The sequence below is a fragment of the Lactuca serriola genome, chromosome 4 (assembly GCF_051521515.1).
Source record: "Lactuca serriola cultivar US96UC23 chromosome 4, Lser_US96UC23_V15, whole genome shotgun sequence".
Taxonomy (NCBI): domain Eukaryota; kingdom Viridiplantae; phylum Streptophyta; class Magnoliopsida; order Asterales; family Asteraceae; genus Lactuca; species Lactuca serriola.
In genome coordinates, this window is record NC_136411.1 from 140,995,507 (window position 1) to 141,067,595 (window position 72,089).

General features: G+C 38.1%; 1 protein-coding gene across 1 annotated transcript; it reads right to left on the reverse strand.

The window, feature by feature from the left end:
- Positions 1-12,580: 12,580 nt before the first annotated feature.
- Positions 12,581-19,756, reverse strand: LOC145098875 (uncharacterized). Its single transcript, XM_079036471.1, has 6 exons — positions 19,367-19,756; positions 18,488-19,184; positions 18,269-18,433; positions 17,806-17,869; positions 17,381-17,627; positions 12,581-13,870 (listed from the first exon to the last, which is right to left on the reverse strand). Exons 1-6 carry the CDS (start codon positions 19,754-19,756, stop codon positions 12,581-12,583), a joined length of 2,853 nt encoding a protein of 950 aa, XP_078892597.1.
- Between the last annotated feature and the right edge of the window lie 52,333 nt (positions 19,757-72,089).

Consider the following 72,089-nt stretch of genomic DNA (forward strand, 5'->3'; position numbering starts at 1 on the left):
GACTTTGAAGCGTTGACATCTCAGAAGGACAATGCATCTAAGGTTCGAATTCTAACACATTTTAAGTAGTGACAAGAATTTGGAGCTGTGAAATGAGCATCATTGAGATAGTATCCAGTCGATCTGTTCAAAAAGGAAGGGACGTAAAGAAACATAGTATGTATATTTATAACATAGCATGACTGATGTTTATTTCAATCGGTTAGTTGATTACTCGAAACATTATACAATGAATAAAGTCTTAATTAATATGGTGTTTAAATAATAAGAGTTTTATTTATATTCAATAGTTTTGAGACCATAGTTAATTAGGTTATTGTTGTGTTTCACGTTTCATGTTTTACTTCCTGAATAATTTTATCATTCGAAACTCCATAGTCGCTCATACTTTTGGAAGTATGTAGTGAAATAAGACTATCATGAATTGAATTGTAGATTGTCTATGGAGATTAGACATTGCAATGGTTGCTACAATATTCATGAGTACTTGGGACATGAGGATTCTGAGTATTGAATAAACCCACTCTTAGAGAATTACTTCATGGATTGTATCATCAGTAATTCTGAGACGATAATATCTTATATTTTTGAAACGGAGATATATGAGTTGTGGTTTACAAGTTGGTTGTGCACTAATAATACGTAAACATATCAGTAACTTGATGTTATAAAACCTACTGTTTTGCATGATTTTATGAGTAAATAGTGAAAGAATATAAGTCAAATTTTATTCTTTCCTTTTGCCCTATCGAGAAAAGCGACATATTTGCGCCCCTCGGTGGTTTGATGTTGACTTACAAGTGCTAGGCCTAGCCAAGGCTAAATTGATGTGTTCGACTAGAAGTCTTATGTCATCATAATAAATCAAAAACTGGGAAACGAAAATTGGAAAATGAGATTGAATATAATCTATGTCTCATGTCCGTACGATATCTTGTAGAACGGAGGAATATTTAACCACTTATCTTAGGACTCGTAACTGACTGGGTCAGCGTTGGGCAGCAACTTTTAGAAGCTACAATTTGATGATCGATTCAGAAGTTATACTGGGAATTATAGTTATAGAGTAATCCAAGTGGAAGACTGTTGGATTAGGTGTCGAATCCCATAACTATAATTTGTATAAACTTGAATGGATATTAGCACAATCCTTTTGGTTTACCCTCAAACCTGGCAATTGGAAAAGGTTGAATTTTAGAGAGAGAGATTAATTTATTATGTGATTAATAAATTGAAATAAATGATTTATTAATGTATTATGAGAATAATATATTAATTAGAAATCATATTATTTAATAAATAATTAATCAAAAATTAATTGGAACTGATTTTTGGATTAGTTGGATTAATTAAAAGTGTAGGAACTGTTTGGTTATTTATTGAAAGTGGAAGAAGGAAGGCCCAAGGAGCTCGTTGGAGGAGGTGGACATAAATCACCTGGTCAAGCCCAAGAGTTTTCATCCAAGCTCTTGGATAAAGGGAATGTGCTTCTTGGTCACCAAGCAAAGGATCTGGGGCATATCCCCTTTAACCTATCTTTGGCACCAAGTCTCCTCAACTATATATGGTGTCCATAGTCCCTTAATTTCGTCCATGCCTTTCTTCTAAGAGCCTTAGATGAAGTCTTAGCTCTCTTCTCCTATCTTTATAGTTTTCCTATTGCTAGTCTGGGTGTCATTCCATTAGAGGCATGACACTTGTGGTGCTTGCTTCCAAGAGATCAACAAAGGAGGATTCTAGTTGTTTTCTATGACAAGTAAAAGATATGTAACCCTAAACCATTTCTTTAGTAATTTCAAAAATTACCTTGGGTTCTTATGGTTTCTTTTTGATGTTCTTAGTTATGGGTTCAATAGAGAAAACATAGATCCTTATTAGGGTTGCATGCACACTTAAGAGTTTAAGTTTATTGGTTTTGCATAAAACCCATCGATTTAACCTATACAACATGTGACTTAACATATTCTCTAAATAGTTAACTCACATCATCAAGAGTCCCATAAATTACAAAGTAAGCAACATTCATGTAGTAACCCTCCAAGCCACAACCAAACAGAGGACATCTCAAGCTTACTTCCTTCCAAGAAATATTCCAAATCTAGTATAACATCCAATTATACTTAGGCTACAAGGCATCACATATCAGGCCAATCCATCTAATCATCTGAAATTCATACTAAAATGCAATTCTAAAAGGTCAAACAATCAGACATACAATGTAATCTCTCTTAGTCATGAAATTATGAGCAGATCCTTAGCCCTAATCTATCATGCAATTCTCATAACATATAACATAACAAACATGTATGGGTATTATGGGAATCACTTAATTGAGCTCGACTGATTGTAAGTACCACAACGATTTTATTTTATTAGAAAATCCTTTAATAAAACTTTTATTTTATAAAAATCAACCAAAACCTTATTTTGAGTTCAGACATACCCAAGAGTATGCCCAATCCCTCAAACCAAGGCTTTGATACCATCTTTAACGTCCCAAAACCTAAGACCAAAAATTTATTTTAATAGTAATAAAATCATCATCCAAAATGTTTTCATAAAACCATAAAGGAAAATCAGAGTAACTCAATCAATCATCTCAATACATCAGAGTCATATAAACTGGAAGTCATGGTGTCTGTGTGTGTCTGATGTGATCACCCTGAGCTCTTCCCTTTAGGTCCGGAAGTACCTCAAATATAAATGAAAACTTTAAGCACGAAGCTTAGTGAGTTCCCTAAATACCTCATTGTAACTCCCCGATTCTCAGGTATTGATTTATGTATGAATCTTTTCATTTTTTGGGTCTACTCGACGAGTAGTAGCGGGTTGGTCCGCGTGTTTTAATGATCTACTCGTCGAGTCCAAGAGCGGACTCGACGTGTAGGAGCTAGCAGATGAAACCCTAGATTTCGGGGTATTTCACCCTATTTAAAGGATCATTGGCCTCCCCGACCTCCCCTTTACTACTTCTTGTCCCTCTCAAACCCTAAATCGAGTGTGTGTGTTCTTTTGGTGTGTATAAGCTTGGAGGAGGAAACACTTGGGGAGATCAAGCAAGTAGATGCAAGAACGTGTGGGATTCAATATCTACATCAATAGACATTATCTTGAAGGTATTAGACTGCTTTCCTTGGTTCATGTTCATCAAAATCTCTTTTGTATGGGTCTTATGAAAGGCCTTTTCTGTTTAAGCTAAGATCTGAAGTTGTAACTTCAGATCTGGACTCCCTTTGACCTCTACATCGATAAAGTTATCAGCCTTTCCTAGTATGAGCCTTACCTCAAGTGTGAAACTTCATTTCAAGTTTAGTTTTGTCATTTAAGGGCTTTAAAGCCTTGCATGCACGTAAAGTTTGCTACTTTACGTGATAAGCATGCCTAAGGAGGTTAGATCTCCAAACTGGAACCTTTGCATGGCTTAAACAGCATCTATATGGATGAAGGATTGAAGGGACTCGGTGAGTCGCAAGGTCGACTTAGCGATTCATATGAAGATGGTCATTAACTCAACGAGTTGGATGAACAACTCGGCGAGTCCGATAAAGATTGCCTAGGACTCGGAGAGTCAGTCGATGACTCGGTGAGTCGGCTAGGGTTTTTTCAATCTTTGGACACGTATAAGCGCGGCGAGTTGTAAGGGGAAAACTCACCGAGTTGGCCAAGGAGTTGTAGCCATTGACACTAGGAACTCGACGAGTCACTCAAGTGACTCGGTATGTTGGAGAGTTATTCAAGGAACTCGGCGAGTAACTAAGGATACTCGACGAGTTGAGTGACCTTGACTGTTGACTTTGACTTTGACCATGGGTTAACCAGATGACTTTTGGAGGACAGTTTTGAAAGATTGGAAACTTACAAGTATGGTTTACAATGAATATAGGTGGTGAAGTACGTGGCAGTGATCCGGGAGTTCGAGCTTATCTTACGAGTCGACTGTTGCAAGGTGAGTTACCTCACTATACTAAGGGGTCTAAGGCACCAAAGCCGGTCCATTGGATACGTTATCCTATCAGTGTTAGTATGTGGAGTATGAAGTTAGTGTTGCATGCTAGTGGTTATGCCAGTTTGGTAGACCTGTAGGACTACCTGTATTGGTATATGATTATCTGTGTGCTTAGTGGTTATGATATATGTGGATATGTTATGTGGGATGGGTTGAGGTGATACTGCTTCGTGCGGTAACCAACAAACCCGAGAGCATTTTAGTTACGGGCTAAGGGAGACCCGTATTGTGGGCTCGATGGCAAGCAAGATGTGAGTCGTGGGCCCGTACGACAATCCAGACTCACACTGTGGGCCCAGGGGTAATCCAGTCTGTAAAGTTGTAGACCCATCGCATGCTGTTTAGTTTGTTACATTATGATATTGTTGGCAGGGATATGTGAATTGTATGTGTATCGGTATTTTGAGGGAAACTCTCTAAGCTTCGGGCATACAATTTCAGTTTATTGTTTCAGGTACATCTGGGGATCGCGGCAAGGGAAATGCATGATCATACAGCTCCTCCTATTTTGTTTATGGTTTTGGGAAAACTCTGATATTAGACATTTTGAAAACAAACTTTGTAATGATGAATGGTTTTTGAATGCTTTGAAAAAAATTATTTTGGCATGAAATTTTTGGGTGTTACACTCATACTATACATATCAAATATACAATGGGCCATGCCACATAACCATCGGGCCCTACCTGACATCGAACCCACTCAGAACATATTTGTTAGAACATGATATGGGCCCCACCCATCACATTCATCAGGCCTCGCCTAGCATCGGGCCCTGCTCGACTGTCATACAGACACATAAACAAATGCAAAAATCACTAAGATAAATAATATACAATGCACCCATCCAGCCTCTCCTGGCATCGGACCCCGCCCAATATACATATCACATACTACACATGCTAGAGTCACGCAGACAACTACCATCCTAAAGAGAATAAATCATGGGCTGGCATTGGTGCCTTCGACACGTCAAGCATAGTGAGGAGACTCACCTTAAACTGATGAAACAACCAGATGAATGATTGGTCTACTGATCTAGGAAACCTCCGCACTAAATATCATCAAGAAATACCCTAATTAATAATTAGGTCATAAACCATGGCCAAATTTACCCTTTCCTCACTTCGTTCAATAACCATGGCCAAACCTAATGGCTCCGAAAGCCTAATATTGCCCAAATTCCTAAATGATACCCAAAGCCCATTACGGGTCCAAATCCAAGAAGGTCTAAAGCCTAACAATGACCAAAATTCGAAAGGACTAGTGGCCCAACAAGACCTAAAACCCTAGTAGTCCAAATATGGCCCAAAACGTAGAAGTCAACAAAAGTCAATGGCAGCTGAGTATGCCCAACATACTCAGACTTACACCCAACGTATACCTTCTTCAGCAAGTATGTATATAGTACGAGTTGGGTATGCCTAACGTACTCCAAAGCCAACCCAAATCACTATTAATTTCTTAATTGGTTAAGCTACTATGTCCAATTCTTAGATCTGTTCCTAAATGATGTCTTAACACGTCAAGTTGGCAACTCTACTCCTTTGCATGTCTTAATGGGACCTAATACTCAATAAAATCCAGAATAAGCACCCAAACTCATGCATGATCCAATATAACTCATCAAGATTGCATTTTTATAAACAAGGGACCTAAAAAAATGCTAAGATCTATCATCCTTATCTTCTGGAGTAGCTCATACTCTCATGCATGACTTATAGGACCATAAAAAGCACAAAAACAAGCCTTGACTAGATCTAATAAAATGAATCATCAAGTTAAGAGTTTATACCTCTAAGAGCTTTCCAAGTTGATGATCATCTTGATACACAAGCTCTACCACACCGATGCAACTTCCAAGAGTTCCTCTTCCTTCAAAATCTCTAAAAACATCTTCAAAATTCACTTTTAAGATCAAAACACTCAAAGGGTAATTATCGTTTCTTTCTTAGGGTTTGGAGAGGTGGAGGCTGGTCATTAGAATGTCCAAGAGTGAATTAAGGTGTTTAAATAGGGCACAAATCCTAAAAATTAGGATTTTCCCTAGTGAACGTACGTTTCACGACCAACTTCGACCTAGTACACCCAGCGTACTCATAGCGTAGGCCCAATGTACCCGACTAGGGACTAAAACCACTAATCTTTCGAAGGCCATAGCTTTTTCGTTCTAAGTCCGATTTTGTAGTACTTTATATCCACCGAAAGGAAACGATAAGCTCTATAATTCTATCAACTCTCCTTTTCCTGAAACTTGTCGAGCTTAAATCCAAAATTCTTAAAAGGCCCGAACTATCACTTTACGATTATACCATTGGGCTCCAAAACACAAACCGAACTCTCGGATCACCTAATCTACATTATCCACTTTCAAGGGGACTAAATCTCTCCTTCCCACGGATTATACTCTTATAATCCGGTCATGTCCATGACTTAGGAAATGATTTCAAACAGGGTGTTATATTATTAGTTTAGATATGTTTTTGTACGTGTGTAATTGTCATTTTAAAGTCAAAAGTTTTGTATAATTTTTGATTTTATGCAAAATAGTTAAATAATTATTTTCATTATAATGTTAAAGGGTTAAATTAAATCAATTCAGTTAAAAAATCGAGAGACTATTTTTAAATAGTTAAAAGTTATAAATTATAATATTAAACCTAAACTGTAATACAAAATTAATATAAAAAAACCTTGAAACTATTTTTTTTTTAATCTTTAAGAATTTTCAAATAAGTAGCTTAAAAATAACTTACAATAAGAATAGTTAATAGTAATATTATTTAAAAAGTTATAATGTTATCTTTCAAAACAAAAACAATGTTTGTTGTTTTAAATAATTACAATCAATGAAACTAACACTATTCATCAAATAAATTTTAAAATTTTAAATTTCTGAAACCAAATTAAAATAATTAAGAGTTTTCAAATACGTTATTTTAAATAACTGACAACAATAATAGTTAAAAGTAACATTATATACCAAAATTATAATGTTACCTTTAAAAAGAAAAACAGTGTTTGATGTTTTATACAATTTTAATCAAAGAAATTAAAATTTTAAGCAAATAAACTTTTAAAAATAACTAATCATAACAAAAAAAACTATAAATATCATTAAACCATATATTATATTTAATCTTATTCATAATTAACCCACATGTAGAGACCATTGAGACATTTAAGATAATAAAATTTTAAAAGATGTCTATATTATCATATAATTCAAAAAAAACAATCTTTATTCCAACTTATTATAAGATTTATTATATAAGAGTTAACAGCAACGTCGTTGATATATTTGAAAAACATATATTTGTAAGAATTTCAAAGATATTATTGTATTCTATGCAACACGCGTGTATTTGCTTGGTTTATATACATTTCCATTTAAAATAAAATGATACGTATAGTTTTCCCTACATATTTTAGATTTCATAGTGTTAACTACAAACCATTTTGGAAAGAAAACATTGCTTAGCGTTGTTGCTTTACAAACTTCACACGCATGACTTTCATGATCACTTTAAGAATTAAATATATAATTATATTTAATAATTTATCTATTGTTGACTTGGATAGTTTTAATTCTTAACATTTTCTAATTTCCCCAGGTTAGCTACTTTTGTAGGATTATCATTCATCTAATCTTATTTTTGGAAACTGCAAAGAGGCCCAAACTCGCAAGATGCTAGAAGGGCAAAAGAGTCAAAAGACAACAAACAAGGGAAAAGAACAAAAACCACAAAAGAGAAACAATTACAAGATTAGGAAAGGAAAGATACTCCAATCACTCCATTTAATTAAACTATTTGTTCGCGTGCATTTTAGCCAAGTAAACACAGTCGGCTTGTTGTTGTCATCCACCTTTGTAGGATTCATGATGCATTGCTTGAAAATCCTATCATTCCACGCCTTCGAGATCCCCCAAATCATACCACAACAGACAATAAATAAGATATCCCGTTTCTTTGTGCAATCTCCCCATTTAGCTGCGAAGTCTAATAGTTCAACCACATTTGTACAATTAACATCACCAATACAACACCATCTTAAGACCCAATCAACAACACATTGGTGATACGTTCTGATCCTAAGCGTTTTTTCCTGCATTCGATCTTGTGAAGATACAGGAATTGATCTCTTAGGGTTCCTCCTTCGACCCAATCATCTAGCTAAAATAGTGTATGTTCACCAGAGCCAACTTTTTTCTTTAGAATATGACTGAACTGAAGCCCCACTTTAAGCAGATGTGATTTCACCTAAGCAATGTTGTTCCATGTACCAGTTAGTGATTTCTTAGAGAGGTGGTCGGCTGGTTTTCCTTGCAAGGTGAGAATACCAATTAATCTTTGATTTTTCATGATCTCCACCCCAAAGAAATCAATCCAACAATCCCTCACTTGTTCCATTTAAAAATAATAATAATAAAATCCAACAATCCCTCACTTTGAGCACACCCAGCTACTTGCTACTATGTAACCACACATCCAATTCATTGGTATATATAATGCATTTAACTCATTTATTTCCTAACACACAATACTAATTAAGTTTTATGGTTTAATTAATTCATTAACAAGCCAATCCAGAAGCAAAGCCGATCCACTGATTTTCAATTCCTAGGATGAGATGATAATATCATGCCCCCTTATTTGTATTTTACGGTACCAGACAAAAATATAAATTTTTAATAATAAAAAAAATCATATTAACATGAATAAAAACCTACAAAAACTATGTAAACCAAAAAAAATCATAATAACACAAAAAAACCTATAAAAAAACATCTAAAATGATATTTTCATGCATTTCCGCAATCATGTATCTTTCTTGTCATACTTGAAGTTAGAAAGATTTGTATCCAAAAATATTTAATAATACCATGGTCATGGCTACACCAAGGAGAAATGGTGTAAAGCCATCAAATAATACTATGATTCCAACTACAATTCAAAGTCATTCTATTATAAAATATTTAATGTAAATATCTTACTCGACCTTTAACTTAACCAAAAACCCTTGGAAATATGCAATCAAAGAATAAGATCCACGTAAAGGCTTGATATTAAAGATAACTTAAGATATTTAACAATTAATCAAATGATCTCATTAACAGGCTTAACTCTTGTTTTTCATGGAAACGTTGTCGTCAGTTTGACCATTTTTACTCCAAAGAAAAACAAAACTTAGTTCACCATGGGACAAATTAGTCCCATTCTAACTATCTACAATATCAAACAACTACTGTCTCACCTTGTTGTTTTGTAACCATGATTGTAAATAAACCAATATCAACATACAACCTCTGAAATTCCAATTCTATCATTCGTTCTTTACTGCACTGCTTTGCCTTTCCGATTTAAACCAATAACTAGATTGAAAAAATTGCTTCGAAAAATCCATGAAAAGAAAAGAAGTACAGAAAGATAAAATCTTGAGAATTTCACGAAAATAATCACTAATACGAATTACAATCAGAAATCATGCAATACATTCGCATTAAATAAACATATTCTTTGACCGCTGCTGCCTCCTGGTATCTAGAGTACGTTTGGGATTTCAAGGCTTCAAGGTTCGATTTTCAAATCGGTGTAGTACACATTTTTTTTTTACCGCGCTTCAAGTCGATCTGATCATGTCTCTTGCAGACTCCTTTTGCTTTTTTTTTTTGAACCGTCAAATATAATCTACTCCTAAACTAACAACACCTATTCCACCTAAGTCAACAACCGGACTCCAACCCTAGACCTCAAAGAGGGAAAGCACCACCTGATACCGCTGGGCTAGACCTCAACGGGACTCCCTTTTACTTGAACGGAATAACATTTGAGCCAAAATAAATATAAGAACGCATAAGACATGATTAAAAGTTGATGCCCTTTCTCTATTGATGCCCTGTGGCCCAGCTCGCCCAAACTTTGGGCCGACCTTGTCAAGAAGGATTTGTTAATTAACAAGTATGCACTCCTTCGCCATGTCGTCTCCAATTTCTTAACCTCGAGTTTTAATTTTTTAATGATGGTCCCATGGCAATGCGTTAATTATTTAACATTGAACAAAAATGAGGTAACTTTGTGCTTGATATATTGCATATATATTTTTGTAAGATAACAATTTGTTTTTTATTAATAATCATGGTAAAACCTCATATAAAAAGGGATATATAGGTGTCTTACTGACCTAAACCCTAAGGGTCTTGGTTCTAAACCCTAGATGCTAACATACTACCATCCCCTACAATTTGATTTGGAGAAGACGATGAAACTGGAAAAAAATAACACAAAACATAGAGACGACAAAAGGCAGAAGACGGAGTCCGGAGATGATTAGGAACCGGACGCAACGGTGATGGCGACGACGGTTGGATCTACAGGCTGTGGCGGTAATGGTTGTGGAAACAAACTTAGAAGTTAAAACTAGATTAAACAGTTGTAGGGAAATATTGATGCTCTGTCATAGTCGGCGTCGGTAGACATTGGAGAAGTGAATGCAGTAGAGGCTACGATGGTTGTTTATATGAGAGAGGCTTTCAGGAGGCAAGAGAGGAGAAGAGATTTAAGAAGGATGGGGGGGGGGGAGGGGTGGACATGGAAGACACCTTTGACGACTACTAAAGAAGGGCATCGAAGATGGAGAGTGACGGCTGCTTGTTAAAACTTGCAGCTCTGGGACCATGTGAAATAATAGTTTGTTTTTATTAATAATGAGAGTTAAATCTAATATAAATAGGGCTATGTAAGTGGTCATTAACCTAACCTAAGAGTCTTGGGTCTAAACCTTAGATGCTAACATACTAACAATTTTTACTAAAATATGCCGCAAAATCTTATCATTCCGCTTCAAAGATTAATCAGAGTGAAACTCATAACCTGTAAAGTATTTACACCTACTATAAGAAATTATAAGATGTTCGTATACAAAACATAATTTTCGTAAACCTCAATAAAAACCAACACAATTATATTGTAATTCAAAAGTTGATGCTGGAAAGGCCTAAGCCTAGATCGTCACTCGGGTTCAGAACACATATAAATTATAATTACGAGGGATGAAATCAAAGTTTATAAACAATATCATATAAACAAGTTAAATTTGTTTCCAACTTATGAACATAATTAATCAATAATAGAAATTCTATTCATTTTCAAAGTTGATTTTTATAGCTAATATTATATTTTAAATATGTTTTATAAATTGAATTTTGATGATTGTATTGATAAAACTGAAGTACCATCAAATTTGTTAGTAGATAGATATACAAGGTAGGTACCACTGGCAAAACTATCGGTGGATGACGTAAACACAAAAGTATAGAAAGTCCATGCGGTGAAAGTAACATTTTACAAATCTTAAAATCATGAGGATCATGTACAAAAGATAAACTCAACGATTTCCCAACATCAACATTTCATTCACTATGAAACAGTTGGTTTACACCAAACAACTACATAGGAAATCTCGCTACACAAACTCTCCTACGCTCAAATGAAAACTTGATAACAAGTTATTACAGATCAAAAGCTCTTAACGAAACCCTTACAGAAACCCTAATCTAGAGAGAAAGAGAGAACACTTCTAAAAATATCACGAGGAATGAATATAATTGAACACAATTAACACATTAAGTACTCTTGGAGCAAGCAGCTCCATGGAGCACCCAAACCCGTATAGGGTCCGCGTGTAAACCCGAAGATCATCACATGCACACTACATTTCACAATACACCGTATAGAATAGTAAAAAATACAAATCTTACATTTTCTTAATTAATGTTAAGTTTGAATAAGAGAATATATATTTCAACACCCCCCCCCCCCCCCCACAAACTAAACATTAATTAAATTAAATTAAGCACTTATTTTTTTAAAATATTAATAACACCAAGTCGACTAGAAAAAAAAACTCATGCTGACTAACACCCAAAGCTTTAGTCAAAATATCTACAATTTGATTTGATGACTCAATCTTATTTATTTTGAAAATACCCTTTTCAATATTTTCACGAATAAAATGAAGATCAACTTCAAAATGTTTAGTTTTTTCATGAAACACAGGGTTCAAAGCCAGCTTAATAGCAGACTCATTGTCATAAAAAAAACATTCATAGGAGTTAATCATGTTATTCCAAAGTCAAATAACAATTTCAAGATTGACAACACTTCACAAGCCACTGATCCTAGATCCCTATATTCAGACTCAATTGAAGAACGAGAAACATTACTTTATTTCTTGCTTTTCCAGGATACAAGAGATCCTCCAAAATATACTAGGAAACCAGTAACTGACCTACGACTAAACAAGCATTTTGCCCAATCTGCGTCTACAAAAGCTTTAAGATATAGACAATCAGTTTTTGTTATATGAATGCTCTTTCCTGGACAATCTTTTGGATACCTTAAAGAGTCTAAAAGCAATATTGAGATGAGATTTATAAGGTTTATGCATGTACTGACTTAAAATTTGAACATCATAAGAGATGTCTGGTCTAGTCATAGTTAGATAGATTAAATTGCCAATTAACTTTAGAAACTCAGTTATATTAACAATATAATCAGAACTATCCAAATCAGACTATCTTTTAATGACTAAATTTGCTTCAAGAGGAGTTTTAACTGGTTTACTAGCAAGCATTCCAAAATCATTTAATAATTCCAAACTATATTTTCTATGATTTAGACATAATCCTTTTTCAGTTTTGATAACTTCAATTCCAAAAAAATATTTTAACTCTCCTAAATCTTTTATAAAAAATTGTGACTTCAAAAAAACTTTGACCTTTTCCAACTCTGAAATACAATTTCCAGTAATGACAATATCATCCACATAACCCAGTAAAATTACAACTATGTTTTCATAATTTCTAACAAATAAGGAGTAATCATTTATACTTTGTTTAAAACCAAAAGTTGAAAGAGAATGACACAGTTTTTCATTCCACTTTCTGGGAGCTTGTTTAAGACCATAAAGAGACTTTATAAGTCTACAAACTCTAATATCATTCTTAGAATGATATCCTTCAGGAAGTTGCATATAAAAATTTTCAGATAAATCACCATACAAAAAAGCATTACTTATGTCAAGCTGATATAAGGGCCATGAATGATGAACAACTAAAGATAAAACTATTCTTATAGAGACCATTTTAGCTATTGGAGAGAAAGTCTCCTCATAATCAATACCTTCCCTTTGACTATAACCTTTTGCTACAAGTCTAGCCTTATACCTTTCTATTTCATCATTAGACTTATATTTAATTTTATAAATCCAATGACAACCAATGGCTTTTCTTCCTTTAGGAAGGTCAGTGATTTCCCAAGTATTTTTTCTATATAGGGCCTCCATTTCTTCATTCATTGCATTTACCCAATTTGGGTCTAAAGCAGCCTCACTATAAGTTTTTGGTTCTAATGTTTTATTAAGATTTGAAACAAAACAATAATTTTCATTATTAAGATAAGAATAGTTAATTGATCTTTCAATCCCATATTTATGCTTCCCTTCGACAACATAATCACTAAACCTAGCTGGCATATGTATAACACGTCCAGACCTAGTAGCCCTAGAGGACTGATCATCAGAAGGATTTGTATTATTTGGACCACTTTCCTCAGTCAATGTAGAAGAACTAGGAATCATCTCATCAGATGAAGGCACATGTGTCTCACCAAACTGGTTGCTGACATCAAAGGGACTAGTCTCATCCAAGTATTGGTCTGCACTAGCACCATCCAACTGATGGACATTTCTAAAGTTATCATTACTAGAATTATCAAGTAAAGAACTAGAATACAAAGAATCATCATAGGAAAAAGGATCACTAGAGCACACAGGAACATTCAATTTATCATTCACAGACGAAGACTTCAGTTTGAAAGGAAATACTGATTCATAAAACTTTACATCCCTGGAAACAAAAATATCACATCCCAAAACCGGAACGGCGAAAACGTTCGGGGGTGGAGGACGTTATGTCAAGTATCACGAGATATGTATATGGTCAGCAAGTAATGAACAACCATTTCATTTAGAAAGAAAGTGTTTACAATGTATGTGTTCACAAACCATAGAAGTCATAAACAAATAACAAAACAAGACTTGAAGCTATAATGCTCCATCTTCTAAAGTCCCAGCACGAGCACCTGGCTAACAGTCTCCTGAGAATACAAGTTATTTGAAAGAGTTGATCAACAATTATGCTGGTGAGTTCATAAGATGTTAGTGATGTGAGTAAGCTGTAAAAATGTGGTTGAAATGTATAAGCACCAGTGATGTAAGCTGTAAGTTCTGTTTTGAAGTGATCACCTCTTCCTCTAGAAAATCCTATATTTCCTACTTTAATGGAAGTTAAGTAAAAAGACACTACAAGCCTTTCTATGCATACTAAGTGGGCACAACCTATATATACTTAGAGTAAATAAACAATCGATTGTGCGCATCTGCCCTGAACTCACAACCCAACGGGGAACAGCAAGTAAGGCGGATATCACACATTCCATTGGTTGTTAGATCGTTATCATATATAACCTTGGTGTATTCACTTGTTACTCATGGAGCTATTTGTAATGGTTCCTTCATATCTAATGGAGATTTCTTTTAAGAAAACCCATATTTCTTATAGTAAAATCTTGACTACGGTGATTACTTTTATAATAGCTTTGGTTATACTGCTATATATAATCTGATATCGGGTAGATAGTTAATTTGGGGAATCTACCCTATGCCCACAATCCAACGAGAACAGGACGTCGGGGGAAAACACACATTTAGCTATCTATCGGATATTAGTTTTATATATAAGCATGGTGTGTAAACTAAGGTGGTATAGAGTTAACTCACTTAAAGTCTCTAAAACTGTACTGGCTTAATAAAATGGTTTAAGCCCTTAATTGGGAAATCTCTAGTTTTGTATACCAAAAGTACTGACTTTGAAAAGTAAGTTTTGTACTAGAAAAACTGTGCTTTGACTCTGTGTCCTATAACCTGATCCATACTTGGTACCCTTATGATGACTTAATGTATACTAAGCATATATATATATATATATATATATATATATATATATATATATATATATATATATATATATATATATATATATATATATATTCGGGTAGATAATAGATTGGGATAACTCGGTTCAAGACCACAATCCAACGAGAACAGGAAATGAAGTGAAGGCGCACATCCTATTAGCTGTCGGAATCTATTGGCATATATGTATTCTATAGTGTATACATTAAGGAATCATAAAGCTAGCACTATGATCCTAACCTTTAATCGTAGCATTCTACCAAGGCATCTTCTAATCTGAGTTAAACCCAACTGTTCCTTTGTCAAATGTAAAGTATATTCTCCCTGGTTTATAACTATCTTGATTAGAAAATAGATCAACTTTCAAGTGGTACCGACACTTTATGAAAGTAATGGGAGAAGTAAGTACACAGATGTCGTTTATAATGACATGCGGATGCACTATTAACCTAAAAACATATTTGTTTTATTACAGTCATAATGTGAAAGCTAGAATCCCTTACTAGATGCTCTCAATGTAAAGACATTGAGGGAACCAAACGCGACCCCAACAAATCCATGCAAGCCGTGTAATTCACATTAAAGTTATATGATCATGTATACCCAATATAACTATCACTAATGTGTTAGTGATTCATTGGTATAATTAGATCATGTCTGTGTGTTATCATGCTATAGCAACCTAACTTGTTTGTTATGTTCTGTTCTGGTATTGTTTGATTCTCTTCACTGTTTGTTCTGTTCTGGTATTGATTCCTTGTATGCTTCATTGTACTAGAAGTAATGAATAGCATTGTCCTAAACTATAACTATTATAGTGTACTAATGCTCTACTTGTACTGTTACTTAAAGGACTCATCTCTCTACTAAGTTATGCTTTTTATCTACAAACGGAGTTTTGTATAACTATCAAGTAACATAACTTTAAACGAGTTATTGAAATGTTTTGATAACTTATAATTAACATAAGTAACATTTTGAAAGATGTTTAACAATAAAGATTTACACAATTAATATTGTGTTCAGCATGTATTCCCCCTTAAAACAGTTAAAATAGTTAAAAGATTCATTACAGGGTATGAACTCACCTGATGTGGGTGATTCAAACGGGTATGCGTGTAAAGATGAGAAGTTCCACGAATGAAGTCCCGAGACACAATAAGTCCTAAATGACATATAAGGAAACATATTGACATGAATATAGTGTTTACAACAACTATATGAAAGGAAACACCTTCCGGGACTAGGAAACACCTTGACCAAGTGTTGGAATCACATGTGATTCAACATAGGAAGGTGTAAAGGCAATCATATGAGTTTACTACCATGAGTTCAAGGCCCAAGGGAGTTTACGGCTGTAAAATCATGGCTACACATGTGGGAATGCAAGTTTGAAGGCTAGGGAATGATTTAGGGACATTAGCTCTAACCTAGGATGAGAAAGACCACCTTCTTTGGAGTTTTTGAGGAGTTCACGACCCTAATGAGTTTACTGCCATAAACTCATGGTCATTTATGTTTATGAGGGTCCTAAAGGTCATAAGGAAGCATTCTAAATTCAAGCCTAAGCCTGAGGAAGTGTTTGTGGCATCAAAACACTTCTATCTTGAGTTTACGGCCCATGGACCATTTGGTCATGAGCTTGCGGCCATAAACACCTATGGGTGTTATTTTGGTTGCTTTGAGTCCTAAAAACATCATGGTAAAGTGCTAGGCTAGTCTCTTGGCTTATGTAAGGCATTTAGGGCATTTTGGCACCCTAAAATGGAGTTCACGGCCCAAGAACATCCTTGGCCATGAACTCACTTATAGCCTTGATTCTTAATGTTTTTGAGGTTTAAACAAGTTATGGGTAGTCTCTAGGTTCATTTCCAAGGTCTGGAGGGACATTGGGCACACTTTGGCCCTAAATTTAGTGTTCACGGTCCAAGAAGATCATGGGGCGTGAACACCATTTCCTTGGTGTTTTGGCTGATTTTCCATGTTATCTATGCATATAACACACTTATATACACTCTAGATTGAAATACTTACAATCCAGGGTGATCGGGCGAAGATCCTTGAGAGAGAAATCGACTTTTCTCTAGCTGGAAATGCAACTAATGAATAAATATGGTCAAGAACCACATATATACTCCTGGGGTTTTTGACAGAAAATATTTTATTCAGGCATTGAATTCTAATATCAATGAGCTTTGGAAAAACAGAGTTGCACAATACTCTAGTGCAACCTCTCTCCTGATATCTCCTTAAGTGTAAATCCTGAAATGCTCAAACTTATCCCAAAAGTTTGAAAGTTAGCAGAACGGATTTGACTTCGCTTGATGTGGATGGTTTTACCGAATGGAAATTTTTTGGGTTGTCACAAAAAATAAGATCTGTATCAAGACTAAGGACTATGTATCCTTTTTTATCAGAAGAATAACCAAGAAATACACATTTATCAGCTCTTTCAGAAAATTTATCTGAATTATTTAGTTTCTTTGCAAAACATAGACATCCAAAAACTCTAAGTTTATCAAATATAGGAGGAAATTTATAAACCAACTCATAACGTGAAGCACCATTTAAAACTGATGTGGGTGTTCTGTTGATTAAAAACAGATGGTAAAACAGCTTCTCCCCAGTATTTCAAAGGTAAACCAGATTGAAAAATTAAAGACCTTGCAACATTTTAAATGTGTCTGTGTTTCCTTTCTACAACACCATTTTGTTGTGGAGTATAAACACATGATGTTTGGTATAAAATTCCTTTAGACTCAAACAATTGTTTCATCTTATGATTCAAAAACTCAGTTCCATTATCTGACCTAACAGTTTTAACTTTAACTTCAAATTGATTAATCAAAATATTAAAAAACACAGAAACACATCCAAAAACTTCTTCCTTAGATTTTAACAAATAAACCCATGTAGATCTAGTGTAATCATCCACAATGGTCAACAAATATCTAAATCCTTCTGATGTGATCACTCTATACGGGCCCCATACATCTAGATGAATTAATTCACCAAGACTAGATGTGACATGTTGACTAACAGGGAAAGACTCTCTAGTTTGTTTAGCCCTATGACACACATCACAAGGAGGAAGAACACCATTTTCTAAATTAAGTTTATGTTTTAGAGATACTAAGGCTTGGTCAGAGGGGTGTCCAAGCCTATTATGCCATGTAATTTTAGACTCACAACAAACAGATGAGGAATGATTAACATTAGGAAAATTACCTGAAGGCACACTATTCATATAATAGAGAGCTCCAGACTCTTTACCATTCCCCACCATCTCCTTTGATTGTAAACCTTGAATTTTACAACTATGCTCATTAAAAATGACCTCACAATTACTATCTTTACAAACTTTATGGACAGACAACAAGTTCACATTAAAATCTGGTACAACAAAAATATCAAACAATGTTAAAGAATTAGATATGTTCATACTACCAATCTTCTCAATCTTAGCATAAGTACCATTAGGGTGACTTACAAGAAGATTCAATTTAGACACATCCACAGTGTCATGAAGAAAGGATTCAGAAGAAAACATATGTTGATTGGCTCCAGAGTCAACAATCCATTCTTGACAATCAAAAGAAGAATTAAAAGCTTGAAACAAGCATGTACCTGCCATGTTAGCACTTGTAGGTGCTTCCTCATAGATTTGTTTATCATTTATTACTTGCAAAAACTTGATGTATTGTTCCTTAGTAAGCTGATGAAACTCAGAATCTCCAACAGGATCAGTTAAGACAGGAGCATTAGAACTCACAGAAGAGGTGGTCACAGAATTAGCAGCAAAACCCTTTTGACTGTTTGATTCAATTTTTTGTTTAAAATCATTTGGATACCCAATTATCTTATAGCATTTCTCAATTGAATGACCTTTAATACCATAATTTTTACATTGAACAACTTGATTTTTACTCTTATTAGAGTTTCTTGAGTTAAATCTATTATTAAACCTACTATTGAAAGCAGTAGACCGAGACTTAGAGGACTGAAGAGAAGACAAAGAACCATTTCTTTGAAGTGACTCTTCTCTAGACAATATGGAAAAAGCAGTTTTGACATTAGGTAAAGGTTCCATGAGAAGAGTATGACTCTTGACTTGACTATATGAATCATCTAGACCATTAAGAAACTACATAAGTTTCATAAGATTAGAATGATCCTTAAGTTTAATAGATGCTTCTCATGTACACTCAGTAAGACTAGTAAGACCATCAAATTCCTTCCAAAGAGAGTCAAGTTTATTAAGGTAGTCTGAAAGTGAAATTCCATTTTTTGTTTTAAAGTATTGATCTGTTGATGAATATTAAAAACAACAGATCCATCTAACTTATTATAGGTTTCAAAAACACTGTTCCAAATATCCTTAGCTACATCAGAATAAGCTTGACTCTGATAGATGGAATTAGATATAGATGACAGAAGCCAAGAACAAACTACATCATTAGCTCTATCCCATTTATAACTCTTAGACTCATCTACCTTAGTTTTCTGAAAAGTACCATCTGCAAATCCAAGTTTATTTATAGCCCTAAGTGCTTTAGACATAGAACGTTTCCATAGTCTAAAATTCTCATTACCAGTTAATTTTATTGTAATAATAGTAGTAACAGAATTATCAAAAGGATGAACAAAAAGAGGATCATCAAAATTAACTTGAACATCCTTTCCACTACTACCAAGAGAATCAGTAGGACCAGCCATATGAACAACACAAGAAACAAAAAAACAGACAATATGATGTTTCAATCAACGAAGACTGACTCAATAACAATCAGCCAATTAACCAGGTAAACAAGAAAAACAAAATCAGACAAAAATCAGACTCATGTATTGACTTAGAGTCCAGATGGTAACCACGTTTGTCGGGGCCCAAGACAAGCAATACAGAGTCAAAGGAAAACAAACTGAAATAAGCAAGAAAAATAATTGTTGTATACAAAACAGGATCTCCCAATCACAAGATATAAAAGAGAGAAAATATGGAATAAGAAAACCCTCACAGTGCTTCGTAAGACGAGACAAAGACGAATCGACTCTGTTTGTCCGTTCTCAACGTAGGGTTTATCGGTGATGAAATCCGACACCTAGTCAGTTATTTCAGACTAAACAGATTAATCGATTGAAGAAGGCCCATTTGTAAAGTGATCGATGTTCAACTATCAAGCGACCAGAACAAGTATCAGGCACGCACACCTGCTATGAACCACAAAAAACTCTCACAGTACCAGAATCGTAAAGATCGTAAAGAAAAAATGATAAAACCCTAAATCGATCGATCAACCAGAAACAATAAAAGAAAAGAAAAGGAGTTAGAAACAACCTTTTAAGACGTTGTTCTGAGTCGTAATCCTCCAATGAACATCGATGAAGAAGATGAAGGAGCCTTAAGCTCTGATACCATGTACAAAAAGATAAACTCAACGATTTACCAACATCAACATTTCATTCACCGTGAAACATTTGGTTTACATCAAACAACTACAAAGGAAATCTCACTACACAAACTCTCTTACACTAAAATGTAAACTTGATAACAAGTTATTTGTAAGTCCCCAAATTTGCTTGTGTATCAATCAGATCCGTTTGATGGTGCGGAATCCCAATCAAACAGATGATTTTAGATCAAAATAGAAGAGAAGGAGAAGAAGAATAACTTCAATCTCTTATGTATTCAATGTTGGAATGAAGCTCCTTACACATAGATTCATACACACACACACACACACTCTTCTCTCTTACTTTCTCTCACACCATACGAACACACACTTAAGCACCTAGAGAAAACTTATCACCTCACCCACCTAACACATATATATATACATGGGCCACAAACTCAAGGCCGGACTAAAAACCCAATGGACCGAAAAACCAATGCTAGACCGAAAACTCATGGGTTTTCAGTCCAAGCTACAATTAATCCCAATATTAGTTTTCGGCCCAAATGATAAAACAATAAATGCTTAGAAAAACAAAGTATAAACCAATTTTTAGACCCAATAATCTCCCCCTTGGTTTATATCTTTCTTTTCTAATTGACCTAACAAGCTCCCCCTGAAAAGTAGATGGCACTTCTTGTCAATCTTCATTGGGAGTTGGCTTCAGCTATTATCTTCAAATTCTTTACAGCATCAGGATGAATATATGAATCTTCTATAAATGACTTCATCTTGAGCAGTTGGGCTTTTCTTCAAGATTTGACTCTGAACGCACATTAGGTGAGGAAGCTTCATGTATTGATTCTTGAAAGATAGCGCTTTCAGCTTGAGAATCTTCAGAGAGAACTAACAGAGAGAAATAATCTTCTAGATCACTTCAACAGGTTTAAGATAGCAGCAAACTGATTGAGGAGGCTTCAATGCAATACATGACATAATCTTAAATTTCAGCTTCACCATGCATCTAGGGTTGAAAGATTGAATGTCAAAAGAATAATCTTCATTTCTTGTTCCTTCGAATGAGAATTCTTCGATGCTCACGGATGAAGCATTGACTCCGGAATTTTTGACATAGTCTCCATGAGTCTTATCTATACCTGCAATCACTTTTCAAGACAAAACAAAACTAAAAGAAAACTTAGCACACAAAAAAATATTTTTGATTTTTCAATTTTTCTGATTTTTTTTTTATTTTTGAATTTATTTATTTATTTATTTATTTTTTTAATTCTCCTCCTAAATTTGTGCATAGAGGAAAATTATGAACCAATTTAACAGAAACAAAAATATTTGGGATCAAAGTTGTGAGACAGTCTGAACTCGTTTATCATTACCTTCACCTTCATGAATAGATTTGGTCAATTGTTGGTATTGTGGTCCACTTAAACACAAATGATATTCACAAAAATTTTCTAAATAAATCATTTAGCTGACGACGACCACGAATATTGTTGTCCACTTAAATTAAACAGCGAGATGTACAGAAAACCTCTAAATGGTTCAATTTTAGTTGCACTAGAACGTGTTCCCCACTTCCCAATATACCCTGGTTATCAAGAACTTCCTAAGGACTCCTTATTTTAGGTGAGTAAAAAATTATTAAGGAGGAAGTTAGATTTAAAAATAGGTGCATATGTTGTGTCCCAGGTCGGATATATTTCAATCACGCAGAGGGGACAACATATGACTAACAGAGATAGAGGGATATAGAGATAGAATGTTGCATATGTTGTGTCCCAGGTCGAAACTTCCGATCACGCAGAGGGGACAACATATGGCTAACAGATAGAAAGAATTTCATAGATAAGGAAGATGCATCGAAATATATTTGCATATGTTACATTCCAGGTCGGATCTCTTCCAATCACGCAGAGGAAGCAACATATGACTAACAGATAGAAAGCAATAAAATAATTTCCTACAGACCTACTTTATCAAAACCCCCCAGTCGCCCTATCAGGACCAGAATTAAGGATATAAGTCTGTACATCAAAGAAAAGTTGAACCACTGTTCTAGATGCGTATTAATTTAGTGTATCCGGTGGGTTCCCGTGTCTATCTCTTTGCTCAATCTACCCGAGTGTCTATGGTCAGTCCAAACAATCCTATCTAAATCCTTACTGTCAAATCCTTCATGCCTACCAACACATTGAACACAGAGTCTAGACAATTCAGATTCAGTCCCTTACACAGGTTTGGACTGTCCGTTATCGCATTCTTGATATCACTTCCCAATAATAACTACTAACGAACAACTATTAAGAAAAAGAAAAATTGTCTTTAAAACGAATCAGAGTAAGAGAAACTCAGGAGTATAGAGAAGAAAACGCAAACCGTAATTCACCGATTTAATTTGCATCCAGAAGGTCTGAGAGCAGCACGCATAACCTCAGAACAGATCCGAAAATTCTTCATGTCGTTAAGCACAAATCCCGTGAGTGACCCCTTCCTTTATTCCCTTCCCGTAAAGGACACATACTCTCAAACAAAATTTCGAGTGTTGTACAGTTGAGAGATGCCTCCTATCATGTGCCTGGAACAACCACTATCAACAAACCGAATTCTGATGATATGCCTCCATAGTTGCTCCGACACATAGCGGGATCATTTGGTCTTTGGAACCCAGTCCATTATGAAACTGGGTAGACCTTTGTCATCTTTGCAAGTTACTCTCTCCCATGACATATCCTGCTTATCACAAATAGAAGATGTGGAAACGTTAGAGTCATTTGGTGATTTGGGAGATAGAACATTTGGAACCCACTTGTAGTTGGGTTTAACCCATTTCTTTTTCTATCTGATGGGTGGCTAAGTACTTGCTTTTGATCTTGATGTCGGCCGTTGAGATGACTTTGATTTTGGCTTCACGGGAGCATCTCTTGGATTTGGCTTCTTGGCCGACATTCCCTTCTTGTTCTTGGGATTCAGATTCTTGGCCTTGTGGGTTTGATTCTTGGCCTTCTATGCGTTCCAGTCACCATTGTCTGAACGTGACCTTGAGGGGTTTCTTTTGGAGTATCTCCCACTTGGCGCGTTTTGCCAGCCTTGTGCATAGTAGGGAACGTATGCGCGATTATGACAATTTATGGCAATGTGACCAGGTGTTCCACAGTGAAAACATGTATTTTTCTTCACTATGAAGTTGTTTCTTCCAGCCCTTGGTGGCGTGTCCTTGCCTTGTCTCTGGTTGTTCCCACATGCACACTTGCAACAAGCCGTCGGTTCCTCTTGTTTTGGTGGCCTGTATTTCTCAACAGCAGGTTTGTTAGGAGTAACTGAGTTAGAAGCAACATATTCAGAGTTCAAGGAGTCATTTGACAGTTCATGTAACGACCCAATTTTCACATCCAAAAATTTCATTTTTGATTATGTGATTTGCAAAACATTTGTAACAAAATATCATCCGATCATATCATTTAATAAATTCATGTCTCGTATCTGAAAACCGAATCGCAAAACATATTAATGTCAGAGTACAAATCCCAGAATATCTCATAGTGCGGAAAACAAAGAGCCTGTGTATGATGCGCTGCTACCGCGCCAGCTCCTTACCCTTTGCTGAAGAGGTACCTGAAACCAAAACTGAAAACTGTAAGCACGAAGCTTAGTGAGTTCCCCCATCGTACAACATACCATACAATCACATCACATACATACTGCCGGGCATTTCTGGGGTGCCGACCTACCCATGCGGCCATTCTGGGGTGCCGTCCTACCCGTGTCAAGCCATTCTGGGGTGCTGACCTACCCATGTCGAGCCATTATGGGGTGCTGACTACTTTTTGGTCCTAACAACCGAACCTCGGTGACTATTTCACCCGCTACTACTGTTATCACATATATCATAGCATAATCTATCGTCAGACATATCTGGGGTGTCCGAGCTACCCTTTGGTCCTAACAACCGAATCTCGAGGACTTTTCCCCCTCCTACTACCTCTATCTCATAGAACATATCATTCTAGCAGCTAAACATATCATAACATATTGTTAGGCATATCTGGGGTGCCTAACCTACCCTTCGATCGTAACAACCAAACTCTATCACTATCACATATCATATCACGCTAGCATATAACATATCAGGTAGTAGCAACACAGATGAATATCACAAAGACAAACATCTAACATACGATCCCTACTGGTGGGTCGGCATTCTGGCCGTAGACCCACCGCTACTGGAAGGTAACTCACCTCGAACAAGTAGCTGCTAATAATTCGTGTGGGAAGTCTCTGCCTGTTGCTGCTCTGGAAATCCTACGGCTAAAATTCCCACAAAACACTTAGTCATACACTGCTAACTGTTCTTAGGGTAAAATGACCATTTTACCCCTGACCAAGTCAAAGTCAAAGTCAACTTCTAGTTGACCTGACTCGCCGAGTTGTCTTTCCAACGCGCCGAGTCCCTATCCTTCCATTAGACCTCATACCCGTCTCTACTCGTCGAGTTAGGCGATGACTCCACGAGTTTTCCTTCTAAATGAACATCGACTGAATCCTCATCTGACTCGCCGAGTTGGATGAACAACTCGTCGAGTTCATCATCAATAGATACACAAGTCCTGTCCTTGACTCGCCGAGTTGTATGAACAACTCGTCGAGTTCATCTTCATCCTTAGAAGATTGCCTTGGACTCGCGGAGTCTGTTCATTCACTCGCCGAGTCCCATGAATTTCCAAAACAATGGCTTAGTGCAGAACATTGGGTCACTCCCTGGGACCCCCTTAAAATCTTTCCACACTCCACTGGGTCCTTATGACCCTCAACTGATATGGGACTGAACCTTGGACTCGCCGAGTCCAAGAACGGACTCGTCAAGTTGGTCACAACCACTCACTGAATCTTCGATTTCTGACATACAACCTTTGATCAAAAGATAGATCTATGGTTCTACAATCGACCTGGCACGTAAAGTTACAACCTTTACGTGCTTGCATGGGTCTTTGAGCTTAAAAGGTCCTTTAACAAGCCCTCTCAAAGCATGGGGCCTTCTTTGAGTGCAAGAACCACTCCTTTTTGCCTTGTAACCCCTCTAAGGGACTAGATCTGAAACATCAACTCCAAACCATGCTTGTAATCATGGTTTGTGACCAAAATGGATTAGAAAAGCCCGAAAACTTCACAAAATGGGATCTAGCAAATGGAAGTGCAAGGTACAAGCTTTTTACCTTCAATGAGCTGAAAATGGTGCATAAACTCAGATCTATTTAGCCTCCTCTTGATCCTTCAAGCTTTTCCTTCCCTCTTTGGATAACAAAAGCACCAAAGTCACTCCAAATGCCTTAGACTGCTTCAATAACGGCTAGGGTTTGCTATGGGGGTCTTCTGGGAGCAAATTGGACGAAGGAGGCCGAGTTAAGGTGTTTAAATATGGTGCAAACCCTCGTATTAGGGTTTTTGTCCAAACAGGGTCTACTCGCCGAGTCCATCGCCTAAGTCCCGCGTCCCTTCTCCCTTCTACTCGGTGAGTTGGACCTTCAACTCGCTAAGTCCAAGGCTAAAATGCAAAGTGTTTAACAAAAGAATACGTACCAAGAACCAGGTGGTACAAATCTCCCCAACTTATTTTAGACTTTGTCCTCGAAGTCTGCTGCTCGATCCTGAAACAACTCGGGGTAATGTTCCACCATCTCATCCATCGGCTCCAAAGTCTACTCCGACCCCTTCCGGTGTTGCCATTGCACCTTCACGAGTTCCACTCTTTTGTTCCTCAGATCCTTCGACTTCCAGTCAAGGATCGCTACAGGCCGCTCGATGTAACTCAGGATGCCTTCAACCTGAATGTCCTCCAATGGTACCATTGTTGAGGCGTCCACAAGGCACTTTCGCAGCTGAGAAACATGGAAAGTGCTGTGTATCTGACTGGGGTCCAGCTTGCCTCGTTTCCTCAATCGGATAATGCCTTTCCATGGTGACACCTTCAAGAGAACCATATCCCCGACCTAGAACTCCAGGTCTGTTCGGTGCTTATCGGCATAGCTTTTCTACCGACTCTAAGCAGTCTGAAGCCTGCTCCGGACCTGCTGGATCTTCTCTGTCATCTTGAGCACTACCTTAGTGCTCCCCATCACCCTCTGGCCAATCTCACCCCAACATATCGGGGTCCTGCACTTCCTCCCATATAAAATCTCGAAGGGAGGACGATCAATGCTCGCATGATAACTATTGTTATAGGAGAACTCTGCCAATGGAAGGTAAGTATCCCAACTGCCTCTGAAGTCTAATATGCATGCTCACAGCATATCCTCCAGGTTCTGGATGGTCCGCTTGCTCTGACCGTCCGTCTGCGGGCGAAAGGCGATGCTAAAATGTAGACGAGTACCCAGCTCGTCATGAAACTTCTTCTAAAACCTGGAAGTGAACCGCACGTCCCTGTCTGAAACTACCAACACTGGCACCCCGTGCCGCGCCACTACCTCCTTGATATAGATATCGGCCATCATTTCGGCCGAAATAGTCTCTTGAATCGGGATAAAATGGGTGCTCTTGGTCAATCGATCGACTATGACACAAATCGAATCCACTCCCAGCGCAGTCCTGGGAAGCTTTGTGATAAAATCCATCGTGATGTCTTCCCATTTCAAAAGCGTAATATCCAATGGCCGCATCTTGCCTTGAGGTCTCAGATGCTCAGCCTTGACCTTCCTGTAGGTCAAGCACCGCTCCATAAACCATGCCACATCCCGCTTCATGCAAGGCCACCAATAGTCCAGACGAAGATCCCTATACATCTTCGTCAACCCAGGATGAATGGAAATCCAAGATTTGTGCGCCTCCTCCATCAGAACCTGGAGCACTCCCCCGAGGTAAGGCACCCACACCCTATGGTGTAGTGTCAGTAATCCCCAACTGTCATAGTCGAAGGAGGAAACCTGCCCCACGATCCGCCCGCTCTTCCGGTGTTCCTCCTTCATGGCCTCCTGCTAGGCCTCCTGAATCCACTCCAACAACGGAGTTACCACTATCATCCTTAGACAGATATCCTTGATTGGCGTTGCCTTGTGGCTAAGTGCGTCGGCCACTACATTGGCCTTACCCGAGTGATAAAAGATCTCGCAATCGTAATCCTTTACCACGTCCATCCACCGACGCTGCCTCATGTTTAGATTCGGCTGATCCATGAGGTACCTCAAACTCTTATGGTCCGTGTAGATAGTACAACGAACCCCATAGAGGTAATGACGCCAAATCTTGAGGGCGGACACAAAAGCCCCCAGCTATAAATCATGTGTCAGGTAGTTCGCCTTGTGAGGCTTTAGCTGCCTCGACACGTAGGCAATGACATGCCCTCTCTGCATCAATATTGCGCCCAAACCTAAGATGGACGCATCACAGTACACAACAAAACCCTTCATGCCCTCTAGCAGGGCTAAGATTGGCGCTTCTCACAATCTCAGTCTCAGTGTCTCGAATGCGGCCTGCTGCTCAGGCCCCAACGAAAGACCACGACCTTCCTCGTTAGCCTGGTCAGCAGTACGGCTATCTTGGAGAAATCCTGGATGAATCTCCGATAGTAGCCGCCTATTCCTAGGAAACTCCGAATCTCAGATGGAGACTTCGGAACCTCCCATCTCATGCCGGGTCCACTGAAATCTCGTTCTGGTTGACGAGATGCCCAAGGAACTGCACCTCGTGCAACCAAAACTCAAACTTAGAGAACTTAGCATACAAGTTCTCCCTCCTCAAAGTCTCTAGCACCTCTCGAAGGTGCTCCTCGTGCTCCTCCTGCGTCCTGGAATAAACCAAGTTATCATTAATAAACACTATCACAGACCGGTCTAACATCGGTCTACACACGTCGTTCATGAGGTCCATGAATGTGGCAGGAGCATTGGTGAGCCCGAAGGGCATCACCACAAACTGTTAGTGGCCATAGCGCGTCCGAAACACAGTCTTCTACACATCCTCCTCTCTGATCCTCATCTGATGATATCCTGAACGGAGATCAGTCTTGGAAAACCAAGATGCTCCCTCTAGCTGGTCAAAGAGGTCATCAATCCTCGGGAGTGGGTAACGATTCTTCACCGTTACCTTGTTCAGCTCCAGGTAATCTATACACATCCGGTGCGACCCGTCCTTCTCTCTAACAAACAGAATTGGGGCTCCCCAGGATGTACTGCTCAGTCTAATGAATCCCTTGTCTAACAGCTCCTGCAGCTGTGTAGACAACTCCTGCATCTCTGGAGGAGCCAACCGATACGGTGCCTTGGCTATCGGAGCCGCACCAGGGACTAGGTCGATGCTAAACTCTACCTGCCTCTCCGAAGGTATCCCTGGCAACTCCTCGGGGAATACATCCGTAAACTCTCGCACCACGGGCAGATCGCCCATTGTCGCCTTTCTTGCCTCCCGGGTATCCATAACATAAGCGACGTATCCTGCCCAACCCTGCTGAAGGTAATGCCTAGCTTTCGCTGCTGAACATAAGGCTGGTCCTTGTTGTAGCCTCTCGCCCTGAACTACCAACTCTACCCACTTTAGGTCCTGATCTGAACCAGCTGCTGTGCACAATCTATCACTGCCCCATTGCGGCTCAACCAATCCTTGCCTATAATCACCTTGTTCCCTATCAACGGAATATGAACCAGGTCCACCAGATAACGCTCCTCGAATAATCTCGACACACAGTCTCAGAATACCGTCTAGGCTCACACCGATCGGTCATAAGCAATCTCTACCTGTAAAGGGCAATCCAACATGCCCGAAAACTTAGAAAACTTCTTGCTAAGCGCAAGAGAGACGAATGATCGGGTAGCACCCGAATCAAATAGTACCTGAACTGGGATACCATTCACAATGAACGATCCTAAACAGAGCACATACATAACATATCAAAATCACAACAGCATATCATAACAACAAAAATAAGAAGTCATACCCGTCACCACATCAGGTGCAGCGCGTGCCTCCTCGGTAGTCAACTGAAATGTCCGGCTCCTCACCACTGGATCCTCTACCTTTCCCTGCCAGCCATCAGTGATCCGCAGGGGTCGCTGGAGTTGGTGCCTTCACTGGCACTGATGCTGTTGTCAGCTGGGGGCAATTGGCCTTCTTGTGGCTCCTCTGGTTGCAGTGGAAACACAACAAATCAGATGTCTGAATAACCGGTGTTGGGGAAGTATAATCGCTGCTGAAATGCCCCGTCTTGCCGCACTTATAGCAGCCCGATGATCCTAGTCTACATGCCCCCTCATATGGCCTGCCACATTTCCTGCAGCGGCCCGGTCCTGATTGGCTCTTCGGCCTACCATCTGATCACTTGGGCTTCTTCCCTAAAGCCCCAGTCGTCTGAACCTCCTCAGTCTTCCTCTTCCAGACATGCTCCAGATCAATCTCCCTGTCCCTAGCCCTGGCAATCATGGAATCCAAGGTAGGGAAAGTTGAAAAAGTAACATGCTCCCGAATGTCGGCTCGCAGCATGCCATGATAGCGGGTCCTCCTCATATCCTCATCTCCCGCATACTAGGGCACCAGCAATCCCCTCTCTCAGAACTTGGTGGTGATCTCTGCCACAGTCTCTGTAGTCTGTCTCATGTCCAAAAACTCTCTGACCAGCTGGTGAAGCTCTACCGCTAGTACAAACTCTACTCGGAACCGGGTCACAAAGTCTGACCATGTGATAGCCTCAACAGCCGAGGCTCCCAATGAGTCACCAACAGACTCCCACTAGTCTCTAGCTCTTTCTCTCAAACACCCTGCTGCATATCTCACCTTCGACCCCTCGGGGCAGAAGCTGGTTAGCTGTGCCGACTTAATGTCCGCAATCCATCGTCAGGCAGCAATGGGGTCCTTCGCCCCATGGAATCTGGCGCACCACTGCCCCTGAAGTCCTTAATGGACAGTGTGCGAGATCCTGACTGGCCAGACGCCATGTCACTCCTGAACGCCATGAGGCGGTCCTCCATCAGCTCAACTATCCCTTCCTTGATCGACCTGAAAATGATGCAGGTCGACTCAAGGATGCCTCTGGTGATCTCTGACGCGATGAACACGCGTAGCCTCTCATCTACTAGCTCAGAACCTGATCCTGAACTCGATCCCTTTCCTGAACTACCAACTGTTGGCCTCGGACGTAGTACCACCATTCTGCAATACATACATGCAACCATTAGTGATACTGATACCTCTAAAGGGATCACATCTACTACAAGTTCCTTGGTCATGCCTCGGTCCTCCTTAATTCGGGTACGGATCCTCGGCTTTTAGTAGTACGGGCCCATACCACCTTCCACATCTATCCGTACCTTCCTCAAGGACATCTTTGACTCCACCAGATCCCTTTCACCACTACTGATCCTCTGCTATTCCCATTCTAGGCTTGCCCTAGGGAAAATCTCTGACTCCACCCAAACCGGTCCTTAGCTGCTGAAGGCCTCCTTGTAATGCCAATTAGCCATTACCTGAATACCATCACATGTGAGAAGGCTCAGATAATTCGTCGAGTAACATACCCGTCCCTACCACGGTTAGACTCACACAAGAGCTGCGCACTAGGGCCAAATCCAAGACTCTGAGATTATTCAACCCTGATCACATGTAATGTGACGTATTCACCTAATGACTAACTCCCATCACTCAGAGTCCCACAAAGCACAAAGCAAGCAGCATTCGGACATAGGAAAACTACTCAAGCAAATCTGTCCTCATAATGATATGCTGAACTAGCATATAATGCTATGCTCATACTACCAGGCATAACCTAAATAGGCTATCCTACTACTGTCTACTCAATACTAGCATGCAATTCTCATAAGATGAATCACATAAAGGAAGCACATAAGGCATCATTCCTAAATCCTTAGTCCTATTCTAGCATGTTGTTCTACTGAATCTGATAAACATAGTATAACATTGTATGGGTACTTTGGGGAATACTTACTTGAGCTCAGCCGGTCGTGCACATCACACACTTGTTCTCTCTCAAAAACTCTTATGTTTTATTCTTTAGAAAACCACTTTCTTATAAAATCTTTTAATCCCTCGGTTTGAGTCCATACGCCCCCGAAGGTGTGTCCGAATCCCTCAAACCAGGGCTCTGATACCAACTTGTAACGACCCAATTTTCACGTCCAAAAATTTCATTTTTGATTAAGTTATTTGCAAAACATTTGTAACAAAATATCATCCGATCATATCATTTAATAAAAACATGTCTCGTATCTGAAAACCGAATCGCAAAACATAATAATGTCAGAGTACAAATTCTAGAATATCTCATAGTGCGGAAAACAAAGAGCGTGTGTATGAAGCGCCGCTACCGCACCAACTACTTTGTCACACCCCAAAATCGAGAATGGCGGAAACGTTATGGGGTGTAGGACGTCATGTATGTATCACAACAATGTAAAGTAGTAAAAAAGCAACAACATCATCCCTTGCATTAATAGAATAATTCTGCTTACAAGTGTGTTCTTTCATAGTATAAAACAACATAATGAATATTCAAAATAAAAGATGAGTCTTGACTGCTTCGTCTTCTCTAAACCTTACATCGATACTTGTCTATTTGTAACCTAAGAATACAAGTTATTTTGAAAGCGAGTATCAGCAATAAAGTTGGTAAATTCATAAATATTTTAATGTTATTGCTTTGAAAAGTTGTTATGAAAGACTAGTGAATGCTTGATGAAACATTTAGTATATGTATTAAAACCCTAGAAAATCCCATATTTCTTACTAGTATAAAAAGTAGTCTTCTACCAAGATCTGAATGTTTTGAAAGTAGTCTTCCACCAAGACCTGACTGTTTTGAAAGTAGTCTTTTACCAAGACCTGGCTATTTTGAAAGTAGTCTTCTACCAAGACATGAATGTTTTGAAAGTACGCATCACTTGTAAATGTGATGGTTTTTCCCCTATTTAACTATTATTATAAAACTATAAAAGTAATAATATAATAACTTATGTTGTATCCTTTGGTACTAAGATATCCTAGTATAATCTACCTCGTCGGTTATGTGAACGTGACACAAAATAAAGGTAACAATATAATTATATAGGTATTAGTCTACCCCGTCGTTATGTGAATGTATCACAAAATAAAGGTAATGAGATAATAACTTAAGTATTATACTTTGGTACTAGAATAAACACGGCGTGGAAACTCTCCGTAAATGGATCCACCGTATACATCTGTAGATGTGCATTTACCTCTGTTGCTAACAGTCAGATGTAGGAATAGTTAGTCCCTTAAGTATACCTGTAATGGTATCAACCGTAGACATCCGTAGATGTGCATTTACCTCTGTAGCTAAAAGAGGGATTAGGAGTGGTTAACCCATTATAGTATGCTTTGGTACTACGATAGACAGATCTAATCTAATAATAACTACGCATATAATATGTAATAGTATCTTATCATATAGTATCTATGTAAAAGTATCCCTGTAAGAGTATCCATATAAGTGTATCCATGTAAGAGGAATCTCTGTAATAGTATCCCTTTGTTAGGTCATAATTTTGTTGTTTGAGCTAGGCATTCATCTTGTATAGGTCTTGGTAGGGTCTTGGGGTTTGTTATGTTGGTTGTAGTATGTTAGCGAGTGTGTGCGGCCATACACGCGTGTGCGCATGTATACACGTGTGCGGTTGGTGGTCCTATAAATAGAGTGTGTCTGTGTTAGTTGTAGAGAGACGTCAGTGACGTATGTGTGTGTTTTCCCAAGGTGTACCTGACATTTATATGATATAGATGTGTGCATGCTTGGATTAATTGTTCTTCTACTCCTTCTACACTCTATTTGATGTTTGCCTTAATTGATCACTGATTGGGATCCATTAGATTTGGGACTTACAATTGGTATCAGAGCCAATTCAGTGTCAATTTTGAAGGAACTTTGAAGGTGTGCGGTTGGAGTTTAAAGGTGTGCGGTTGGAAATTTGAAGGTGTGCGGTTGGAAATTTGAAGGTGTGCGGTTAGAGTTTGAAGGTGTGCGGTTAGAGTGTGCGGTTGAGTGTGCGGCTGAGTGTGCGGCTGAGTGTGCGGTTGGATTGTGCGGTTGAGTGTGCGATTAGAATGTGCGGTTGAGTGTGCGGCTGAGTGTGCTATTGGAGTGTGCGGTTGAGTGTGCGACTGGAGTGTGCGGTTGGTGTGTGCGGTTGGTGTGTGCGGTTGGGACCCAGGCTTGTAATGACCTGGGTTCCCAAATCTAAATAATCCTGCTCATTGTGCAAGAACAGCTGTGGAGGAATGTCGTCAAACCTTGGTACGTCGACAATGGTTGTTCCAGGCACATTGACAGGAGACATCTCCCAACTGCACGTCATTCAGAATTTTAATGGGGACTATGTTTCCTTCACAGGAGGAGATGGAGGGAAGATCACTCAAAAAGGAATAGTTGTAAATGGAGTGTTGAGTTTTGAGAACGTCATCTACGCTCCTGAGTTAAAGTATAGCTTGTTGAGTGTCTCACAGATCAGCTTATAGACTACGGATAATGATATACGGTTAAGCAGTGAAGACCTCGATGCAATAGTGTTTACAAAGTGTTCCATCGAGTTGTACCTGACATTTTTCTGATATAAACGTGTGCAAGCTCGATTTCTTTTCATCTTCTTATTCTATTGCTGCTTGATCGTTGACAAAAGGAGTTAGTGGTGTTCTCAAAGTGATGTCTCCAACTTTTGATCAGATGGCCGACACCTTTCAACCGATATGGATACAACTACAAGGATTCCTCCCTTTCCATTTGCTATTCCAACTTTATTGCCATTTGATGAGTGATCAGATACTGACACAAACCTCCCAGCCTCATGTGAAAACAAGATGACTTGATTAGAGGCGGGAAGATCTTATCCAAGAACAAGCACCACCAGTCCAACAACCCTCCAAAGCTGCTACACCAACTCAACCTACCCTAAAAGGACCAAGTAATGTTAGATCTTCCTTTGAAGTCGGGAGTTCTTCTGCTCCTGGGGGTTCTTCTCCTCCACAACCTGGGCATGATGTTGCCTCTTTGAGGCTTGCCAGGTTTCTTGCTCAACAAGATTCAGATCCTTTACCTCGTGGCAAATGAATATCAATAGGTAAAGGAAGTTCAGGGGGATCAGGCCCATCTATCTCAGAGCTCAAGGAGGAGATCACTACTCTTAAACAGAAGATCATCGAGAAAGACGTTCTGATCGGAAACCTTGATATTCGAGTTTCCGAGCTTGAAGAAGAAAACTTTCAGAAGTCTAAACAGATCTCCGATCTCCAACTTAATCTTGGTGTCCTATCAGCAGGCTACTCTGACTTGAAGAACAAACTTTGGTGACAAGTTGAAGACCGTAGTCGAAGAGCCTTGCGCCACTGCAGTGATCTAGTTTCAAGATAGTGATCACTGATCAAGAAGTCCTGAGTCCATGCTAGCTCAAACCAAGGGGTAGATTGTTAGGTCATAATTTTGTGGTTTGAGCTAGGAACTCATCTTGTATAGGTCTTGGCAGGGTCTTGGGTTTTGTTATGTTGGTTGTAGTATGTTAGCGAGTGTGTAAGGCCATACACGCGTGTGCGGCTGCACACTCTGTGTGCGGCTATACATGTGTGTGTGGCTGCACACTCTGTGTGCGGCCATACACGCATGTGTGATTGTACACACGTGTGTGGCTGGTGGTCCTATAAATAGAGTATGTCTGTGTCAGTTGTAGAGAGACGTTAGTGACGTATGTGTGTGTTTTCCCAAGGTGTACCTGACATTTATATGATATAGATGTGTGCATGCTTGGATTAATTCTTCTTCTACTCCTTCTACACTCTATTTGATGTTTTCCTTAATTGATCACTGATTTGGATCCATAGGTTTTGGGACTTTCAATTGGTATCAGAGCCAATTCAGTGTCAATTTCGAAGGAACTTTGAAGGTGTGCGGTTGGAGTTTGAAGGTGTGCGGTTGGAAATTTGAAGGTGTGCGGTTAGAGTGTGTGGTTGAGTGTGCAGCTGAGTGTGCGGTTGGAGTGTGCGGTTGAGTGTGCGGCTGAGTGTGCGGTTGGAGTGTGCGGTTGAGTGTGCGATTGGAATGTGCGGTTGAGTGTGCGGTTGGTGTGTGCGGTGGGGACCCAGGCTTGTAATGACCTAGGTCCCCAAATCTAAATAGTCCCGCTCATTATGTAGGAACAGCTGTGGAGGAATGTCGTCAAACCTTGGTATGTCGACAACGGTTGTTCCAGGCATATTGACAGGAGACATCTCCCAACTGCATGTCATTCAGAATTTTAATGGGGGCTATGTTTCCTTTACGGGAGGAGCTGGAGGGAATATCACTCAAAAAGGAATAGTTGTAAATGGAGTGTTGAGTTTTGAGAACGTCATCTACGCTCCTGAGTTAAAGTATAGCTTGTTGAGTGTCTCACAGATCAGCTTATAGACTACGGATAATGATATATGGTTAAGCAGTGAAGACCTCGATGCAATAGCGTTTACAGAGTGTTCCATCGAGTTGTACCTGACGTTTTTCTGATATAAACGTGTGGAAGCTCGATTTCTTTTCATCTTCATATTCTATTGCTGCTTGATCATTTACAAAAGGAGTTATTGGTGTTCTCAAAGTGACGTCTCCAACTTTTGATCAGATCGCCGACACCTTTCAACCGATATGGATACAACTTCAAGGATTCCTCCCCTTCCATTTGCTATTCCAACTTTATTGCCATTTGATGAGTGATCAGATACTGACACAAACCTCCCAGCCTCCTGTGAAAATAAGATGACTTGATCAGAGGCGGGGAGATCTTATCCAAGAACAAGCACCACCAGTCCAACAACCCTCCAAAGCTGCTACACCAACTCAACCGACCCTAAAAGGACCAAGTAATGTTAGATCTTCGTTTGAAGTCGGGAGTTCTTCTGCTCCTGGGGGTTCTTCTCCTCCACAACTTGGGCATGATGTTGCCTATTTGAGGCTTGCCATGTTTCTTGCTCAACAAGATTCAGATCCTTTACCTCGTGGCAAATGAATATCAATAGGTAAAGGAAGTTCAGGGGGAGCAGGCCCATCTATCTCAGAGCTCAAGGAGGAGATCACTACTCTTAAACAGAAGATCATCGAGAAAGACTTTCTGATCGGAAACCTTGATATTCGAGTTTCCGAGATTGAAGAAGAAAACTTTCAGATGTCTAATCAAATCTCCGATCTCCAGCTTAATCTTGGTGTCCTATCAGCAGGCTACTCTGACTTGAAGAACAAACTTTGGTGACAAGTTGAAGACCATAGTCGAAGAGCCTTGCGCCACTGCAGTGATCTAGTTTCAAGATAGTGATCACTGATCAAGAAGACCTGAGTCCATGCTAGCTCAAACCAAGGGGGAGATTTTTAGGTCATAATTTTGTGGTTTGAGCTAGACATTCATCTTGTATAGGTCTTGGTAGGGTCTTGGGGTTTGTTATGTTTTTTGTAGTATGTTAGCGAGTGTGTGCGGCCATACACGTGTGTGCGGTTGCACACTCTGTGTGCGGCTATACACGTGTGTGCGGCTACACACTCTGTGTGCGGCCATACACGCGTGTGCGGTTGTACAAACGTGTGCGGCTGGTGGTCCTATAAATAGAGTGTGTCTGTGTTAGTTGTAGAGAGACGTCAGTGACGTATGTGTGTGTTTTCCCAAGGTGTACCTGACATTTATATGATATAGATGTGTGCATGCTTGGATTAATTCTTCTTCTACTCCTTCTACACTCAATTTGATGTTTGCCTTAATTGATCACTGATTTGGATCCATTAGATTTGGGACTTACAATTGGTATCAGAGCTTGGTTGTATCAATCAATTTTTCCAGATCTGGAGCTTATTTGATCTTATTTTGAAAAGACAATAGCGTTTTTGGATAGATCTCGCAAAAATAAGGGGGGTTACTTCTTTGTATTTTTCATAAAAACGAGATTTTGATCGCGTTTTGGAGCAAAAAAGGGTGAAAAATGTCGTTTTTTCGCGAATCTGTTGAAGGAGTGCGGCCACTTGAAGGTGTGCGGCTCAGCAGCCTTGGTGTGCGGCTCGGAGTATACGGCTCCGTGTGTGCGGCTCAGCAGTGTGCGGCTCGGAGTATGCGCCTCGGTGTACGGTTAGGGTTTCGGTGTGCGGCCTCGGTATACTGCTCGGAGTGTGCGGTCCTTGGTGTGCGGCTCGGTTCGGTGTGTGCGGCTTAATCTCGTGTACGGTCCAGCATCTTCGCTTCGGTCTCGGTCAGCAGCAGTAGAAGTCCTCGCATCGCACATTTAAAAAAAAAGGGTGAAACGCATTGTAGGAGCCGGGGATCGAACCCGGGTCTCCTGCATCTTTAGCTTCGCGTCTTACCAACTCAGCTCCGCGCCTTCTTGATTCTTTCCTTCCCTTTTTTAATTCAAATATTATATCTCCAGTTCATATTTTCGCAAATTTAACACTTTTTGCCCAAAAATCATTTTCTTTTTATTTTTAAATTTCTTTTTCATCCATAATTTTAGTTTTTTTTTATTTTTGACTTTTATTTTTGTTTTTTTATCTTAAAATTTTGACTTTGACTTTTAAAAGTTGACCTTTGACTTTAAATTTTGACTTTCTCATTTGACTTTTAATTTTTCAAATTTGGCTTTTCGGTTTGACTTTTCAAGTTTGACTTTTAAGTTTGACTTTTTAAGTTTGACTTTTAAGTTTGACTTTTCAAGTTTGACTTTTGAGTTTGAGTTTTTAAATTAGACTTTTAAGGTTGATTTTCTCAGTTTTTAAGTCAAAGGGCAATTAAAAATAAAAAAAAAATTAAAAAATACTAAATAAAAAAAATAAAAAAATGAGTTCCACATCAATTCCGGTAAATGAAGTTTCATGTACTCCATCTTGTAAAGCTACGATTAAATTTGTTCGTGAACAAATTGATTTATTAAAAAGAGAAAATGAGGACCTCAAATACGAAGGATATACTCTAAGGAAAGGTCAGAAACCTTTAAAAACTCAATTAGAGGCCAAGACTAAGGACTTTAGTATATTACAAGAAGAGTACAACAACAAGTGTGAAAATTATGATCACATTAAACGCAAACTTGCTTCTGTAACTGAAGAACTTGATGCTTTGAAAATAAAGTGTGGAAAAACAGATGTTAGTTTCAAAAATTATACTGCATCAAGTAAGACAGTCGAGTCCTTAGTAGAAAATCAATTGAGTTTTAAAGATAATCAAACCAAGGGTCTAGGGTATCACAGTGTGCCACCTCCTTTTAATCACAATTATAACCCACCGTTTGAGACCAATGAGGAAGAAATGCCTGCTCAGTATGGCCAAACCCCTGCTCCAGATTCAGTTAAGACTGAACAATCAGGGCCAACTGAGGGTGCTGAGCTGAACGATACTAATGCTTCTACTTCATGTGCAGGTAAAGTAGCAGAGGATGAGAACAAGGAGAACACCATTGAACAAACCAACATCTCCTTGAACTCTGAATCTCTTGCTTCGAACTCAGTTGCTTCTGATCAACCTGCTGTTGAGAAGTACAAGCCACCAAGTCAAGTGAAACAACCGACCTGTTGCAGCTGTGCGTGTGGGAAAAGCAAGAGACAAGGCAAAGACACGCCACCAGGGGCAGGAAGAAACAACTTCACAGTGAAGAAAAAGACATGTTTTCACTGTGGAACACCTGGACACATTGCCAGAAATTGTCCTAATCGAGCATACATTCCCTACTATGCACAAGGCTGGCAAAATGCGCAAAGTGGGAGATTCTACAAAAGAAACCCTACGAGTCCACATTCAGACAATAGCGACTGGAATGCCTAGAAGGCCAAGAATCAAACCCACAAGGTCAAGAAGGGAATGTCGACAAAGAAGCCAAATCCAAGAGATGCTCCCGTGAAGCCAAAATCAAAATCATCTCAACGGCCGACATCAAGTTCAAAAGCAAGTACTGAGCCACCCATCGGATCGAAAAAGAAATGGGTTAAACCCAACTACAAATGGGTTCCAAAGGCTCAATCTCCCAAATCAACTAACGATTCTAATATTTCTATGTCTTCTCTTTGTGATAAACTGGACATGTCATGGGAGAAAGTATCGTGTGTTGATGACAAAGGTCGACCCAGTTTCAAAATGGACTGGGTTCCAAAGACCAACTAATCCCGCTCTGTGTCGGAGCAGCTATGGAGGCATATCATCAGACTTCGGTTTGTTGGTAGTAGCTGTTCCTAGCACATGATAGAAGACAGCTCTCAACTGTACAGTACTCAGAACATTATTTGAGAGTATGTGTCCTTGGCGGGAAAGGAAGAAAGGAAGAGATCACAAACGGGGTTTGTGCTTAACGACATGAAGAATTTTCGGATCTGTTCTGAGTTTACGCGTGCTGTTCTCAGACCTTCTGGATGCAAATTCAATCGGTGACTTACGGTTTGCGTTTTCTTCTCTATACTCCTGAGTTTTTCTTAACCTGATTCGCTTTAAAGACTAATTTTTGTTTTAGGATAGTTTAAATTTGCGCATTTACTTTCGTTTCTCTCTTATGCACAAATTTAAGGGGAGAAATAAAAACAAAACAAAAATTAGAAAATTTTAAAACAAAAATAAAAAAATTAGAAAATCCAAAAACATAAAAATTAGAAAATCCAAAAACATTAGAGAATCAGAAAAATTAAAAAAATTATGCTGGTTATAGAATATGTTTGAGGGAGATGTTCAGGGAAGTTATATGATTATGTGATAACAGGCAACCTGAGTCTGTGTAACATACCCAAAGTTGAAGGGTGTATGCTCTGGTTCGGTGTGTCGGTAGGAACGAAAGATTCTAAATGGACATGACTAGGCAGAATTGAACTTAGGAAATCAAATGACTTGAAAAATCTTGACCTAGTTGGATCCATTCAGCCTGACAATACGACGCTCGGATAGGTTGAGCAGGGAGATATATATGGGAATCTACTCGTCACATTAATTGAACCCGTACTTGGAATCGTGGTTTACCTTTTCTTCGATGTGCGAATTCTGTCCTTAATTCCGGTTGGATGGGCCGACTGGTAAATTCCGATAAACTACGTTTGTAGAATATCATTTTCTTTCTTTCCGTCTGTTAGTCATATGTTGTCTCCTTTGCGCGACTACTAATCCGACCTGGTACACAACATATGCAACTCTATTTCTCTGCAGTCTATATATATATAAATGTGTGAAATACTTGTTATCTGTTAGCCATATGCTGTCTCCTTTGTACGACTGCTAATCCGACCTGGTACACAGCATATGTAACCTTCTTATTTCTCAACCCTTCTGAAGTAGTTAGCAATAAAATTCTGAATCTCTTCTCTCTCTGAATGGTTGTCTGCTCACCCGGTGTAAGGAGTACTCTGGAAGTTCTTGATGGCTGGGGCATATCAGGAAGCGGGAAACACGTTCTAGTACACTTAAAATTGAACACATAAAGATTGTCTATAGATCTCGCTACTCAATTTAGGTGGACAACAATATCCCTGGTCGTCGTCAGCTGAATGGTCCTTAAGATATAGTATCTAGAAACTTAGGATCATATATAATATCTAGGAACTTAGGATCATATTGTCGTGTCACTTATAGTATGTCCTAATTTTGTCACAAGTTTTCGTGTTTAAGTGGACAACAATACCGACGAGCGACCAGACAAAGATGTGAATATGAAAGGTACCGACAAGCGGATAAAGGTTGTCTGCAAACTTTGATCCCAAATCATTCTTAAAGTTAGATATCATTTTATTTTTGTTTAATTTGTTCATAGTTTTCCTTTATGCACAAATTTTAGGAGGAGAATTAAAAATAATTCAAAAATCAAACAAAAATCAGAAAATTAAAAATCCAAAAATAGTGTTATTTATGTTTTATTTCTTGTTCAGAAAAATCAGAAAATCCAAAAATATTTTGTTTCTGTTTTTATTTTTCCAGAAAATATTAAAAATCCAAAAATATTTTTTTTGTGCTAATTTTTATTTTAGTTTTGTTTTGTCTTGAAAAGTGGTTTCAGGCGTAGATGAAACTCGTGGAGACTGTATTGAAGATCTTCAGAGCCAAGGCTTCATTCGTGAGCATCGAAGAATTCGCATTTGAAGGAGCAAGAAATGAAGATTATTCTTTCGACATTCAATCTGTCAACCCAGAAGCATGCTGAAGCTGTACTTGAAGATTATGTGACGGATTGCATTGAAGCCTCCTCAATCAGTCTATTGCTATCTTAAACCTGCTGAAGTGATCCAGTAGATTATTTCTCTCCATTGTTCTCTCTGAAGATTCTCAAGCTGAAAGCGCTATCTTTCAAGAATCTCTACAAGAAGCATCCTCACCCAATGTGCGTTCAATGTCAAATTCTGCAGAAATCCCAACTGCTCAAGATGAAGTCATTTATTGAAGATTCATATCTTCATCTTGATGCTGTGAAGCAATTTGAAGATTAATGCTGAAGCCAAGCTCCTAATGAAGATTAACAAGAAAAGCCAGCTACTTTTTAGGGGGAGCTTGTTGGGCCAATTAGAAAAGAAAGCTATAAACCAAGGGGGAGATTGTTGGGTCAAAAATATGGTTTATACTTTGCTTTTCTAGGAAAATATATTTTTATGTAATGTTGTATGTGTTTGCCGTTTGTGTGTACGGCCGCACACCCTGTGTACGGCCGTACACAGGGTATGCAGCTGTACACATGTGTATGGCTGGAGGTCCATATAAATAGAGGAGTGCATATGAGTGTACGGTTGGCAAAAATTGGAGAAGAGAGAAGGCTAGAGAAGAGAGAGAAAGTTAGAGAGAAGAAGTGTGTGTGTGAGAGAATCTATTGTAAGGAGCATCAATCATATCATTAATACATTAGATTCATCATCTTCTTCTTCTCATTCTCTTCTATATTGATCTGACATCATCCAATTGATTGGGATTCCGCACCATCAATTGGATCTGATTGATACTCAAGCAATTTGGGGACTTACACCCTTCATATAACATGTAGTATAGACTCAAGAATGAACTGACTATGGTGTAAGTCCTTGTAATAGGAATAATGTTTTCTTTCCCCTAAACTATTCTTATAATAGTTTACTTGAATGTAATTGATGAATGTCCAAGTAGGTTTATACACCCTTGCTACCCAAGAGTGTCGGAATTGAACTAACTAATGGAACTTTTATGTCTATATAGGTATACATGATATATATAACTAATATTTAGACGATATTCGGACGAATAACTAATACCCAAGGCCACATCCCAATGAGAACAGAAAAAGAAATAAGGCGAGCTAGCCGTTCTAGATCTTTTAATCCTTTCTTATTTAACGATACATATATAGGCAAGCATTTAACAATATAAAAGTATAAAAGAAGTTTTGTAAAACCTTTGAAAAGTTTAACAAATAAGAATTTATGACTTGATGTCAGTTTATAAAATGATTCGAAAACCGTTGACAAGACAGTTTAAGTGTAAGAAAACCTTTATTTGAAGCACAACTCTAACAGATTCAAAAAGGAAACATATAGTTTGTAAGACAGTTTCTAAAAGTGTTTTAACATGTAAAAATGTTTGAGAAAGCTATTTGAAGTACTCTGTTTGGTGAAATGGCTAAAAGTGTAGTAAGTCCAATTGTATGTTAGTTATAAATCACATGTGATTGATCACATAACCAAAAAGTATAACAAAGATTTATGTCTTTCACATGGGGATAACCGTGTGTTTACTTGTATTCCCCCTTAAAAGTGTATAAAAAGCATTTATAAAGCATTTGAAAGTGTAGATTATAAGGGTATGAACTCACTTGATAGATTGAAGAAGGTGAAACAAAAGTTGAGCAGAACTTCGACTAGAAAGAAGTCGATTTCTCGGAACTCTCGGGACTTTGGGACTTGCGTCGTGTGTTGGAGGTGTTACCGGGGCTTCGGGGTAGTTTAGAGGGGCTTAATAGGGTGTAGAAGTAGGAGAGAGGATGGGGTTGAGCAACCAAACTCGAAAGGCTTAGATTTCTTTATATAGTCACAATTTTGACTCTCACCTCGTGAGTTTTTCATAACTCACATCGTGAGTTTGGTCCCAAATCGTCATGGCACCCAAGTAGGTTTATACACCCTTGCTACCCAAGAGTGTCGGAACTGAACTAACTAATGGATCTTTTATGTGTATATAGGTATACATGATATATATATATATAACTAATATTTAGACGATATTCAGAAGAATAACTAATACCCAAGGCCACATCCCAACGAGAACAGAAAAAAGAAATAAGGCGAGCTAGCCGTTCTAGGTCTTTTAAACCTTTCTTATTTAACGATACATATATAGGCAAGCATTTAACAATATAAAAGTATAAAAGAAGTTTTGTAAAACCTTTGAAAAGTTTAATAAATAAGAATTTATGACTTGATGTCAGTTTATAAAACGACTCGAAAACCGTTGACAAGACAATTTAAGTGTAAGAAAACCTTTATTTGAAGCACAACTCTAACAGATTCAAAAAGGAAACATACAGTTTGTAAGACAGTTTCTAAAAGTGTTTTAACATGTAAAAATGTTTGAGAAAGCTATTTGAAGTACTCTGTTTGGTGAAACGGCTAAAAGTGTAGTAAGTCCAATTGTATGTTACTTATAAATTACATGTGATTGATTACATAACATAAAAGTATAACAAAGATTTATGTCTTTCACACGGGGATAACCGTGTGTTTACTTGTATTCCCCCTTAAAAGTGTATAAAAAGCATTTATAAAGCATTTGAAAGTGTAGATTATAAGGGTATGAACTCACTTGATAGATTGAAGAAGGTGAGACAAAAGTTGAGCAGAACTTCGACTAGAAAGAAGTCGATTTCTCGGAACTCTCGGGACTTTGGGACTTGTGTCGTGTGTTGGAGGTGTTACCGGGGCTTCGGGGTAGTTTAGAGGGGCTTAATAGGGTGTAGAAGTAGGAGAGAGGATGGGGTTGAGCAACCAAACTTGAAAGGCTTAGATTTCTTTATATAGTCACAATTTTGACTCTCACCTCGTGAGTTTTTCATAACTCACATCGTGAGTTTGGTCCCAAATCGTCATGGCACCCAAGTAGGTTTATACACCCTTGCTACCCAAGAGTGTCGGAACTGAACTAACTAATGGAACTTTTATTTCTATATAGGTATACATGATATATATATATAACTAATATTTAGACGATATTCGGACGAATAACTAATACCCAAGGCCACATCCCAACGAGAACAGAAAAAGAAATAAGGCGAGCTAGCCGTTCTAGGTCTTTTAAACCTTACTTATTTAACGATACATATATAAGCAAGCATTTAACAATATAAAAGTATAAAAGAAGTTTTGTAAAACCTTTGAAAAGTTTAATAAATAAGAATTTATTACTTGATGTCAGTTTATAAAACGATTCGAAAACCGTTGACAAGACAATTTAAGTGTAAGAAAACCTTTATTTGAAGCACAACTCTAACAGATTCAAAAACGAAACATACAGTTTGTAAGACAGTTTCTAAAAGTGTTTTAACATGTAAAAATGTTTGAGAAAGCTATTTGAAGTACTCTGTTTGGTGAGATTATGCTCTAGGGTGTAGAAGTAGGAGAGAGGATGGGGTTGAGCAACCAAACTCGAAAGGCTTAGATTTCTTTATATAGTTACAATTTTGACTCTCACCTCGTGAGTTTTTCATAACTTACATCGTGAGTTTGGTCCCAAATCGTCATGGCATGCGTCACACGTCAAGTGGCTCTGGAAGGGTCATTCAAGGGGCTCACACCGTGAGTTTTACAAAACTCACGTTGTGAGTTCTCACATAGAGTCGGCATTTGTGCCTCGAACTTAAGAAATTCATAACATTCGCATCTGAGCTCCGTTTTCGACGTTCTTTATATGCACGCGTTGGTGAGATTATGCTCTACAACTCTCGTTTAGACTCTGTTGGCTAATTTTGACTTTATTTTTAGTATATTATTAATATATTATCTTTATATTATTTTTAGTAGGCCGGGACACGAAAACTCTGTCGTAAATCCATAACTTCTTCATCCGACGTCCGTTTTCGTCAGAATTTTTACCGTTGCGCTAATATTGTTGAGACCTTCGATTCTCATTTAGTTTGTGTCGGCAAAAAGTCTCTCGATCTCTATTTCGAGTTTTTAGCTGTCTACTGCTATATCCGTAACTTAGAAAAATCATAACTTCCTCATACGAAGTCAGATTTGGACGTTCTTTTTATGTACGTTTACGGTTTAATGATATCTAAAACTTTCATTTAGATACCTAAGGCTAAAAATTATTTTATTCAAACTTCGTGTTTTTCGTTTAATCGGTGTTTCCAGTTTTGTCGAGAATCTTCGGTTGGTCATAACTTCTTCGTTATAACTCGGATTTTAGGGTTCTTTATATGTACGAAAACCTTGATACGGTTCTTAATACTTTAGTTAACCCAAATAAGATTTTAGGAAAGTTAAATTTCGGCCTAAATTTGACTTGTGTTACTTTTATTGTCTCAAAATATCGGGTTGTCACATCATCCCCCGGTTAGAGAGAATTTCGTCCCGAAATTAGAGTTTAATCAGAATTAATAACCATGCTATGGATAGAAGTTTTATTTGCTTCTCGTTTTCTTATGTGAACTCAGGTCCTCGGTTGGCAATCCAGGGAATCTTTCACTATCGGGATACAACTTTGCTTCTTTCGTTCGACTTCACTGGTGTGATAACTCTTCTTGGTCGAATGTATGTTGAATGTTTTTGTGGGCTGTGAAAATAGTACACCTTGTACCATACAAGTAGTGTCTCTAGATCTTCAGAGAAATTACCGCTGCTCCTGACTCAAGATCATGTGTTGTATAGTTAACTTCCTGTGTCTTAAGCTGACTTGAGGTATAGGTAGTGACCTTTCCTCTTGCATAAGAACACAACCAATTCATGCTGATTATGACGTCAAAACCTTGTGGTCGATTAGATGTCATGAAGATCTAAAAGAAAGTATGACTACTCATGAATTAGGGAAAAGGATAGGTATTTCTAAGTTTATTCTCACGGAAGCACGATCACTCGCAGTCTTGGGTAGTCTCCGTCCTGAAGTTCATAGTAGAACTCATACCTGGTTCATCAATCACAGTCTCGGGTATACGAGTCGTATATAATTTAGATTAAAAATGTGGGTCTTTGGATTGAACTTCACGTACTGCACGAGTGGTACTTCGGGGAGGTTTGCTGAGGTTTCTTTGGAAAGGATAAGAAACATGAGGTACTCTACGCATGAGTACTTAGGAGTTCTGAAGTGATAGTTTCGTTAGAAAGATGATTTCGGAGAAAGAGATTTACGCACGAAACTGGTATTGTGAGGATCAAATAGACTCTGATCGTATGATGAAATCGGAATCACTTGGAAATAAGGCACTCGATTTGATCATAACAGTGTTACAGACAAAACACAACAGTGCAACTTTTAACAGAGTTACCGTAATATAGGTTTACTACAAGACTAATGCTGCGAACTAGGTATACTACGAAAGACAAGTATACACAACACGAGGGTCCCTTAAGTGATGGGTCCTTACAAAAGATATGATTCGATTTGCACTAGTTTTAAACAGTTTACGATTCTGTTACAATGAACGCCTTAGATACTTTAACGAGGGTCCGGAGTAGTTTCTCCTGCGGCAGTGATCCTTAGTATCTTACCGTCTGCGCCAGAGTTCTTTGTTATTGGACAGTCCTTTTTGAGGTGTCCTATCTCGCCGCATTGGTGACATGCCTGCTTCGTAATAGTATTGGTGGTGGAAGTAAGATGTTTAGTCAGGGTTACATGGACATGGGTGCCCTCCTCGTTCCTTCACTTTGAAAATTGCCTTTTAAAGAGTCAAGCTTTACCACCACCTTTGTGTGTAGGGTTGGTCCCGATGCCAGGGACTTGAGAAATGGTTTGTGCCGGTGTTGAAGGGGCTGGAGTTGCCACTTGCTGCTATTGCTTGGCAAACCTTTGGAATCGTTGGCGCTCCTTTTGAGCTTGGCGATTTCGTTTCCTCCTCTCGGTTTTACAACTTTGCACGTTCGTGACTGTTGCCATTCGTTGGCTTCTTGGATCTATACAAAGATCGAAATTTTCAATTCCTTTGCCAGTTGTGATTGCGTTTTTAGCATTGAGGTTTACAAGGACAGTCGTCACGGCAGCTGTTACCGCGGCTTGGAATGTGGAGGCGTCGATATTAAGGATAGGGGCTTCATTGTTCGGCTGTCTACTTCTGGATGACGACATGATTCTATAACACGAAAGGAAAGGAGTTCGTGAGCTATTATGGTTGAACCTAGATGTATCTTGATCGTTCATGTAAAGGGTAGAAGTATGTTCTCAAGATTTTGACCTACATCCCTAAGATGCAGTCCTAGTACGGAGTAGAAGTAAATTAATAGAATGGTCTCAAAATGTTTATCGTCCAAACCAGGGTATTATTGGTTAGTGGATAACATGATCCAACCCTTGAAAGAGAATTGGAAATGATTCTGGAGATAAATTTCTATAGTCCAATAACTTGACTAAATGGGGTTTCAGATAGACCCCAATGAAAGCATGATGAAAGCATTTGAACAAAGATTGACACTGAAGTTAGCCGACTGTCGATATCATTGATGTTTAAGATGTAATAGGTTTGGGGAAATTGACCTTGTTGTAGGTCTTACATCATATTCAGAGTAGAAAAGTCTTTGACAACATATATACTTAACTAAAAGTACTTATAGTACAAATTAGTCACATAGAAAGTACTACACAGAACACAGATAGGAACACAGTTCTTTAAAACAAGGAAAGAAGGAAGTAAGGTATCTCCTGCTGGCGATGGTCACCCCTATGGTGAACCCTGAGTTCGGATAGTTGACGTTCCATATCAAGCAGGTATCTTTCGTACACCCTCTGGCGTACTTGGAGCTCTATGACTTCGGCTCGGGTTTCAGCTAGTACTCAACTCACTATAAACAATGCTCTGATACCAATCTGTCACACCTCAAAACCGAGAATGGCGGAAACGTTCTGGGGTGGAGGACGTCATGTATGTATCACAACAATGTAAAGTAGTAAACAAGAAACAACATCATCCATTGCATTAATAGAATAATTCTGCTTACAAGTGTGTTCTTTCATAGTATAAAACAACATAATGAATATTCAAAATAAAAGACGATTCTTGACTGCTCCGTCTTTTCAAAACCTTGCATCGGTACATGTTTATTTGTAACCTGAGAATACAAGTTATTTTGAAAGCGAGTATCAGCAATAAAGCTGGTGAATTCATAAGTATTTTAATGTTATTGCTTTGAAAAGTTTTTATGAAAGACTGGTGAATGCTTGATGAAACATTTAGTATAAGTATGAAAACCCTAGAAGATCCAATATTTCCTACTAGTATAAAAAGTAGTCTTCTACCAAGATCCGAATGTTTTGAAAGTAGTCTTCTACCAAGACCTGACTGTTTTGAAAGTAGTTTTCTACCAAGACCTGACTGTTTTGAAAGTAGTCTTCTACCAAGACCTGAATGTTTTGAAAATACGCATCACTTGTAAATGTGACAGTTTTCCCCTATTTAACAATTATTATAAGACTATAAAAGTAATAATATAATAACTTATGTTGTATCCTTTGGTACTAAGATATCCTAGTATAATCTACCTCGTCGGTTATGTGAACGTGACACAAAATAAAGGTAACAATATAATTATATAGGTATTAGTCTACCCCGTTGTTATGTGAATGTATCAAAAAATAAAGGTAATGAGCTAATAACTTAAGTATTATCCTTTGGTACTAGAATAAACACGGCGTGGAAACTCGCCGTAAATGGATCCACCGTAGACATCCGTAAATGTGCATTTACCTCTGTTGCTAACAGCCGGGTGTAGGAATAGTTAGTCCCTTAAGTATACCTATAATGGTATCAAATGTAGACATCCGTAGATGTGTATTTACCTCTGTAGCTAAAAGAGGGATTAGGAGTGGTTAACCCCTTATAGTATCCTATGGTACTAGGATAGACAGATCTAATCTAATAATATCTACGCATATAATATGTAATAGTATCTTATCATATAGTATCTATGTAAAAGTATCCCTGTAAGAGTATCCATATAAGTTTATCCATGTAAGAGGAATCTATGTAAGAGTATCCATTCATATACCATGTAGTATAGACTCATGAATGAACTGACTCTAGTGTAATTCCTTGTTATACGAATAATGTTTTGTATCCCCTAAACTATTCTTATAATAGTTTACTTGAATGTAATTGATGAGTGTCCAAGTAGGTTTATACACCCTTGCTACCCAAGAGTGTCGGAACTGAACTAACTGATGGAACTTTTATGTCTATATAGGTATACATGATATATATAACTAATATTTAGACGACATTCGGACGAATAATTAATACCCAAGGCCACATCCCAACGAGAACAGAAAAAGAAATAAGGCGAGCTAGCCGTTCTAAGTCTTTTAAACATTTCTTATTTAACGATACATATATAGGCAAGCATTTAAAAATATAAAAGTATAAAGAAGTTTTGTAAAACCTTTAAAAATTTTAATAAATAAGAATTTATGACTTGATGTCATTTTATAAAACGATTCGAAAACCGTTGACAAGACAGTTTAAGTGTAAGAAAACCTTTGTTTGAAGCACAACTATAACAGATTCAAAAAGGAAACATACAGTTTCTAAAAGTGTTCAACATGTAAAAACGTTTGAGAAAGCTATTTGAGATACTCTGTTTGGTGAAATGGCTAAAAGTGTAGTAAGTCCAATTGTATGTTAGTTATAAATCACATGTGATTGATTACATAACCAAAAAGTATAACAAAGATTTATGTCTTTTACACGGGGATAACCGTGTGTTTACTTGTATTCCCCCCCCCCCCCCCCCCTTAAAAGTTTATAAAAAGCATTTATAAAGCATTTGAAAGTGTAGATTATAGGGGTATGAACTCACTTGATACATTCAAGAAGGTGAGACGAAAGTCGAGCAGAACTTCGACTGGAAAGAAGTCGATTTCTCGGATATCTCGGGACTTTGGGACTTGCATCGTGTGTTGGAGGTGTTACCGGGGCTTCGGGGTAGTTTAGAGGGGCTTAATAGGGTGTAGAAGTAAGAGAGAGGATGGGGTTGAGCAATCAAACTCGAAAGGCTTTGATTTCTTTATATAGTCACAATTTTAACTCTCACCTCGTGAGCTTTTCACAACTCACGTCGTGAGTTTGGTCCCAAATCGTCTTGGCATGCATCGCACGTCAAGTGGCTCTGGCAGGGTCATTCAAGGGGCTCATATCGTGAGTTTTTCAAAACTCACGTCGTGAGTTCTGACACAGAGTCGGGTTTCGTGCCCCGAACTTCAGAAGTTCATAAATTTCGCATCCGAGCTCCGTTTTCGACGTTCTTTATATGCACACCTAGGTGAGATTATGGTCTACAACTCTCGTTTAGACTCTGTTAGCTAATTTTGATTTTATTTTTAGTATATTATTACTATATTACCTTTATATTATTTTTAGTAGGTCGGGACACGAAAACTCCGTCATAAATCCATAACTTCTTCATCCGACGTCCGTTTTCGTCATACTTTTTAATGCTGCGCTAATATTGTTGAGACCTTCGATTCTCATTTAGTTTGTGTCAGCAAAAAGTCTCTCGATATCTATTTCGAGTTTTTAGCTGTCTACTACTATATCCGTAACTTTGAAAAATCATAACTTTCTCATACGAAGTCAGATTTGGACGTTCTTTTTATGTACGTTTACTGTTTAATGATATCTAAAACTTTCATTTAGATACCTAAGGCTAAAAATTATTGTATTGAAACTTCACGTTTTTCGTTTAATCGGTGTTGCCGGTTTTGTCGAGAATCTTCGGTTGGTCATAACTTCTTCATTATAACTCGGATTTTAGGGTTCTTTATATGTATGAAAACCTTGATACGATTCCTACTACTTTAGTTAACCCAAATAAGATTTTAGGAAAGTTCAGTTTTGACCTAAATTTGAATTGTGTTACTTTTTATTGTCTCAAAATATCGGGTTGTCACATGCTTCCCCTTTGCTAAATAGGTACCTAAACCAAAACTGAAGACTGTAAGCACAAAGCTTAGTGAGTTCCCCCATCGTACCACATACCATACTATCACATCACATACATACTGCCAGGCATTTTTGGGGTGCCCGAGCTACCCGATACGGCCATTCTGGGGTGTCGACCTACCCGTACGGCCATTCTAGGGTGCCGACCTACCCATGCGGCCATTCTGGGGTGCCGTCTTACCCGTGTCAAGCCATTCTGGGGCGCTGACCTACCCATGTCGAGCCATTCTAGGGTGCTGACTACCCTTCGGTCCTAACAACTGAAGCTCGAGGACTATTTCACCCCCTACTACTACTATCACATATATCATAGCATAATCTATCGTCAGACATATCTGGGGTATCCGACCTACCCTTAGGTCCTAACAATCGAATATTGGGGACTTTTCCCCTGCTACTACCTCTATCTTATACAACATATCATGCTAGCAGCTAAACATATCATAACATACTGTTAGGCATATCTGGGGTGCCTAACCTACCCTTCGGCCCTAACAACCAAACTCTATCACCATCACATATCATATCACGCTAGCATATAACATATCAGGTAGTAGTAACACAGACGAATATGACAAAGACAAACATCTAACATACGATCCCTACTGGTGGGCCGACATTATGGCTGTAGACCCACCGCTACTGGAAGGTAACTCACCTCGAACAAGTAGATGCTGATAATCCGTGTGGGAAGTCTCTGCCTGCTGCTGCACCGGAAATCCTCCGGCTAAAAGTCCCACAAAACACTTAGTCATACACTGCTAACTGTTTTTAGGGTAAAATGACCATTTTACTCCTGACCAAGTCAAAGTCAAAGTCGACTTCTAATTGACCTGACTCGCCGAGTTGGCTTGCCAACTCGCTGAGTCCCTATCCTTCCATTAGACCTCATACCCGTCTCTACTCGTAGAGTTAGGCAATGACTCGACGAGTTTTCCTTCTAAATGAACATCGAATGAATCCTCATCCGACTCACCGAGTTGTATGAACAACTCGTCAAGTTCATCATCAAATGATACACAGATCCTGTCCTTGACTCGCTGAGTTGTATGAACAACTTGTCGAGTTCATCTTCATCCTTAGAAGATTGCCTTGAACTCGCCGAGTCTGTTCACACACTCGCCGAGTCCCATGAATTTCCAGAACAATGGCTTAGTCCAGAACGTTGGGTCACTCCCTGGGACCCCCTTAAAACCTTTCCACACTCCACTGGGTCCTTATGACCCTCAACTGATATGGGACAGAACCTTGGACTCGCCGAGTTAGTCACAACCACTCACTGAATCTTCGATTTCTAACATACAATGTTTGATCAAAAGATAGATATATGCTTCTACAATCGATCTGCCATGTAAAGTTACAACCTTTACATGCTTGCATGGGACTTTGAGCTTAATAGGTCCTTAAACAAGCCCTCTATAAGCATGGGGCCTTCTTTGAGTGCAAGAACCACTCCTTTCTGCCTTGTAACCCCTCTAAGGGCCTAGATCCAAAACATCAACTCCAAACCATGCTTGCAATCATGGTTGGTGACCAAAATGGCTTAGAAAAGCCCTAAAACTTCACAAAATGGGATCTAGCAAATGGAAGAGCAAGGTACAGGCTTTTTACCTTCAACGAGCTGAAAATGGTGCACAAACTCGGATCCCTTTAGCCTCCTCTTGATCCTTCAAGCTTTTCCTTCCCTCCTTGGATAAAAAAAGCACCAAAGTCACTCCAAATGCATTTGATTGCATCAATAACGGCTAGGGTTTGCTATGGGGGTCTTCTGGGAGCAAATGGGACGAAGGAGGCTGAGTTAAGGTGTTTAAATAGGGTGAAAACCCTCGGATTAGGGTTTTTGTCCAAACAGGGTCTACTCGCCGAGTCCATCTCGTAAGTCCCGCGTCCCTTCTCGCTTCTACTCGGCGAGTTGGACCTTCGACTCTCCGAGTCCAAGGCCAAAATGCAAAGTATTTAACAAAATAATACGTACCAAGAACCAGGTGCTACATTTCAATAGAAGCATTAGTATTGTTTTGCTCAACACCCTCAGTTGTCTATTCAACAGCTGGTTTACCGTATACCATAAATGGTTCTTGTCAATCTCTTCCTGAGTCAAAGGTTTAGCAGTGTAGTTGTGATTATAGGGAGGAGGTACAACTTCATAACCTAGACCCTTGGTTTGATTATCTTTAAAACTCAATTGGTTTTCAAATAAAGACTCGACTGTCTTACTTTACGTAGTGTAATTTTTGAAACTAATATCTGTTTTTCTGTAACGCCTGTGTTTCCGGGCTTGCCGTTATTAGCAATATAATAGTCTAGGTTAACCTTTGTAACCCGTTTTGAAATAATAAGATTGTATTATTTGAGTATTATGTGTTTTGTGATTAATTGCTTAATTATGTGGTCTGATTAATTAAGAATAAAAATAAGCGTCAAAATTTAAGTGTAAAATAAACTTAATATCTTTGATCTATGTTGTAGTAGTTGAAACGAGGTTTCCGAATATATATAGAACGCCCAAATCTGACTTCGTATGAGGAAGTTATGATTTATCGAAGTTCCGGCTTAGCGGTGTGCAGCCCGAAATACTCGATTTGAGATCGAGCGGTTTTTAGCCGAAGCAATCTAAATGAGAATCAAAGATCTCATTGTTGGTATCGAAGCGATAAAAAGTTAGGCGAGAACGGACGTCAAACGAAGAAGTTATGAATTTATAACGAAAGTTTCTGTCGCGGCCTATTAAAAATAAGTAATAAAAAATAAAGTCAAAATTAGCCGACGGAGTCTAAACGAAAGTTGTAGAGCGTAGTCTCACCTTCGCGTGGATATAAAGAACGTCGAAAACGGAGTTCGTATGAAGAAGATATGAATTTCCGAAGTTTATTTAATATTTTGTATTTAAATTTAATTGGAAATTCGGAAGCATTATCCGAAGGAGTCACCGATCTGATCCGAGGTACGCCCCGCGTACTCGAGTACGCCCAGCGTACTCCGAGGGATGTCGACACTCGCACTCGAGCACTTCGGATACGTAAGCAATGACGTTTTGGGCAGTACGCCCCGCGTAACGCAGTACGCCCCGCGTACTCCGAGGCTCCAGCCTCCTATAAATAGGATGCGAGGGTTCCGGGTATTTTTGCCAATTCCCTCTCATTTTCGTGTCGAAGCTCTGCATTTTTATCCCCGAAGCTACCCCGAAGCCCCGGTATCATACTCTAGCCCCGAGGCAAGTCCCGAGATCCCGAAGATCCCGAGAAGCGCGGTTCCCGAGTCGAAGCTCTGCCCGCGAGAAGTTCGATTTTCGAGGAGATCTTCCAGATCTGCTGTGGATTACTACTTCTATAAGCCGTAGTGCTGTCGGATCGTCTTCTGATCAAGTGAGTGTGTAGTTATTTCTTCTAATACAATAATACGAAGTATTTTATATAAAAATACGTGCTATGTGTATATATTTGGTTGTGGTATGTGTGAATGAGTATTCACTCTCTTCTATCTTATAGATCTGCTTATTTCTTTATGAGATATGTGTTATGTGTGTGTGTGCCTCATCTGTTATGTGATATATGTGTTGATTAAAGCATGCTATACAGGTTTTCTTTAAACTACGTATGAAAATATATATTTTATCTACTAATATGTTGGGTAGAACATGGGTAGATAGTTGGTGTGTAATAAACAGATGAGAGGCCTCGATGTTGTTGTTGTTGTTGATCTAGTTATTCAGCGGAGTATGGATAACGACCACGGACTCTTTCTAGACAGTCCAGTGGAACGCTAGCAGGTTCATAACCTGTAGGTGTTGTGAACGATGTGTTCACTGGTGTACTCTATCCCCCTCATGGTTGCCTTTAGGATATCTATTGTTGAGGAAACCCCTTCGCAGTGATGTCCGTCCCGATGAAAATCCTAGATTAGGTCCCTTGAGATAGTTGTTTTAGGGACGTAAAGTGAGGATAACGGGAATGGGTAATCGGGATAGTGATTGGTTGGTGAAATTAAATATAACTTATTTATTGTGGGTTGAAAACCCTATATGCTCACCAGGCTCCCAAGCCTGACCCACTCAGTTTTATTTGTATTACAGGAAGTGGCACAAGGGCGTAAGATGGATGGATCATCTTGTTGTTTTGTTTTCAAGTCTGTATATGTATATATTTGTTGAATGACTTGTAATGTTTATCGTTTATGCTTTATGGTCTGTATCGGAACATGACATCCCGAGTTTTGATTATATAATGAAATGCATCTCTTGATGAAATGCTTTGATAAATATTATTTTATCATGTTTTGTTTTGGGAACAAATTCCGCAACTCTTTCAAATCAAAAGGATTTACTCTGAAAATATTTAAAAGCATAAATGAAAATCGGTCTTTTCTGGCCGAGATTTTGGGGATGTCACAGTTGGTATCAGAGCATTAGTTTAAGCGAACTAGGAATTTCTAGGATTTCTAGACTTAAACTTAGAATGCTAAGTGGAATTTTGAGATGTGTGTCTGTTGGATTTTAGACACGAGCACTAGTTTATTTTAGGAAAGTTGCCTAAAATGCTTTATGTGCTAAATGTTATATGTTGCAATATATGATATTATTTGTTTGGATCTACGGTCTGTTGCCGACCGGATCTGGAAACCTTATGTGTGTAGGATTCTAAGCGTATGCCTACGTTATTAGAACTAGCATGTAATCGTTTGGAGTAATAAGGTGAAATTATTCGGTGTAGATCAAAAATGGTGAGAACAAGGAGTGGCGTTGGAAACGCAGATGAAAACAGGAATCAACCGCCAGTGATTGAGCAAATACCTGTTGTAGCAGCAGCACCAGAACCAATAACAATGGCTGCGGTGCAAGCCATGATTCGGGCTATGCTAGCCGAACAAAGGGAGGAGATGCGACAAATGTTGCATAATAATAGGGATGAACCTATCATACCTATTGAGGAACCTGAATTGATTCCCGAGCAATCGGAGGAAGGGAACAATAGTCGCATGGTGAGTCAAGTTGGGACTCAAGAGGAACGAAGGAACGATCCGGAAAGGAGAAACAACAAGGATGGGCGTATGTACAAGAATTTCTTGGGCGCCAAACCGCCAAGTCTTTCTGGAAGCCCAAAGCCTGTTGAGATAATGGATTGGATCTCCGAAATGGAGATGGTATTTGAAAGTTGCGACTGTAGCAACAAACAGAAGACCGTATTTGCGGTTAGACAACTGAAGACTGGAGTCTTGAGTTGGTGGAAGTTGTTGGCAGATACTATGCCACGAGGAGAAGCCCTGAAAATGTCATGGGAGGAGTTCTTGGAACAGCTGAGGGTGCAGTATTGTTCAGAGATAGATCTGATTGATCTGAACAATGAGTTTCAAAACTTAAAGAAAGGGAAGATGAGCATAGATGACTATGCTACTGCATTTACTGAGAAGATGAAGTTGTTTCCGTACCTAGTGCCAACGGAACTCTCCAAGATTGAGAGGTTTGCTAACGGACTGCCTGCTGACTTTGGTCCGACAGTCAAAATGGCAACCACTCTGAAAACGGTTGTTCGTGCAGCTAAGAATGTGGAGGCCCAGCAGAAGGAAAAGGGTCTGGAAAGAATAGATGTTGTAGAAAAGAGGAAGTTCGATGGAACTTCAGGGTCCAACAAGAAAAACAAGTTCTCGAAGTCTGGTTCGAGGGGAGGTGGAGGTGAAGCGAAATGGTGCGACAAATGTAAGAAGAAGCATCATGGAAGATGTGAGGTGGCGAACACATGCTACAAGTGTGGAAAGCCAGGGCACTATGCCAATGAGTGTACCCTCACAAAGAAAGTTTGCTATGGTTGTGGTGAGGAGGGTCATATGTCAAGGGACTGCCCGAAGAAGAAGGAGGCAGCTAGACCCAACATTCCGCCAAAGCCAAAGGCGAGAGCATTCCAGATGACACTGGAAGCTGCTAAAGATGAAGCTGATGTCGCTTCAGGTACCTTTCTCGTTAACGAATTGCCTGCCCAAATTTTATTTGATTCTGGAGCCAATTACTCCTTTATATCGCATGAATTTGGTAGAAAGCTAGCTTTGCCTGTTGTTAGACTAGATAATGCTTTATTAGTCGAAGTTGCTAGTGGCAAGTTTGTACCTGTTAGCTATCGCATGAAAAACATCTTAATTGATCTGAATGGGAATAAGTTCCACGAGGAATTATTGCCTATCGAACTTAATGGTTTCGACATCGTATTGGGAATGGATTGGCTTAGCGCCAACGACGCCGAAATTTTATGCAAGAAGAAAATAGTCAAAGTAAACCCGCCTGGGAAAGATTCGTTTATGGTGTATGGAGATAAACGCAGAGTGAATTCTGGAATCATTTCATTGATGAAAGCCAGAAAATGTTTGACCAAGGGGTGTACATCGTATTTAGCATTCGTGATTGATGCTAAGAAGGAAAAGAAGGTGATGCAGAATATTCCAGTTGTGTGTGATTATCCGGAAGTATTTCCCGAAGATCTTCCTGGATTACCGCCTGATAGACAAGTGGAATTCCGTATTGACTTGTTGCCAGGAACAACGCCAATTGCGAAAGCACCTTATCGATTAGCACCGACGGAGATGAAGGAACTAATGATGCAACTTCAGGAGTTATTGGACAACGATTTCATTAGACCTAGTTCATCGCCCTGGGGAGCTCCGGTGTTATTTGTAAAGAAGAAAGATGGAAGTATGAGAATGTGCATCGATTACAGAGAGCTGAACAAGGCAACAATAAAGAATAGATATCCGTTGCCGAGGATTGATGACCTGTTTGATCAATTGCAAGGTTCGAGCTATTTCTCGAAGATCGATCTTAGGTCAGGATATCATCAGCTAAAAGTAAGAGAGCAAGATATCGAGAAGACTGCATTCAGAACTAGATATGGACACTACGAGTTCTTGGTTATGTCGTTTGGACTAACCAATGCTCCAGCAGCGTTCATGGATTTGATGAATAGGGTTTGTAACCCGTTCCTTGATAAATCCGTGATAGTGTTTATAGACGACATTCTGATTTACTCGAAAAGCCAGGAGAAGCATGGCAGACACTTGCGAGAAGTGTTAGAAGTCTTGAAGAAGGAGAAGCTGTATGCTAAGTTCCCCAAATGTGATTTTTGGATTCGTGAAGTCCAATTCTTGGGTCACGTGGTCAACCAAGAAGGGATAATGGTTGATCCAGCGAAGATCGAAGCTGTGACGAAGTGGGAACAACCGAAAAGTCCCACGAAGATTCGAAGCTTTTTAGGATTAGCCGGATATTACCGAAGGTTTATCCAAGGCTTTTCTTCGATCGCTAGTCCATTGTCAGCTTTGACCCACAAAGGAGCTACTTATGCTTGGGGTGAGAAGCATCAGGAAGCATTTGAGAAGCTAAAGAAGAAGCTATGCGAGGCACCGATACTTTCTCTACCCGATGGAGTTGAAGACTTCGCTGTTTATAGTGATGCGTCTGGTGTTGGTTTGGGTTGTGTTTTGACCCAAAGAGAAAAGGTGATAACATATGCGTCTCGACAGCTGAAAGAGCATGAAAAGAACTACCCGACTCATGATTTGGAGTTGGCAGCGGTAGTTTTCGCTCTGAAAATATGGAGGCATTACCTCTATGGCACGAAGTGCAAACTTTTCACTGATCATAAGAGTCTCCAATACCTCTTTAATCAGAAAGAATTGAATATGAGGCAACGACGCTGGCTAGAATTACATAAAGACTATGACTGCGAGATACTTTACCACCCCGGTAAAGCTAATGTTGTTGCTGATGCTCTCAGTCGGAAAGTCAATCTCGAAAGGAAGAGGCCAAGAGCGTTGAGAATTGAAGTTGTGTCAACTATTTTGGAAAGTATAAAGAAAGCTCAGAGGGAAGCTTCTGAGAAGAATGACAGAAAGGAGGAACGTTTGGGCAAAACATTGGTGTTCGGTGTAAACAGTCATGGACTGAAGGTGTTCCAAGATCGGATTTGGATACCTAAGACAGGAGGAGTCAGAGATCTTCTGATGGAAGAAGCTCACAAGACCATGTACTCGATTCATCCGGGTAGCACTAAAATGTATAGGGACCTGAAACCCTACTACTGGTGGCCGACGATGAAGCTTGATGTTGCAAAGTATGTGGCCGAGTGTGTGACTTGTGCGAGAGTCAAGACACAACATCAGAAACCGTACGGGAGTTTAGAACCTTTGCCTGTGCCTATGGGTAAGTGGGAAGACATTGCTATGGATTTTGTCACTAAACTGCCCAGAACAAAGAATGGTCACGACATGATTTGGGTGGTCGTTGATCGATTCACTAAGAGTGCGCATTTCATAGCGGCCAGGGAGAAATGGTCTATGGATAAGCTTGCGAATTCTTACGTGAAGGAAATTGTGAGGCTTCACGGTGTTCCGTTAACGATTGTGTCGGATCGTGATAGCCGTTTCACATCGAGGTTTTGGAAAAGTCTACAAGAGGAATTGGGTACCAAGTTGTGTTTAAGTACAGCTTACCATCCGCAGACTGATGGTCAGAGCGAACGAACGATACAAACACTTGAAGATATGCTGAGAGCATGTACTCTGGAATTCCTAGGTAATTGGGATGAACATTTACCGTTGGTAGAATTTTCCTATAATAATAGTTTCCACTCGAGCATTAAGATGGCACCTTACCAAGCTTTGTATGGACAGAAGTGTCGTACGCCGTCTTGTTGGCTTGAGGCTGGGGAAAAGCAGTTTATGGGACCGGAGTTGGTTCATCAAACTGCTGAAAAGTTGAAAATAATTAGGGAAAGAATGTTAGCGGCTCAGGATCGTCAAAAGAGCTATGCTGACAAGAAGCGGAGACCGATAACTTTTGAGGTTGGGGATTCGGTTTTGCTTAAAGTCTCGCCGTGGAAGGGACTTATAAGATTTGGTAAAAAGGGAAAGTTGAGTCCAAGGTTTATTGGACCGTTTAAAGTTCTTCAGAGGATTGGGAACCAAGCTTACAAGCTCGAACTACCAGAAGAACTGAATGGAATTCATAACACTTTTCATGTGTGTTATTTGAGGAAGTTCACGGGAGAAGTTCCCGACATAATTCCAATTTCTGAATTGAGAATTGATGAGAACAAAAGGTTGATTGAAGAACCAGAGGCAATTGTTGACCGAAAGACTAAGAAATTGCGACGCAAGATGGTTGGGTTAGTGCTTGTCCGATGGAAACACACGAATGGGCCGAATCTCACCTGGGAGACGGAGAGTGACATGATGGGTCGCTATCCGCATTTGTTTGTTGATGTGTGATTCCGGGGACGGAATCATTCTAAGGTGGAGAGAATTGTAACGCCTGTGTTTCCGGGCTTGCCGTTATTAGCAATATAATAGTCTAGGTTAACCTTTGTAACCCGTTTTGAAATAATAAGATTGTATTATTTGAGTATTATGTGTTTTGTGATTAATTGCTTAATTATGTGGTCTGATTAATTAAGAATAAAAATAAGCGTCAAAATTTAAGTGTAAAATAAACTTAATATCTTTGATCTATGTTGTAGTAGTTGAAACGAGGTTTCCGAATATATATAGAACGCCCAAATCTGACTTCGTATGAGGAAGTTATGATTTATCGAAGTTCCGGCTTAGCGGTGTGCAGCCCGAAATACTCGATTTGAGATCGAGCGGTTTTTAGCCGAAGCAATCTAAATGAGAATCAAAGATCTCATTGTTGGTATCGAAGCGATAAAAAGTTAGGCGAGAACGGACGTCAAACGAAGAAGTTATGAATTTATAACGAAAGTTTCTGTCGCGGCCTATTAAAAATAAGTAATAAAAAATAAAGTCAAAATTAGCCGACGGAGTCTAAACGAAAGTTGTAGAGCGTAGTCTCACCTTCGCGTGGATATAAAGAACGTCGAAAACGGAGTTCGTATGAAGAAGATATGAATTTCCGAAGTTTATTTAATATTTTGTATTTAAATTTAATTGGAAATTCGGAAGCATTATCCGAAGGAGTCACCGATCTAATCCGAGGTACGCCCCGCGTACTCGAGTACGCCCAGCGTACTCCGAGGGATGTCGACACTCGCACTCGAGCACTTCGGATACGTAAGCAATGACGTTTTGGGCAGTACGCCCCGCGTAACGCAGTACGCCCCGCGTACTCCGAGGCTCCAGCCTCCTATAAATAGGATGCGAGGGTTCCGGGTATTTTTGCCAATTCCCTCTCATTTTCGTGTCGAAGCTCTGCATTTTTACCCCCGAAGCTACCCCGAAGCCCCGGTATCATACTCTAGCCCCGAGGCAAGTCCCGAGATCCCGAAGATCCCGAGAAGCGCGGTTCCCGAGTCGAAGCTCTGCCCGCGAGAAGTTCGATTTTCGAGGAGATCTTCCAGATCTGCTGTGGATTACTACTTCTATAAGCCGTAGTGCTGTCGGATCGTCTTCTGATCAAGTGAGTGTGTAGTTATTTCTTCTAATACAATAATACGAAGTATTTTATATAAAAATACGTGCTATGTGTATATATTTGGTTGTGGTATGTGTGAATGAGTATTCACTCTCTTCTATCTTATAGATCTGCTTATTTCTTTATGAGATATGTGTTATGTGTGTGTGTGCCTCATCTGTTATGTGATATATGTGTTGATTAAAGCATGCTATACAGGTTTTCTTTAAACTACGTATGAAAATATATATTTTATCTACTAATATGTTGGGTAGAACATGGGTAGATAGTTGGTGTGTAATAAACAGATGAGAGGCCTCGATGTTGTTGTTGTTGTTGATCTAGTTATTCAGCGGAGTATGGATAACGACCACGGACTCTTTCTAGACAGTCCAGTGGAACGCTAGCAGGTTCATAACCTGTAGGTGTTGTGAACGATGTGTTCACTGGTGTACTCTATCCCCCTCATGGTTGCCTTTAGGATATCTATTGTTGAGGAAACCCCTTCGCAGTGATGTCCGTCCCGATGAAAATCCTAGATTAGGTCCCTTGAGATAGTTGTTTTAGGGACGTAAAGTGAGGATAACGGGAATGGGTAATCGGGATAGTGATTGGTTGGTGAAATTAAATATAACTTATTTATTGTGGGTTGAAAACCCTATATGCTCACCAGGCTCCCAAGCCTGACCCACTCAGTTTTATTTGTATTACAGGAAGTGGCACAAGGGCGTAAGATGGATGGATCATCTTGTTGTTTTGTTTACAAGTCTGTATATGTATATATTTGTTGAATGACTTGTAATGTTTATCGTTTATGCTTTATGGTCTGTATCGGAACATGACATCCCGAGTTTTGATTATATAATGAAATGCATCTCTTGATGAAATGCTTTGATAAATATTATTTTATCATGTTTTGTTTTGGGAACAAATTCCGCAACTCTTTCAAATCAAAAGGATTTACTCTGAAAATATTTAAAAGCATAAATGAAAATCGGTCTTTTCTGGCCGAGATTTTGGGGATGTCACATTTTCCACACTTAATTTTCAAAGCGACAACTTCTTCAGTTACAACAGCAAGTTTTTTCTTAATGTAATCATAATTTTCACGCTTGTTGCTGTAATCTTCTTGGAGTTTTCGGAAATCCTTGATTTTGGTTTCTAATTGAGCTTTCAGGGGTTCTGTCCTTTCTTGAGTTGATATCATTCGTATTTTAATTCCTCATTCTCTCTCTTGATTAGATCTATTGATTCTCGTAAAAATTTAACAGTTTTAACATAAGATGGAGAGCAACCGGATTCATTTACCTGAATTGATGCGGAACTCATTTTCTTTTCTTTTTTCTTTTTTTTTTTTTTAAATTTCCCTTTGACTTAAAAACCGAGAGAGTCAACCTTAAAAGTTAAACTTTAAAAAAATCAAACTTAAAAAGTCAATGGTCAAATTTTAAATTCAAAAGTTAAAATAAAGTCAAAAATTAAAAACCAAAATTTTTGGGAGAAAATGGATTTTAAAATAAAAGGATATTGATTTTTGGGTTGAAATTGTCAATTTGTGAAATTAGATGCGAAAAGGACGAGCTATATTTTAAATTTTGGAAGAATGACACAAAGAGCCTCGTAGACGAGTTGGTTAAGGCATGATGGTGTGAACTAGAGGTCCGGGGTGCCATCCCCGACACCCCCAACTTTGCGTCCCTTTTTATCAGAAGCGCGCTGATGGTTCTTGGATCACTTCGGATGTGCGAGGCAAGCTGAATGCAAGCCGGACGCATTGATGCTTTGCGAGCCGAAAGCGAAAACACTTCGGGAATCGCTGTTCCTGACGAAAAACAACGTTTTTTCACCTTTTTGGCTCCAAAACTCGATCAAAAACTCGTTTTTAGGAAAAACGTGCAGAAGAAACCCCCCCTTATTTTGCCAAAATCTATCCAAAAACGCAAAAATCTCTTAAAAATAAGATCAAATAAGCTCCAGATCTGAAAAAATATATGATTGATACAACCAAGCTCTGATACCAATTGTAAGTCCCCAAATCTGCTTGTGTATCAATCAGATCCGTTTGATGGTGCGGAATCCCAATCAAACGGATGATTTCAGATCAAAATAGAAGAGAAGGAGAAGAAGAATAACTTGAATCTATGATGTATTCAATGTTGGAATGAACCTCCTTACGCATAGATTCATACACACACGCACACTCTTCTCTCTTACTTTCTCTCACACCTTACGAACACACACTTAAACATCTAGAGAAAACTTATCACCTCACCCACTTAACACCTATATATACATGGGCCACAAACTCAAGGCCGGACCGAAAAACCAATGGTAGACCGAAAAGTCATGGGTTTTCGGTCCAAGCTACAATTAATCCCAATATCAGTTTTCGGCCCAAATGATAAAACAATAAATGCTTAGAAAAGCAAAGTATAAACCAATTTTTAGACCCAACCATTACAGATCAAAAGCTTTGGAACGAAACCTTTACAGAAACCCTAATCTAGAAAGAGAGAACACTTTTAAAAATTTGAAGATCATCACTTGCACACTACATTTCACAATACACCCTATAGAGTAGTAAAAAATACAAACCTTACCTTTTATTAATTAATGTTAAGTTTGAATAAGAGAATATATATTTCAACAGATCAAGGTGACATTTGACAAATTTGATTGTTGGCAACCATAGGAAAATCATATTATATATATATATATATATATATATATATATATATATATATATATACATATATATATATATATATATATATATATACATATATATATATATATATATATATATATATATATATAGGTTCAGGTTTATTTGAGACCATTTTAATTTTGTGAGACCGTGAGACCAAATCTAAAAATAATTTTAAAATGCAAAATAAATGGAAAAATCCAAAAATTCTTTTTTTAAATGTTATTTTCAGAACTTGAATTAACTAAAAAAAATATTAAAAAAATATAAAAAAATAAAAAAAAATAAAAAAAAAATCCGTTTTTTTTTTGAAAAATACGTGAAATATTCTAAATAGAATATTTCACTGACATATTCTAAAAAATAAATTTAAAATGCAAAATAAATGGAAAAATCTAAAAATTCTTTTTTTAAATATTATTTTCGGAACTTGAATTAACTAAAAAAAAAAAATTAAAAAAAATAAAAAAAAAATTCTATTTTTTTTGAAAAATACGTGAAATATTCTAAATAGAATATTACACTGTACATAATCTAAAAATAATTTTAAAATGAAAAATAAATGGAAAAATCAAAAAATTCTTTTTTTAAATATTATTTTCGGAACATGAATTAACTAAAAAAAAATTTAAAAAAATAAAAAAAAATAAACAAATGCGTATCACGGTCTCACAAAATATAAGTGGTCTCAAATGAACCTAACCCTATATATATATATATATATATATATATATATATATATATATATATATATATATATATATATATATATATATATATATATATATATATTAATGTTGCTATTTTTACACTTTGTGAAGTAACTATGTCAATATGTGAAATAAATGGTACCATATCTTTCTTAAAGGCTATTGATAGAAGTGACTGCTTAATTGTATTATATAAGGGGTACAAATTGATTTTCCATTAGATGTCTATTACAAACTAAAACAGAAAACGAGATTCTCTAAATTTTTTCAGGAGACAAATTCCCAAAAACAACTCCTCTCACATGTGATTATCCACATAACTAAAGACCACATAACTAAAGACATAATAACGTGAATCAAATGACATCTTCTTCAAAAGCTGAATTTCCATCAAATAAGTAATTCAGTATTTCAATCCCGCATTGGTTTTTCTTAATTAATTCTGACCAACTTCAAATCATGAAGCACTAATTTTCATGTTTGAAACCCCATTTGAGTATGAATTTTAGAATCTTGAAATTTCGTGATGATTGCATGAAGTTGATTAACGATATCAAACCAAACGACTTACATTTGTGTTATAATCATTTAGTATTAATTCTAGGCTATAGTCCATCATATATGCAAAAAACCGTCCATCAAATTTCGTCTTTCTCGGAATCGCGGTTCAACGACCCCACCAATGACCCATTTTGATTCTTTTTGTTCTTCAATGGGGTGGCATGGGGTGTTTCGTACTGTAGATAATCGAAATGGTGTATGAATTTTATGACCGTAGAAAATCGCGGGGGTCGCTTTAAAGAAGCCATTATTGTTCTTCATTGGCCAACAAGGCATCGACGCTTCCCTATCTACCATGAGTTGAAATGCCTTTTGCTTTGGGTTGCTAATATCTTATTGGCCAAGTATGTTAATTGTTATGTATTATATGAGTTTATTTTAAAAAAATGAAATTATAAACATTTGATAAGTTTAAATTTATAAGAAAAAAAATAGAAAAAATATTGAATTATTAAAATTAAATTGTTTTTTTTTTAATTAAACAAACAATTTAGATAAATAAACAAAGGAAACTAATCAAACATTAATTCAAAAAAATTGAAATTAGAAGGAATTCAATTAATGAAATTGATATACATTTATTATTATATTTATTGTAATTAAAACATTTAAATATTATGTGGAAATTAATAAAACGAAAAAAAAAACCCACAAAATGTCATGTGGAAAAAAAATTATTGAAAATATCTACAAAATGACATCTGAGTAAATCAATGAGAGTGCGACCTGTGGCAAAAAGTTTTTTATTTGTTATGGAAGATTGTTTGAGTAAACTAAATGAATCATCACCCGTGCATGTGTCAAAAAACAAATTTAGTCTCTGTTTTCAAAAATTATATCGGACCGTCCATCATTTGTGTAAAACTTACATGTTTCGTCCGTGATATGCGATTTTAGTCCGTGCCAGATCTGAAATGAACAAAATGCCCTTTGTGTATTTATTTTCCAAATTAAATTAATGTCATTATTATTGATAATTAAAAACAAAAATATGTCCCCAACCCTTTCTTGATCCTCTATTCATCTTATTCTCTAAAATAACACCTCCATAAACCACCATTTCATATCTGGTTCATTAACATTCTACCCTAATGCCACCCATTCACCATAAATGTGTACAACCACAACCAAAAATTAACAACCATCAGAAATCTACCCTCACCTCACCCCACCTAGTCACCCGGTTCAAAGCCTAAGACAATCACCCTCATTCTGTAACACATGTGTTCCGGATTGGTTTAAGTTAAGACTTAAGGGACTAAAGATGGAGTGTTTAGGAAAAACTCCATGCCATGGCGTGGTGCTTGGATGCCGACGATATGGCATAATTTATATGGAACACATGCATCTAATGAGTGCCATGATATGGAGGTAGTATAATCACGACGTGTCATCTTTTTGGCCCAAGCCCATGATTTAAGGGTTTCTTTCGTATTTAATCATGATGCCCCAAGGATTAGGGCATCCTTCTCGCCCTCTATCGCGCTGAAACTTCAACAACCTTAACCCTAATACCTCCTAGTGAATCTTGGTTCATTTTGGTTCTTTTGGTAGCTACAACAAGAAGACGAAGGTGTTTTAATGTGTTGATCCAAAATGGAAACCTCATCATGACCCTCTTGTGCATATTCTGGATCATTTTCAATGTCCAAGCTTCATTCTTTTTGGTTTCATTCTTATAGATCTAAGTTCTTTGTAACTTTTTTTCATGTTGTAGGAGTTTAGAGGAATAGATCCCATACAGTTGGAAACTTTATGGACCCTTGAGGTTATTTTCCGATTATATTTTGTAGATCTAGAGACTCTTTGAGTTTTTGGTCCCATGGTTATGTTTGAATTCATTTCTTCATGATTTTGACCTAATTTGGGAAGGGACATGCATTGGACATACATGTCCACAAAGCAAGGACTTTTTATGGTGTTTTGGGGGGTAGGAAACCCTTCTAGAAATTATGCACTTGAGATCTTAAGGATTAAGTGCTTAATGATTGGCTTTATGCCTTAAGTTGCCATTAAGGGCCTAGGTTTAAAGATCTTGGCTTATTGGGATGTATTAATGGATAAAGTTGGAAAATTCGTCCATTAAGACCTTGGGGAGAATCAGATCTGAGCTTTTGGAGTTCTTTAGGGTGAAGGAGAGCAAATTAATCCGTTAAGTTGTTGAGACTCAGTTCTCATGATGTAGCATCTGGCCATTATAACATCGCAATTGCAAATCAGCTTGACTGTTTGGGCGTTTTTTGATCACGACATGACCATAAACATACCATGACATGGAGGCTTACTGATGATAATTATTAACATTGACTTTGATTTTGACCGTTGATTGTTGGCATCAGTTGAGTTTTGGTCAAATTTATGTTTTTTAGAAGGTAGACTTTGATGGGTTTTCTAGGTTATAAAAATAAAAAACAAATACATATGAGGGGAATTACACTTAAACCCTATAGTTTACATGCCATCTAGAATGAATCTATATTTTCTCTATTGATAGAATTAAACAATTAATGTCAAGAAACCCTAGTGAGAGGCTATGGAATTGAAAATTCACAAAATGATTAGGGTTACATACGTCTAGATTATTATAGCAAATAATCAACTTGAATCCTCTTGTGGTTCTTAGGAATGTAAGTACCAAAAGCTTGGATGTCTCTAATGGCTTGTACCCTAAACTCAAATAACAAGAAGACTTGAGGAAAGGGTAGGCTTCGAGCAAACTTTTGGCTCTTGGGAGTTAAGAAGGAGTAGTTAAAAACCAGAGACTCTAGGGTCCTACTTATAGCTGATAAGGAAGCCTTAGATAACACTATTTTGAATATAATAGTAATATCTTAAATTAGGTAATTATCTAACTCCCTAATAATCCAATAGGATTAATTTAAAATCTCTAAAACCCTAGCCCAAAACAGGACATGCTATGAGAGTTCTAGAAACCTATTTTTCTCAACTATTTAAAAATTACAACTTAGTCCATACACTTCCAATTAATTCTAATTTACCCAAAATTCATTCCAATTAATTTCCGAATAATTCTTAATTAATTATAACTATTTCAAATTAATATATTGATTATATAATATATAAATAAATCATTTATTTCATTTTAATTAATTTATTAATCATATAATAAACTAACAAATCAACCTCTTTCTCCAAAAGTCATTTTATTCAGTTACCGGTTATGAGGGCAACCCAACAAGGACTTTGCTTCTAATTCAAGAATATACCAATTTAGTTATTGGCATAGACACCTTAATCGAACAATCTTCCAATTGGAAAAGCCTATAACTATAATTGCAAGTATAGACCTTGAAATAAACAGCAAAGAGTGCTTTCCAAAGCCATTGCTACAATCTGATTCAAATCAGTCGTTGGCGCTAAGATAAGTGACCAACTATTCCTTTGTTCTTCAAGATATCGTATGGACACAAGACATGGATGAAAATCAAAGTCATTTTCCATGATTAAGTTTCTCATTTTTCCCTATTTTTAAATACTTTGTTGGACTTCAAGTTGAACACATCAATTAGTCCTGGCTGGGCCAACACTTATAATGTCAACATCAAATCATTGAGGGGCTCAATAATATTTCCTTTTCCCGTTAGGTAAAAAGAAAATAACAAACGTTGACTACCTAACTATAACTTTTAATTCACAAAATCACATACGATGCTACATTTTGTAACACTAAGTTACTGATGTGTTTACATAAAACTAATACACAACCGATTTGATAATTACAACTTATGGATGTCCGTTTGAAGAAATTGTAGATATTATCATCATAGAATTACTTGTGACAAGATCCATGAAATAATATCTAAGCGTGGGTTTATCCAATACCTAAAATCCCTATTTTTAATGTACTCATGGATATTGTAGCAGTTCATATTATAATGTCTTAACCTCAATTGACAATCTATAATCAATTCTAGACAGTCTTAATTCACTACATACTTCTAAAAGTATGAGAGACTGTGGAGGTTTCAATAATTCAAATTACTTAGGAAGTAAAATATGCAAAGTGAAACACAATAATAAATTAATTAATTATGGTATCATACGCATTTATCATAAATAAATCCCTATTATTTAATCACCATAAAAATTACAAATTTATTTATTTTATATTGTTTCAAGTAATCAACTAACTACTTGAATTAGATAGCATCAGTCATGTCATGTTATGAACATGCATACTATGCCTCTCGATGGTACTCCCTTTTTGAACAGATCGATTGGACATTACTAAAATGATACTCATTTCACAATTACAAATTATTATCGTTATCTAAGATGTAGTGGAATTTCATATTTACATGCATTGTCTTTCTATGAAATTGAGGTTCCAAAGTCATACAAATTAAGCCTTCGATATTACAGAATGTTCTACTGGAACTTGTTACTAAAAACAATTCCATAGTTATGACGTTTCAAATTCAAGGTACACTCCTTAACCACTTCTCTTGCATTAAAGTTTCTATCTCACATGTAGATTTAACAACCAATTCTTATTATGGAAGCATTTCCATATACCTATCTCCCGTTATGGAATCATTTCCATATTCCCATATGACCATCAATTTTGCCCAAGAATTATCCCAATAGAAAACATGTCACTATGGTCCTTTCCAATAGAATAACATAGTTCAAAGTTTCCACAAGCAATCAATCTTCAGTAAAACTCAAAATGTTCGTGACGATTTTTTAATAACTCAAGTCACATGAAATTCTAATCCTTTTCACACAATGCTAAAAGCATTTGTAAATTAGAATAAGTGAATATTGTAGCGTATGTAATCGACCCTATATATGAAGCATATGGTACTTGTGACAACCCGAAATCTTTATCTGTAAATCAAATTCATCCAATAGAAGCTAGACTCGTGTCTGTTATCATTTTATTGTATTCAGGGTCGGTTTGAGTGTCTTTAAGTCTACTACACTCAAGGGTTGAATGTTAGGAAGTGTTATCTTGGAATCTGTAGTTTGCAATCAAGCGTGGAACACCTTCAAAGCGAGTTCACGACCACAAACTAGGTTCACGCTAGTGAACCCATTCTTGGGTCGTGAACCACCCTCTATATATATGTGGTTCACATATTTTTCTCCTCATTTCTTCAATCTCCATCCGTGAACATCCTCATTGTCTCTCAAATATCTTCAACCGTAAACACTCTTTAAGGCCTCAAAACGTAAGTATTCCATCCCTTACTTGTTCATGCTTAGAAACCCCCTTGATTGTAGCCTTGATTCATCATTTTTCGTCACCATCTTCATGGTCTTAAAGAGTTCACGGGCATGAACCCTTCATAGGATCGTGAACCCTTCTTCATGGGCGGTAAACCCTTCTTCATGGGTCGTAAACCATTCATAATGGGCCGAAAACCCTTCAAATATTCATGTGTTCTTGGGTCGTGAACCCTTCATGTGTTCATGGGCCATGAACACTTCTTGGGCCGTGAACCCATGGAGGTTTGGTCGTGAACACTTCCTTGTCCCACATGCTTGATTATAACATTTCATTGTGAGTGTTTCGTACGTCCTAAGGGTGTTTCCTATGATTGTCAGTGGCTCTAGACACTAATTGTAGGCCTATACATGTTAATATGTGCTTAATAGGACCGTATTGTGCCCAGAACTCTAGTTAGAAAACCAAGCATCTTTTTGTTGTCATTCATCCAAGCCACTCCTAATCAAGTGAGTTCATACCCCTATTTCTTTACAATTTTAACGTTTTCAGGGGGAATACAAGCCAAACATCATTGATATTGTGAAATTTTACAAAACGAATTTCAAAAGACTTAGAACTGATACAATTGACACAACCACACAGTTTTCATATGTGTATCAAAAATTCAGATATTCCATCCATTTTGTATATTGTTGAGCATAAGGGAGGTTTTCAATACAAATCATAGAGATTTTCAATGTTTAACTTGAATACATTATCAAAGATATAAGCTATAATAGGTATAGTTTATGGAACAATTGACTTATCAATGTACAAACATACATTCAATGTGATCAAACATATAAACTATATCTAGTACTGTTTATGAGACATATATTCATCCAGTTATATTCAAGAATTCATTTTATTCTACATGTAATCGTTAGTATAGCATTTTACGAGTGAGCATTATTCGCGTACTTACTTAAGTACTAAGAAAAGTCCTGAGATTATAACCAGAGTCTTCTCGTGGGAGAACGT

What these genes read in the sequence shown, in the direction of transcription:
- LOC145098875 (XM_079036471.1), bottom strand. Translation starts at nt 19,756, where the DNA reads ATGGCTGGTCCTACTGATTCTCTTGGTAGTAGTGGAAAGGATGTTCAA. An exon ending in TGCTAAGATTGAGAAGATTG is followed by an intron (nt 18,434 to 18,487) that starts GTAGTATGAACA and finishes TTGTTGTACCAG; the next exon opens with ATTTTAATGTGAACTTGTTG. An exon ending in ACCCAAAAAATTTCCATTCG is followed by an intron (nt 13,871 to 17,380) that starts GTAAAACCATCC and finishes TTCAAACTGAAG; the next exon opens with TCTTCGTCTGTGAATGATAA.